This window comes from Schistocerca gregaria, chromosome 4, assembly GCF_023897955.1.
Source record: "Schistocerca gregaria isolate iqSchGreg1 chromosome 4, iqSchGreg1.2, whole genome shotgun sequence".
In the NCBI taxonomy this organism is placed as follows: Eukaryota; Metazoa; Arthropoda; class Insecta; order Orthoptera; family Acrididae; genus Schistocerca; species Schistocerca gregaria.
The window spans coordinates 629,048,144-629,120,232 of NC_064923.1; positions in this window are offsets into that span (position 1 = coordinate 629,048,144).

The following is a 72,089-nucleotide window of genomic DNA, read 5'->3' on the forward strand; positions in this document are numbered from 1 at the left end:
CAGCACTCTCCCACGGGACGTGACGAAAGAGGACAAAGAATGTCCGTCACGTACTGCTGTACCTTCAGTTATAACCAGGTGTGTCGTCACGTCATACCTGATGGGTCTTCCACCATGACGCCAGCAGTAACTCCACTGTGCCTCTCTTAAACACTGGTGATACGGTCACATGTTCATATAGGGTAGTGCAGAACTATGATTTATAGCTGAACATAATGTGACGTAATTCATCGGCAGCTGTTTCCTGTTGAGGTGTTGACGGCAACCTACCATGGGACAGAAATTCAGTGTATCAGTCTCTGCTAGTTGAGAAGTGCATGACTCGTGTTCCCGCCATCATGTATATTACACCCTGTTTTTAACGAACTTCCTCCTCATTACGTTAATTTAAATTACTGATGTCACTGAGTTGCTGCTTTGCTTGACCATGAGCAACGTTAGTAACTCGAATTGATATATCCTCTCTAGTGGTATCTTTGCTCGACTGCTATCACTTCCCGGTCGTCGTCCGTCGTAAGCCAGTTCGGGTGGCGAGTTCTGACTGCCAGTCAGTTAAAACACGTCTGGAGCACATTCCGGACCTGGCAATCCTGGAGGTGCAATGCGGCACTAGAGCAGCAGTCGGGTTGGAGCAGTGAGGGCTGCGCGGACATGGCTCGCTCGACCATTGCCGCCAAGCATCACTTGAGCCGGGCCACGGTCTTGATGGATCGTCGGTCGACCGGACGATTCGTTTTGGCTCCCCGATCGTTCATGAGTCTGCTGTGTGTGTGTGTGTGTGTGTGTGTGTGTGTGTGTGTGTGTGTGTGTGTGCATCGACTTCCGATTTGTCTTCGTGCGTGCTTAGTTACTGTTGGGTATCGTTCAGGTCTTCGTGCAAGTGTTTGTCAGGTTGTGTGTCTAGTTGGCGTTATTTCCTCTGACGACTATTTTACATGTTGTCGGTATTCTGACGGCAGTCAATCGATTGGTGCGGAGCAGGAGTAACGTAATTTCAGCCACGGTGTGTAGTCTTGACAGCTTAATACATATACATATTTGATTGTGGATAATCACGCCCGTAACATTTCGAGTTGGAATTCTCATGTACCGATTTGTGGCAAGCAAGTCGTTTGTCGGTCGGTCGGTGGCTGTCCCGTAGATGGGTTCCTGACGAATCAAGTGTAGTTGGGCTCACCACCTGTCTCACCGAAGTGAACTATGGCAGACCGACCCCCTGGAGGCTTCTGAGTGCTGTTGTCTTTACTGCCTTTCTCACTTGTGTTTAATTGTCAGTTTATAATCCGTCTTAGCCTATGATAAATAAATTCTTGGATTTACTGTGTTTAAGGTAAGTTTGAATTCCGGCAAGTGGATATTTGCTGAAAGGTTATTGCCGTTGTTTTGTCTTTTCATTTGGTCCGGTTTAAGATACTTAAAACTTAAAGCTTATGGTTATATTCTTTTAAAATTAAAAAAAAATACAGGTGTGGACCTTCAACCTTGAAACCTTATTCTTAGAATTACCTTTCAAGCTTAAACAATGCGGCCTGGCAACTTATTCTTAAAATTATCTTTCAACCTTAAACATCGCGGCCTTCTGCCTTTGGAAGGTTATGATAATTTATATTAACATATTGAACATTTTACTGTGGGCTTTCAGCCGTTTGTATAGATCTTGTTTATGTTTCTCTGTCCACTCCTGCCTTGAGGCTTTCAGCCTAGCTGTCATATATATATATATATATATATATATATATTAATTATCTTACTTGTAATTGTAGTTGTCTGTTTTCAGTCACTTAAAATTTACCTTGTTGATTTTTAAGATTTCTTGATGGAGGCCTTCGGCCGTGAAAGATTTGCAGTTTATAACTTATACACTACTGGTCATTAAAATTGCAACGCCACGAAGATGACACGCTACAGACGTGAAATTTAACCGACAGGAAGAAGATGCTATGATATGCAAATGATTAGCTTTTCAGAGCTTTCACCCAAGGTTGGCGCCGTTGGCGACACCTACAACGTGCTGACATGAGGAAAGTTTCCAACCGACTTCTTATACACAAACAGCAGTTGACCGGCGTTGCCTGGTGGAACGTTGTTGCGATGCCTTGTGTAAGGAGGAGAAATGCGTACCATCACATTTCCGACTTTGATGAAGGTCGGATTGCAGCCTACCGCGATTGCGGTTTATCGTATCGCGACATTGCTGCTCGCGTTGGTCGAGATCCAGTGACTTTTAGCAGAATATGGAATCAGTGAGTTCAGGAGGGTATACGGAACGCCGCGCTGGATCCCAACGGCCTCGTATCACTAGCAGTCGAGATGACAGGCATCTTATCCGCTTGGCTGTAGAAGATCATGCTGCCACGTCTCGATCCCTGAGTCAACATCTGCACGAACAGTTCGACGACGTTTGCAGTAGCATGGACTATCAGCTCGGAGACTATGGCTGCGGTGGCCCTTGACGCTGCATCACAGACAGCAGCGCCTGCGATAGTGTACTCAACGACGAACGTGGGTGCACGAATCGCTAAATGTCATTTCTTCGAATGAATCCAGGTTGTGTATACAGCAACATGATGGTCGCATCCATGTTTGGCGACATCGCAGTAAACGCAGATTTGAAGCGTGTATTCGTCATCGCCATACTGGCATATCACCCGGCGTGATGGAATGGGGTGCCATTGGTTACACGGATCGGTCACCTCTTGTTCGCGTTGACGGCACTTTGAACAGTGGTTGCTACATTTCAGATGTGTTACGACACGTGGCTCTACCCCTGCGAAACTCTACATTTCAACAGGATAATGCACGACCGCATGTTGCAGGTCCTGTACGGACTTTTGTGGATACAGAAAATGTTCCACAGCTGCCCTCTGGCCAGCACATTCTCCAGATCTCTCACCAATTGAAAACGTCTGGTCAATGGTGGCCGAGCAACTGGCTCGTCACAATACGCCTGTCACAACTCTTTATGAACTGTGGTACTGTGTTGAAGCTGCATGGGCAGCTGTACCTGTACACGCCATCCAAGCTGTGTTTGACTCAATGCCCAGGCGTACCAAGGCCGTTATTACGGCCAGAGGTGGTTGTTCTGGGTACTGATTTATCAGGATCTATGCACCCAAACTGCGTGAAAATGTAATCAAAAGCCAGTTCCAGTATTATATATTTGGCCAATGAATACCCGTTTGTCATCTGCATTTCTTCTTGGTGTAGTAATTTTAATGGCCAGTAGTGTAGTTTTAAAAGTTCGGCTAAGTGCCGATTCGGTTCTAAATTTGTTATTAAGTTACAATATATTACAGTTTTGAGGTGAAACTGACCCCAATCTTACTTGGCCCTTTCCACAATCCTAATCAGCTGTTCTGCCCAGCGGGTTTAGCGGGCGTATCACTAGTCCCTGATCATTGGTGCGTAATACAGAGAATGTTGCAAGAAGGCCATTACTGGTTCTCGGATATGCAGGCGCAGATACGAAGAGGCTGCAATGTGTTTGGTGCAGAATTCGGCGATCCTCCATTGCGCTTGTCAGATGTGGGGACCTCGCACATGAGAATGCTACTTCACATCAGAATGCCCCACAAACCTGGCTATTGAACGATTCGACCAGCCTGCCAAATAGAACTTACGAACTATCTGAGATCCTGATAACGGTTTCTAGTAAGAGTACGTGGCCTATCCGTATCCTTAACAATTATCACTCTACATGGGTTAGGCAAGATAATGGTAGTAGCGGAATGGTTGCGTTTGACTGTCAACAACGCAGATAAGGCAGGTGTCGCTCTGGACTGTGCGTGTTCAGTACGGACTAGACACCAATGCAGGTTATTCACGAATAATGCACTATTTGCATTATAACGACGAGGTCGACGTGCAAAGACTTAACAGAGTTCCAGAGAGGATACACTGTGAGGGCCCGATTACCTAGAAAATTAGTAACCAAGGCAGCCCTTGTTTCAACAATCACGACAGCCTACACAAAAGACATCATCGTGTAAAAGTAATAGTGGGCTCAAATTAGAACTAAATGACAGAGATCAATCGTACGCTAACACTAATTGTGGCGAAACAACACAAAACTAGAGCGGCTTAAGTGACTGCAGAACTCAATAGCCATCTTAGCCGCCCAGTATCTATCGACATGCCCTCCGAGAACCCCATTCATAGACTAGCTGTTATACCGAAACCTTTAGTGGCGACAACCACCGCAAAGAAGCGTAAAACATGGTGTCGGGAGCACAAATCCTGGACGGCTGATCAGTGGAAACAGGTCATATGGTCCGCCGAGTAAACGTTTACGTTATTTCCAACATGGGGCCGGGTCTATGTCCGGAGAACGTCAAAAGAATCTTACAATCCTGATTACTTGATTCCAACGGTTAAGTATGAAGGTGGGAGTGTGATGGTGTGGGCGGCAATATCATGGTATTCCGCTGGTCCCATCATTATTCTCGAAGCTCGTGTTACAGCTAACAATAATGTTAACATTTAGGTGATAAGTTGCACTCGTTGACGCAAATGTTGTTCCCCAACAATGATTCCATATTTCAAGACGACAATGCACCCATTCACACTCAGCTAGGACAGTAAAATCGCAGTATGAGGAGCACGCAACTGAAATACTGCTTCTTTCCTGGCCAGTACAGTCCCTGGACTTGAACATTATCGTACCCTTGTGGGCGGTACTAGAGCGCAGACTCCGGAGCACATTTGCACCTCCCTCGGCGCTACAGAAGAGATTATGATCGAAGAGTGTAATAATAGGCAAGTATTCCAAGAACAGGCGCAGATGTACCACGGCAAATGGGGGTCCAACCCCATATTAATAAACCATTCCCAAGTGAGTACAGGAGTTCACATAATTTTACCTATCCCCTGAACATCTGACGCTGTTCACGACCTTCATACACCGTACGAGGTCTAGTATCGTTACTAACATGAACAATGCACTCTAGCGGTCATAATATAGCTATTTCTTTTCAAAGTTTGCTCAGTTACGAGTGATAAGTTCTTCGTCCATTAATATATGAAATATAATGTACTTAAATTTGGTCTGTTATGACGACTAGGACTAGATACACTATGTGATCAAAAGTATCCGGACACCGCCGAAAGCATACCTATTTCATATTAGGTGCATTGTGCTGCGACCTGCTGCCAGGTACTCCATATCAACGAACTCAGTAATCATTAGACATCGTGAGAGAGCAGAATGGGGCGCTCCGAGGAACTCGCGGATTTCGAACGTGGTCAGGAGATTGGGTGTCACTTGTGTCATACGTTTACGTGCGAGATTTCCACACTCCTAAACACTCCTAAGTCCACTGTTTCCAATGTGACAGCGGAGAGTAATCGTGAAGGGACACGTAAAGCACAAAAGCGTACAGGCCGACCTCGATTGTTGACTGACAGAGACCGTCGACAGTTGATGAGGGTCGTAATGTGTAATGGGCAGACATCTATCTAGACGAATCACGGTAAACAATCTGACGATCCGATGGAAGGATGTGGGTATGGCGAATGCCTGGTGGGCGACATTTGCCAGCATGTGTAGTGGCAACAGTAAAATTCGGAGGCGTACAGGCCGACCTCGATTGTTGACTGACAGAGACCGTCGACAGTTGATGAGGGTCGTAATGTGTAATGGGCAGACATCTATCTAGACGAATCACGGTAAACAATCTGACGATCCGATGGAAGGATGTGGGTATGGCGAATGCCTGGTGGGCGACATTTGCCAGCATGTGTAGTGGCAACAGTAAAATTCGGAGGCGGTGGTGTCATGGTGTGGTCGTGTTTTTCGTGGAGGGGGCTTGCACACCTTGTTGTTTTGCGTGGCACTATCACAGAACAGGCCTATATTGATGTTTGAAGCACCTTTTTCTTTACCTCTGTTGAAGAGCAATTAGGGGATGGCGATTGCATCTTTCAACACCCTCAAGCAACTGTTCATAACACACGGCCTGTGGATGAGTATTTGCACGACAATAATATTCCTGGCGCGGATTAAAAATTGTTCAAATGACTCTGAGCACTATGGGACTTAACATTTGAGGTCATCAGTCACCTAGAACTTATAACTACTTAAATGTAACTAACCTAAGGACATCACACATATCCATGGCCGAGGCAGGATTATAACCTGCGACCGTAGCGGTCGTGCTGTTCCAGACTGAAGCGCCTAGAATCGCTTGGCCACAGCGGCCGGCCCTGACGTGAATCCTATAGGACACCTTTGGAACGCCGAGTACGTGGCAGGCCTCACCGACCGACATCAATACCTCTCCTCAGTGCAGCACTCCGTGAAGAATGGGCTGCTATTCCGCAAGACACGTTGCAGCACCTGACTGAACGCATGCCTGCAAGAGTGGAAGCTATCATAAAGGCTAAGGGTGGGCCAACACCATGCTGAATTCCAGTATTACCGAAGGAGGGCAGCACGAACTTGTAAGTCATTTTCAGCTAGGCGTCCGGATGCTTTTGATGACAAAGTGTAGATTAATTTTACTTCTGAGGTTTTATATACACGACCGACGCATGTCTTGTCATATACACGATTTCACATTTTATTTACAGTATTTGGAAAAATAGTCTAGTAGCTAAATATTATGCATGAAAAAGGACAGTCAGCTGGGAATCGTCGAGCCGGAAATATGCCGCCAGAGATACGGTAATTTTTATTGTGATTAAGAGCGTCCTAAATACTGATAGAGGGTAGACTGCGTCCATAAATAATTCAGCCTCTAAATAAGTGTAACTGGCGCTTTCGTAATGTTTCCTGTATTATATCTAACGACCTTAAGACTAGCAATAAAGTTTCATAACTGTCTTCGTTTTATTCCAATTTTACTTTATTTTCGTAAGAGATGGGGGGCTTCATAAACACCAGTTATCGTCCGTAAAATAATATTTTATTGCCTGGTCTACACGAGCTAAGACATTTACAGAAAGACATAAACAAGGTTTCTGGTTAAATATTTTCTGAATAATGAACGCTTCAGCCTGCCTCCGTAAGATAATTTACAGTACCATTTCTCTTATACTTGTTGCATATAATTATGGAATTACGAGGTGCAGAATTATCTGATCATGATTTGCCAACACATTTTCGGGCATCGCGGAGGCTTTTCCCCACATTGGGGTACATGTGTACAGATGTGGAATAACTGGAAAAAAATTAAAGTATGAAAAGCTAGCAACACCTAAGATCAACAATGTATACTGTTAAATAATGATCTACTTGGTAGCGTAGACGAAAGCGGAAATGTACCGAAATGTGTTACAGAAAGAGGTAGTATGGCGAAAGAAATTTTTTCGTGTTTTGCGCAATACACGCTGTCGTTTCGGAACCCTGCCAATTCTGATCCCTGCTATTCGTAGGTAGTACGCACTAACTAGGTCACAATAGTTATTATCTTCAACTTCGAAGCCTCAACTTGTTACAGGCTCTTCACCATTATGCAAACTAGTGCGAAGGCACTTGTGAAACAACCAGCAGACAAAGCGGTCTAAAGTAATACAGCCAGTAAGTCATTTACTATGTTTCCTTGAGATTTTCGTTGTTTCTGTTATGCTAGACGTTTTGATCGCCGACCCCTGGTTTGATGATGGACGTCAGAGAGAACTGTGAATAAGGTTCACCCTATATGCAGAAGGTGAATGACTCTCCGACCAAGTTCATTAAGTGGTTCCGAAGCTCGTGGTAAAAACCACAGTTGATTGAATAAAGTACTACATGGAGTTCTGGAAATAATGTAGTAAATGGAGTTCTGGAGCAATTGTATTGTGATTTCTTTCATGCTGCTAATGATGAACCGTTAGAAAATGCTTGTATTTACTTCTATGTATATAAAATGACTTCAATGCCAACGTTATCAGACATTATTTGAATGTACTCGTCTTGTATGGTGTACAGGATATCTTGAAGAACAAGCTGAGGACAGTAACCCAAGGGAAATTTTAACCTATGGAAATGTGCACCCCGGGCCGTCTTAGATAGCACCAAATATGAGTTGTGACATTGACTTATGTGTCGTCACTCTGCTGAGCGGTTGGCAGAACTGTTTTCCCACAGATAGACGATTATGTTTTAAGTTTTGTACTTTCTTAACATTTACCTGTTTGGTTCAAATGAAGAAATCTATTGAAAGCGGTGTGCAGCATTCAGAAGCACAATTTGTTTTTAAATTGTAGCGTTTTCAAGTGAGGAAGGTATTTTTCTTCTTGATCTTGTGTTTCGACAAAGCGGTAAATACACAAAATTCGTGCTGGAAGCAGTTTCTGGTGTTTGTCTTGTTCTCTCTTTGCCTGTACTTAAATGTTGTGCAAAGGTGTAATAAATGTTTAGGGTAACCTCGTCTCCATTATATTTCACAGTGCATAACTACTCACTCTGTCGAAAGCTTTTAATACTCTACAAATGCAATATGACTTTCACATTATGTTCTCGTCTCTCTCCCATTATCGCAGCTTCACACTATTATAATATTGTTACTGCATGATCGCCCTTTTCTAAAACCATTTCGTTCCTCCAGTATGAGGCAGTCAGCTATTTTTACTGATTTTTTGTGCATCTAATTTGTATCCGGTGTTCATCAGACTTATTTCTGAGTAGTTTCAACGAGCATTTCTAACTCGTTTTTTCTAGAGAGATATTACTTCTGCCACTCTCCATGAGTCAGCTATCATCTACAATTTCCTACATTCATTTAATAAATGCAACAGTTTCAGTTGAAACATTAATCTTCTACATTTCATGATTTCTGCGTTAACGTTATTGGCAGTGCTGCTTTTCTATTCTTTATCTTTTTAATGCTTCTTGTATCACCCCCAATGTAACGTTATCTTCTTGACGCATTTCATCATCTTGTCCTTTGTCCTACTCTACTTTCATTTGTTCAGTTTTACCATTATTTTCTACCCATATTGTTTTATCCACGTTTCTCTAATTCGTGTAATCGTGCAGAATCTTTCCCCTGTTAAGTTGCTTCAAGAGTTAAAAACCATCTCTTGCCTACAACGTAGATAACTATCAGCGTTTGATATCATTCTACCTCAGGTTTCCTGATGAGCTTCTCCCACAATTTTTTTTAGCTAGTTACATTTTTCTGTATTCCGCGCTTTCGTTTCTTCTGTATTGTGCTGAAAATGTATAATATCAGCTTTTTGTTTCTGTTCAACTGCATTTGTTATATCGTTATTCCGTACTTTAACATCCTTTGTGGTCCTAAATTTCTTGTTCTCCCCTGTTGCCTCCGTCGCCGTTTAGATCACGCACGCTTATATGTTCTTCCATTCTGAATTGATATTACTTTATGTAGATTTATTTTGTAAATAATAGGTCAGTCGCTCTTGAAACAGACCTCATGTACTGTATAGTTGCAGAAGGTAGACTGAAAAGTTCCTCTTCGAGTTTACTCTTCATAATAGTTTTCTTTTCCATCTAGTAATCAGTTTACCTTCACAGTCACCAAGAAATGAACTGACTCAGCGTCTCTTCCTCTGTGCACGCTTATATCTTGTACTGGTCCTCCGAACATTGTGCTTTCCATGACGTAGTCAATAATAGATCTATAATCCCTTGCACTCAATGTGAATTTGTGAATTTCATTCTTTCTAAAGAAACTGTTGGTAATTTTCATTTCGTCATACGAGTATGTTACAAAGCGATGTTATTAGTGTCCATTGTTATCACATGCTCTCCGAAGGTTCCTATTGTTCCAGCTATCAGCAAATATCCTATACGTGCATTAAGGTCTCCACTTACAGTCAAATAATATTCCTTGCTTTCGTCTTTGTAGAACACTTAAGTTTCTACTCTCCTTCATACTCCAGGTGTTGTATACATATTATTGTCAGATAGCCTCTTTCTATTTTTAGCCTTATTGACATTATTCTTTCATTTATGGAAGAATGGCGGCGAATCTCGTTCCTCTACGTGTTGTCACTTAAGACTGCTTCTTCACATTTCGCTGTAGTTGTTGTACTCACTCCACTGTAATGCGTTGCATAATCACCCAGTTACTTTGTTCCTTTTTCGTTGCATCTGTTACTGCCATGCTTACATTACTCACCTTTAGCTCAGTCCTCATACCTTCCAGCTTCCTATTCTTAACCTGTTCAATATTACATTTCGTCTGTCCTTGTCGTGGTTTGGTTAGTTTCTTTGCGATCCGTCCTGATTTCTTTTGTCAAGATTGCGAGTGTGTTCAGATTTCCCCGAAAAAGGGTACCAGCCTATTGCTAGGCTTGCCACACAGTGCGACTGCCGCTCTGATGTCGCCTGACTTGCCAGTTTTCAGTCCCTTAGACGAAGGTCCCAGTTTTAAGGCGCCAGGAATTCGCCCTTCAACCTCTCCCGTGTGCTACACTTCTGAGGAGAGAGTGCGTTGTCCAGGAGGTACGCGTGTATTACCTATTAGGTGAAACGAATAGTTGTGACTATAATTCTGTGTGACCCTTTGACTCGTGGGTTTCTGAACACATGAGACCTCATAATTTCTAATTAATTTAGTGAAAAATTATTTTCTGTGATCTCTCTTTGTTTTCAAAGAATGCATTTATGCCATTTTCAGAACAAAAATTAAGTATGTTCAAACACAGCCTTGAGTGTTCAAAAATGACTGCTGCTCCACAGCGAGAAAGAGGGAAAAGCAGTTTCACCAGATGAAGGAAAGCATGAATACGTGCACCACCTCAAAGGGAGAAAAACAATTGTCAGTATCGGCATAAACTTGTTAATGTTTTCACTAATAATGTAAAGATATCCTGTAAACTGGCTTTTTCCACACCATTTCTATAAAAGAGAAGTTCAGATGATCTATGGAACATGTCACTAACTAGCTATGCAAGTTGTCCAAAGAGGAGATAGAAAATTACGGAATTCTCGCTTGATAACACCTGCAAATGTTTTTGCGGGTTTTTGTTCAGTTACCACCCCCCCCCCCCCCCTCCCGGGAAAATAGTGTTCTTCCTTCGAATATTCTGGCTCACTTACTGCTGCTCCTCGGCCCACAGTGACGCTGCTGTGTTATGATGCACTTCATCTGATCATAAGGATAAGAATATAGCTCAAAATCTTAGCTCATATAGTGAAAGTAAAGGAATGGACGTCACAGATTTTTAATTTTTTTCGAGAAAAGGAACTTAGGGATGAGATGTTTTAACTACATCTTAAAAGACCGCTTGAACACTCGGGACAAACTATTAACTTTAAATAGATTTTACTGCGCTCTTATGCCAAAAAGGACATTAAGTAACCAAAGTAACCACCATGAAGTGTAATTACTATTCTGAATTCTGACTACCCACAATATTTTTAGACGAACGTTGGCCAAAAGCAAAGGATACTAAAAAAGAAATGCAGCCATTCATACACATTGCATCTATCTCTATGTGTACCCACATACGCTGCAGGCCACTGTACGTTGTGTGGCGGAGGGTATCCTGTACGACTACTTGTCATTTCCTTACCTGTTCCACTCGCAAATAGAGCGAAGAGAAAACGACTGCCTGTATTCCTTCTTACGAACCCTAATCTCTCGCATCTTTTTTTCTCTGCCTCGTGATGACTGGGTGTTGTGTACTGTCCTTAGGCTAGTTAGGTTTAAGTAGTTCTAAGTTCTAGGGGACTGATGACCATAGACGTTAAGTCCCATAGTGCTCAGAGCTATTTGAACCAGCTCTCGCATCTTAACTTCGCGATCCTTACGCGCAATGTATGTTGGCAGCTTCAAATGGCGGTAATCTAAATTTTCTCAATAGTGTTTTTTGAAAAGAACGTCGCCTTATCTCCATGGATTCCCATTTGAATTCCCGAAGCACCTACATAACATCTACGTGTTTTTCAAACCTACCGGTAGGAAATATAGCAACTCGCCTCTGAATTGTTTCAATGTCTTCCTTCAATCCGAACTGGTACGGATCCCAAACACCCGAGGAATACTCAAGAATAGGTCGCACCAGTGTCCTACATGTGTCCTACATTCGTTCTCCCAATAAACAAAAGTCAACTATTCGCCTTCCCTACTACAGTTCTCACATGCTCGTTCCAACTCATATCGCTTTCCAACGTTACGCCCCGATGTCTAAAAGACTTGACTGTGCCAAGCAGGACACTAGTAATATTGAATTCAAATATTACATGTTTAATCTTCCTACTCATCCACATTAACTTACATTTTTTCACGTTTATCACTACCTGTTATTCAGCACATCAGCTGGAAATTTTGTCTATGTCGTCTTGTATCAACGTGAACACCTTAGTGAACACCACGCCATCATCAACAAACAGCCGCAGACTACTGCCCACCCTGTACGCCAAATCGTTTATTTACACAGAGAACAACAGAGGTCCTTTCATGCTTCCCTGGGGGACTCCTGAAGATATGGTTGTCTCCGATGAACACTCGCAATCGTGGAGAACATACTGGGTTCTATTATTTAAGAAGTCTTTGAGCCACTCATATATCTGTGAACTTATTTCATACCTTCGCTAACAGCCTGCAGTGGGGCACCGTTTCAAATTTTTTTCAGCAATCCAGAAATATGGAAACTGCTTGTTGCCAGTCGTCTACAGTTCTCAGTGTATCATGTGAGAAAAGGGCAAGCTGAGTTTTGCACGTGTGATGCTTTCTAAAACCATGCTGATTCCTGGACTTATGCTTCTCAGTGTCATGAAAGTCTGTTACATTCGAACTGAGAAAATGTTGAACGATTCTGTAGCAAACAGAAGTTCGGAATATTGGTTCTGCAGTTCTTACGGTCTTTTACCCTTCTTATATAACTGTCGTCGCCTGCGCGTTTTGCCAGTGGTTAGGGACTTTGTACAATGTACCCGTGGTCTAGAGGTAGCGTCTTTGTTTCATAATCAAAACGCCTTCGGGCCCGGGTTCGATCACGGCCACTGCCTAAATTTTGATAAATAATCAGCATTGGTGGCAGAAGACTTCCGACATAAGAAGTCAGCCTCATTCTGCCAACGGCCTTGTCAAAGAGGGCGGAGGAGCGGATAGAAGTTCAGGGCACTCTCTTGCCCTAGGGGAAGGAAATTGCCCCTAAAGGCGGAAGAATCAGCAATGATCAACGACATGAGGATGCAGAAGGCAATGGAAACCAATGCATTAAAGACACGTAGCATGTATCCACAGGACATGTGGCCTGCAGTTGAAGAAGTGTCATGATGATCTCACCATTGGCATAAGATTCCGGAATAGTCCCCCATTCGGATCTCCGGGAGGGGACTGCCGAGGGGGAGGTTACCATGAGAAAAAGATTGAATAATCAACGAAAGGATAATGTTCTATGAGTCGGGGCGTGGAATGTCAGAAGCTTGAATGTGGTAAGGAAACTAGAAAATCTGAAAAGGGAAATGCAAAGGCTCAATCTAGATATAGTAGGGGTCAGTGAATTGAAGTGGAAGGAAGACAAGGATTTCTGGTCAGATGAGTATCGGGTAATATCAACAGCAGCAGAAAATGGTATAACAGATGTAGGATTCGTTATGAATAGGAAGGTAGAGCAGAGGGTGTGTTACTGTGAACAGTTCAGTGACCGGGTTGTTCTAATCAGAATCGACAGCAGACCAACACCCACAACGATAGTTCAGGTATACATGCCGACGTCACAAGCTGAATATGAACAGATAGAGAAAGTGTATGAGGATATTGAAAGGGTAATGCAGTATGTAAAGGGGGACGAAAATCGAATAGTCATGGGCGTCTGGAATGCAGTTGTAGGGGAAGGAGTAGAAGAAAAGGTTACAGGAGAATATGGGCATGGGACAAGGAATGAAAGAGGAGAAAGACTAACTGAGTTCTGTAACAAGTTTCAGCTAGTAATAGCGAATACCCTGTTCAAGAATCACAAGAGGATGAGGTATACTTGGAAAAGGCCGGGAGATACTGGAAGATTTCAATTAGATTACATCATGGTCAGACAGCGATTCCGAAATCAGATACTGGATTGTAATGCGTACCCAGGGGCATATATAGACTCAGATCACAATATAGCAGTGATGAAGAGTAGGCTGAAGTTCAAGACATTAGTCAGGAAGAATCAATACGCTAAGAAGTGGGATACGGAAGTTCTGAGGAATGACGAGATACGTTTGAAGTTGTCTAACGCTATAGATACAGCAATAACTAATAGCGCAGTAGGGAGCACGGTTGAAGAGGAATGGACGTCTCTCAAAAGGGCCATCACAGAAGTTGGGAAGGAAAACATTGGTACAAAGAAGGTAGCTGCGAAGAAACCATGGGTAACAGAAGAAATACTTCAGTTGATTGATGAGAGGAGGAAGTACAAATATGTTCAGGGAAAATCAGGAATACAGAAATACAAGTTGCTGAGGAATGAAATAAATAGGAAGTGTAGGGAACCTAAGACGAAATGGCTGCAGGAAAAATGTGAAGACATCAAAAAAGCTATGATTGCCGGAAGGACAGACTCAGCATACAGGAAAGTCAAAACAACCTTTGGTGACATTGAAAGCAACGGTGGTAACATTAAGAGTGCAACGGGAATTCCACTGTTAAATGCAGAGGAGAGAGCAGATAGGTGGAAAGAATACATTGAAAGCCTCTATGAGGGTAAAGATTTAACGATGTGATAGAAGAAGAAACAGGAGCCGATTTAGAAGAGATAGGGGATCCAGTATTAGAATCGGAATTTAAAAGAGCTTTGGAGGACTTACGGTCAAATAAGGCAGAAGGGAAGGATAACATCCCATCAGATTTTCTAAAATAATTAGGGGAAGAGGCAACAAAACGACTATTCACGATAGTGTGTAGAATATATGAGTCTGGCGACATACCATCTGACTTACTGAAAAGCATCATCCACACAATCCCGAAGACGGCAAGAGCTGACAAGTTCGAGAATTATCGCACAATCAGCTTAACAGTTCATGCATCGAAGCTGCTTACAAGAATAATATATAGAAGAATCGGAAAGAAAATTGAGAATGCGCTAGGTGACGATCAGTTTGGCTTTAGGAAAAGTATAGGCACGAGAGAGGCAATTCTGACGTTACGGCTAATAATGGAAGCAAGGCTAAAGATAAATGAAGACACGTTCATAGGATTTGTCGACCTGGAAAAAGCGTTCGACAATATAAAGTGGTGCTAGCTGTTCAAGATTCTGAAAAAAGTAGGGGTAAGCTATAGGGAGAGACGGGTCATACACAATATGTACAACAACCAAGAGGGAATAATAAGAGATGACGATCAAGAACGAAGTGCTCGTATTAAGAAGGGTGTAAGACAAGGCTGTAGCCTTTCCCCCCTACTCTTCAATCTGTACATCGAGGAAGCAATGATGGAAATAAAAGAAAGGTTCAGGAGTGGAATTAAAATACAAGGTGAAAGGATATCAATGATACGATTCGCTGATGACATTGCTATCCTGAGTGAAAGTGAAGAAGAATTAAATGATCTGCTGAACGGAATGAACAGTCTAATGAGTACACAGTATGGTTTGAGAGTAAATCGGAGTAAGACGAAGGTAATGAGAAGTAGTAGAAATGAGAACAGCGAGAAACTTAACATCAGGATTGATGCTCACGAAGTCAATGAAGTTAAGGAATTCTGCTACCTAGGCAGTAAATTAACCAATGACGGACGGAGCAAGAAGGACATCAAAAGCACATTCGCTATGGCAAAAAAGGCATTTATGGCCAAGATAAGTCTACCAATATCAAATACCGGCCTTAGTTTGAGGAAGAAATTTCTGAGGATGTATGTCTGGAGTACAGCATTGTATGGTAGTGAAACATGGACTGTGGGAAAACCGGAACAGAAGAGAATCGAAGCATTTGAGATGTGGTGCTATAGACGAATGTTGAAAATTAGGTGGAGTGCTAAGGTAAGGAATGAGGAGGTTCTACGCAGAATCGGAGAGGAAAGGAATATGTGGAAAACACTGATAAGAAGAAGGGACAGGATGATAGGACATCTGCTAAGACATGAGGGAATGACTTCCATGGTACTAGAGGGAGCTGTAGAGGGCAAAAACTGTAGAGGAAGACAGAGATTGGAATACGTCAAGCAAATAATTGAGGACGTAGGTTTCAAGTGCTACTCTGAGATGAAGAGGTTAGCACAGGAAAGGAATTCGTGGCGGGGCGCATCAAACCAGTCAGTAGACTGATAAAAAAAAAGGGACTTTGTAATGGGCGCGAGATTCACGATAAGTGCAAGCTATGTAAGAGGCCAATACCATAGAGTACTCCTTGTAAAACCGAACTGGGATTCCATACATACCTGGTGATTATTTGCTTTCAAATCTTTCAGCCATTTCACTACGACAGGTGTGCTTATTACTATATCGTCCTTACGAGAGTCTCTACTATGGTCGAATTACGGTGTGTGTATAGGATTCTCCTGTTTTATGTGTGAGTATTTCAACATACGATTGTGTTACCACTGGCTGAAATAGAAATGTAACTTGGACAACACCTCAGTATCAATTATTCAAAATGACAGTCACAATCGCATTATTTATTTTGCTGGCAACCGGTTTCAACCATCGATGGGGTCATCTTCAGGGCAATTTACACCATTTGGTCGCCCATTTGAGTCGTCACCCTGCCTGTGCATGGTTACCAGTGAGCGACCAAATGGTGTAAATTGCCCTGAAGATGACCCCATCGCGGGTTGAAACCGCTTGGCGGCAAAATAAATAATGCGACTGTGAGTGTCATTTTGAATAATTGATTATAAGTATATTAATCGCTGTTTATCTCCATACAACTATGTTGCCTCAAAAAAATCACCTCTGTAGTTTAATTACTGCAGACAATGGATGTTACAGGTGAACTGGCAGACAGTGAATGGCTGTATGCAACCTGATTCCAATATTTAACCGGATAGAGAGGCCAGTTCACGACAGATTTAAACAGGAGAATGTCATTTGCCAATCAGAGCACATCCCCAGTGATTTTCGCGCGATTTGTCTTCAGAAGACACCTACCTACTTCGACAACCACGTGTAGTAACCTGAGATTAATACATCAGCGAAAATTTACATTTATTGTTACCCCTAAATCACAAATAAAAATGTCCTCAGACTGATGTGATTATGCATAGGCATGTCTTGTAAACAGGGCGGAAGGTTAACTATTTGTATCTCACTATGGGGTGCATGGAGGCAGCGGCGTAATGTCAGAAAAAAATATGTGGGTCCCAGCCGAGCTGGGATAGTGTTGTGTGCCCAGTGACAGTATCGCCCTTTTTTCCCTTTGACCAGAGTGGCCCAGTAACGTCTGCCAGATCATCTGTGGCATCCATTGTCTGCAGTAATTAAACGACAGAGGTGATGTCCAAGTTACTGGTGAGAACATAACTGGATGTTGAAATATTCAGACATCAGACAGAAACAACATCCGAAACTAAATAGAAACTGATATAATTGGACAACAGACATTAAGATCCAAAGTCTGTAAAGTGAGTAGAATATTTTCTGACTAGCCTCCAGAAAGCAAAATCAGAATTCTCTCTGCGAAGAAGCATGTGACTCACTTAACGTAACCTGTCATGAAGGTTTCCAAAAACAGTTCACCTTATCATGTCTCTATGTCGCTATAGACCTCTTAGCAGCTCGAGAATTAACATAGACTGGCAGCAGAATGCACCAAAAATCATTTCCAAACGTACCTGCTAGACTACTTTATTCTTCTTCCTCACTCCTGTCCCTCAGTGTGCTGGATCCCTATCAAATCGTCATTGCTGGACTCAGATCGTAATGTTGCGAAATGATGGATAAGTTCGCCCTGCTACTCTCTGTCAAAGACTGCCAAATATTTTGATGTGTCTTTAAAAAGTCCTCGCGTAGCATACGTTAACCATAAAAGGGCGTCTAAACTGTTCCGAATTACGGTACCCACTACTGTCCACAGCATGCTGGATTTTCTTGAGAAACGCGTGTGAGTGAGTCCGCTGTTTCTCTACATTCCTGACTCACCAAGTTGGCTGAAACTTAACTGAAACTCAGTTTGTGTGTAACACGCAAGTATCCCCGTCCCAGAGCGACTTTTGGTCGGCAAGTGATGATGCGATGGATCGCTGTGTTGGAAAGAGATCTATGGATATCAGTCATTGAATGATGGCCCCGATTTTGACTCTACCAAATGTGGTATCCTTCCTACACGTCGGAGGAGTGAAGGTGGCGTAGTGTAACGCTGAAACTGGTTGCGCAAATACAATAACTGGAAAGTTGTACTTACGGAGGAAAAGGGAAATTTTATTTAGACAGCCAGTTCCGGTATCTCCTAGAGCTATCTTCAGATCCCTATGCGCTCCATGTATAGATAATCAAATACATAGGTACTTGCATAACTGGAGGCATCGGTATCTGGATATCGTGAATTCGTTCATGCAGTGTTTACTTCGAGGCCTTGACAGTTTATTCTGCTGGAGGTGGTTTGATTCCACAATTTATATTGAACAGCCGAGATCCCCCTACGATCTGTATAAAGATGGGTTTGCAAAGACTGTTTTCATTGATTTCCACGTGCTGAGAGAAATCCTCTTATGAAATCTTCTGGACGCACACTTTGCTGGCCCGTCTGGCTGCAGCTGGGCGCGCCCATTGAGCGAGCAGCAGGCGCGAGGTCTGCTGTTTTGAAATTCAAATGGCCAGCAGAGGCGGCTCGGCGCTCGCTGCTGCCGAGTTATCATTAACAACATTTCCGCACTTTGGGCGCGCCGCGCCTGCTGCCGCTGCCGCTGCTGGCTGAAACTTAGCGGGAGGCCGGACCACGGCTCCTGGCGGCTGAGCTGGGGGTTAGCAAGTGGTCCGTCCGAGCGGCAGAGTCGCTCCGCTCCCGTCACGTGTCTGTGGTGGAACGTCACTTCTGCACCTAGCAGATGGACGTCCACATTCTAGATTTACTTCTTGGACTAAAGAACCGCAACAACCGTAACCAAAACACAAGGATCGGATGAATTCAGGAATCCAATACACAGTATAATTCCCCAATATTTTGGCTAAAAATTCAGTATTTCAGCACAATCTATGTTCAGTGAGATGGCCTTACGTCACATTATTGGGAGGGCCTTTATGCATGGTATCACTCTACTGGTCGACATCGGAGCCAGCGCCTCGCTGCATCAGTAACCTCCACATCATTCACATTCTGCTTCGCAGGGGATGCATCCTTCATTGAGCCAAACAGATGGAAATAGGAAATTGCCAGATGGGGTCTGTGATGAGGATGACGAACAACAGTCAAATGAAGTTTTGTGAGCTTCTCTTGGGTGCGCAACTTGCGTGAGGCCATGAGGTGCCAAGGAGACGGAGGACTTCGTTTGTATTTTTGTGGCGAAGAATACGGTCAAGTCATTTTTTTTACAGTTTCCCGAGTGTAGCACAATTTCCTTCATAGTTGATCTTGCACCACGGGAGAGGACATCAAGCAGGGTAACTCCTTCAGTCCCATATGGCCGTCGCCATGACTTCACCGGCTGAGAGTGCGCCTTTGAACTTTTTCTCCGGAGTACAGATGGCGTATACCACTCCATGGATTCTCCTTTTGTTTCAGGTCCGAAGTGATGAACCTACGTTTCATCACCTGTGAAAATGTTCGATGAAAGATTGTGACGCGCCCCTTCGCGAAGAGCAGGCAGGAGTTAGCAGTTGATTTAGTATCTGCATAATTTGTGCTAGCAGCCGCGATTATGCGATTGATACTAGTGAATATTACAGTTTAAAGCAGTTATTTACAATCTAAGTCTAAAATTATAAATTTGTAATGTGAAATGTTAATAGAATGAAATTTTCACTCCACAGCGGAGTGTGCGCTGATATGAATCTTCCTTGCAGATTAAAACTGTGTGCCGGACCGGGACTCGAACTCGGGACCTTTGCCGACTTTTTCTTTACTCTCATTTTGTTCGTTTTATCTGCTCCGGGCGGAAGTCGAAAGACACGCGTTTCAGTTCGTTCTTGATACATTAACTCAGTTTTTTATTACAGAGGGCAACTAGCCCTCTGACCGAACATGCTGAGCCACCATGCCGGCACCGACAGAGCTACCCAAGCGCGATTCACACCCCGTCCTCACAGCTATTAGGACTATTGAAGATTTATTCCAATCTCTTGGTAATTTTCTACTGTGCCACAGCCTGTGGCAAAGCCATGTCTCCGCAATAGCCTTTCTTTCAGGAGTGCTAGTTCTGCAAGGTTCGCAGGAGAGCTTCTGTAGAGTTTGGAAGGTAGGAGACGAGGTACTGGCAGAAGTAAAGCTGTGAGGACGGGCCGTGAGTCATGCTTGGGTAACTCAGTTGGTAGAGCACTTGCCGCGAAAGGTAAAGGTCCCGAGTTCGAGTCTCAATGCGGCACACAGTTTTCATCTGCCAGGAAGTTTGAAACGTTAATATTTTTATGACTCGTTTTGAACCAGTGAAACTTAAACATTGTCCTTCGTTGCTCCTTACGGTCTTCTGTTAGGCGGCGAGGAACTCAGTGGTCACACACTTTTGAGTACCCTAGGTGGTGGATGACTTAGTCAGCACTACCAACAACGACACCCATTAGAGCAGCGAGGCCTTTGATTGTGATCTGTCGATGATCTCTAATGAGAATGTCCGTACGTTCCCACATTGCAAGAGTCGCAGCTGCGTGCATCCGGCCGGCTCGCCGGAGACCCAATAGCTTTGCACGACCTTGTTCCGGTGATGACAGACCCCTTGCCCAACGACTTACCTTCGTTTTGTTCACTGCCAGGTCTCCGTAGTCATTCTGCAAGCAACTATGAATATCTGCAAGGCTCTGGTTTCCGTCCAAAAGAATCACAGTGCCAGCTCACTGCTCGGAACGCAAGTCCGTTACAGAGGCCATTGTCAAGACTACGTACAGTGCCGTCATTTATCGGAACTTCGTGAAACTACAGGGCCTGAAACGGAAATATTCCGCGATGTCCCCCTGCAAATTCAATATTTCTGATGTGAAACTGGTAAAGAAAAAGAAGTGTTTCATTACTTATCTGAAACGCCGGCGTACTACAGTTCCGGACCATGAAATGACATCTCACATTACCGTCATAGAGTTAATGGGCCTTGACAAAGTCATTACTAATTTACCATATCCTAATTAAAATACGGTAACAAATTTTGGTAAAATATTTTCTTTAGTACCCAAAAGTGGAAAGTATCGAAGAAAAAAGTGATACGTAACCAAGAAGTAACAGCATATTATCTGCACGGCATGTCTGAAGTGTTAGGGAAGAATGTAGACCCATATCACAGGGGATTTATCGTATGACAACACAACTGCAATTAGGAGACATCTGAAACCAATTATACACAAGAAAGAACATCAATTCTGTACACAACACAAAAACTGCTAACTGAGATTCCATTATCTCTAGTTAATCACACGCTATGCAGAACTGCATCGTTCTTTGTCATGTGGTTCAGAGACTCATTGAGGGTTAAATAAATAACACTGTTTTTAGTGTATTCATCTTTGACTTACATATCTCTGACTATTAAAGTAAATAAAGTTGCAAGAACGATCTATGTTGTCCTGTTTGTTATTTTACAATACGCAAAAGCTGCCGAACGGGTTTTCTGAAACGTGTACGCATCCTTCATGACGGCAAGGGGCAAGAGTTAGTCTCTCCAATGCTTCCAGACGTTACTGATGTGCAGACGTCATTCGGCCCATAGGAGCAAAGACGAAAATGGCTCAAATGACTCTGAGCACTATAGGACTTAATATCTGAGGTCATCAGTCCCATAGAACTATTTAAATCTAACTAACCATCCATGCCCGAGGCAGGATTCGAACCTGCGACAGTAGCGGTCGCGCGGTTCCAGACTTAAGCGCCTAGAACCGCTCGGCCACAACGGCCGGCGGAGCAAAGACTATTCAGCACACCCAATATCGATGATTCCCGGGTATCCTCATGATGACCTGGGATCCCCACCACTTTGTGTTCGTTTAAGTGTGTTCTTGATGGCGGCGTTGTCCGCTTCCATGTGAAATGCTTTAGGGAGCTGATGATGAGTAGAAAGTTACTGAGCCATAATAAATATACTAATGTTTCTGAAAACACTAATCAATTTATTTTTAGAAGCAAACATCGAAGAATAACAGTAACTGAACAGACTAAATTTCAGTAACCAAATTACGGCAAACACCTCCAATGGGCAACAATAGAAACTCACTTTCTTTTTGTAAGGAATATTAAATGCAGTAAAAAAAATACATTTACATTACCAACAGCAAACCATATGATCAAATGATTATGTCGCAAATATCAACCATCGGCTATTGCCATTAATCATCAAAAGCAATTTCCATCGAAGTAGATACTTTTGGTCTGACTTCAGATCAGTTACACACAGCTTATTTAACACCGAAATTAATTTTCTCTTTATTAAATTTGTGAATTAAAGAACGTCAACTGATTGGGTTTCTGTCACGAGTCATTTTATTAATATGCGGCTGAAATGGTTCAATTGGCTCTAAGCACTATGGCATTGAACATCTGAGGGCATCAGTCCCCTATATTTAGAACTACTTGAACCTAACTAATCTAAGGACATCACACACATACATGTCCGAGGCAGGATTCGAACCTGCGACCGTAGCGCCTAGAACCGCTCGGCCACATCGGCCGGCAATACAAGGTGGGCTGAGTTCTGCATGTCTAGTGTAACGTAGCGGCAGCATCGTCGGTTGCATCACCGGATTCGTGTTTCCATCTCGGGGTATACCCCGACAACAAAACTTTACATGCAGCTGCGAAAAATGATCCGTGCTGCAACTATTGTAGTTTCTGTCACTCTTATTATTTGTCTTAGATGTGAGTATCAGAAACTGCTAGTGTTATACTCGACTTTCATTTAACAAAATTGAAGAAATAGTGGGCTCTGCCTCCACACTCGTAGTTGTAAGTTTTGTGATTATAATAGTCTACCATATCTTCGTCAGCATACATATTTTCATGACTGTGACAGCCATGACTAATTCTGAATACGTCGGCTCTACCATTTCTTAGTTTTTCCTGAACAACGTTCCATTCACTTTTTGTACTATCTGTTCGATCACTGAGCTGAGATTGTACATTGTCTTGCCACTGAGATAACTCTTCTGGCAGTATTTTGTATTTGTTCTAAATCGATCTTTATTGTTTGTATTGATGTGCTTTGCTCTGTGCGCTTATTTTAGTAATGGTTTTCTGTATCACCCTTTTTAATTCTGAATCAAATATTTCTCTGATCTGATCATATTTCTCTCTTAAAAATTCGTCTACCTTCCTTTGGTATTTGGTAGAAATGTCCTCTATTTGTGCTACTACCAGCTGAAGTATTGATGTTAAAGTGTATTGTTCTAGTTGTAGAGTACTGAAGGTCTCCTCACTCACTTCTTTTACCGTTTAAGTGATATCTTCATTAGCTTTTTGCAATCCTGAAATTTACATTGTTATTCTCCTCGCAATAACTGGGTTACATAATTGACAAGTTTGGTTTCTAGCTGATCGGTTTGGTTTTAATCCTGTTCAGTGAATTGTGCAATTCACTGTCAAAATACTGCTTTTGATTCGTGTTTTTTTTTTTTTAATTCTTTAAACCACCTCCTTTACCCTTCAGACCACTTACTTCACTCGTCAGAACAGTATTCACTTATAACTTTTTCATACCACAGGAATGGATGTCGTAACAAGAATTTCAGAAATCGGTCTGCTCCCAGAAAGTTACATTATCTCACTTGGGGAAGCGCGAAAGTTCTCTATAGTTTCACTGATGAATTCCTCCACGGGTACTTGATCTGATACATTTTCTGCGTGAAGCAAATCAATCATAGCAAGCTGACTTCTGGACCTAATAATATTAGTGAATAAAAACAATTTGTCGAAACTATTCCTGGTCGTTCAGCGATGAACACGGAAACAAGTCACAGATTATATTCGCGTGCAAGACAACGTTATTGACGAAAAACCTTTCTTTGAAAGTAACTACACATCACTACCACAAACTACATGCACTTAACCATGAATATTCGCCGTCTCGTGGCTGTCTTATGAAATATGAAACGAATACATAATCTTTACAAATTTTGCATATAACACTATGGAATGAGTGGAACAATAAATTACATTATTTTGTTGGGATGACGACGTTGTAATTTTAACGATCTCCTTTCTTCGGTATTGTACGAGTTGTAGCCCATCTATTGTATTTAACTGCTTTATTTGTTTTTTGGATTATCATCATGAGTTTTGTGCCTTAATTTGCATAGTGTGTTCAATTCGGATGCAGGTCGTATGATTAGAAGAATAAAATAAATACACAATCACAAAGTAAACATATTTTAGAATAACGTTACATATACTGCATAATAACTTCTTACATTTGCATGTACTGTCGTTCTCTCAGGTGCCAGTGTAACGAAATGTTACATTGACGACCCAGATGAAATGTCAAAATAAAGACACGAAATACCGTGGTTTAGAAGAAGTTGGATTGCTTAATTATTCTGTGATCATGAATTTTAAATATCTCAAATACGGCAATCGTCTTCGCATTGCAAAATCGGACTTCGTGATTATAAAAACCAGTTTGTTCTATATAGTCACTGGAGTAGTTGTGTCAGTGACATGGCCGTAATGGAGGTCAAACAGATCATGTCCAAGCCAGATAACGCAGATCATGAAATAAACTCACCGACTCTAGGGAAGGATGTGCTGTTAAAAATAGTGTGAGAAACGTAAAGAGATACAATGGAGTATATCTGTTTTTGTGTTGGTAATTATTAGTATCCAAATTAATTCACGTAGTAATAAGCGTCTGTATAGATAGAGGCTAGGAAGTGAGTAGATAACCAAGGGACAAAAGAGAGTAGTCTCACAAATTATGAAAATATCTGGCAGGTAAATTTTAAGCTTACACAATATGCAAGTTCCTTTTTATCGTAAAAGAAAATAAGATGTTTGAGTAAACATTTAGAACTGTCCACGTAAAATAATTCACAACAGAAAATTGTCTCTTCATTAGTGATAAGGTTTATCACCTCAAAACATTAAATGTAAGTTTTTAACCTTTTGTTCGTTTGCAGCTACAAATCTCCACATCACGGTACAGCAGCACTCCAGCAGAAGAGGTAAAACCAACAGCCCACTTAGAGTGTAGCAGAATAATATGTGTAAATCTTTCAAAACACATTTTCTTAGTTATCTGCTACAAATACTACGCTTAACTAGAACAGCTTTTTTAATAATTTACAGTCCGCAAACCACCACATAGTTGCTGCGCTAGCTCAGCAGACAACTCGCTATACCATCTGAAAGAGAAATCCAGACGCCACGAAATCTCTGAAGAACGTTTTTTACCACAGTGCTCACCTACACAGCGTGTCAGCTTGCCGTGCGGAGGACTCGGATGCACTTGGCCACTTGCCTCTGTGCACCGCATGAAAATAAGGTCATTTGGCAGAGGATGATACCGACACCGGTCAGCCTTGTGCTGCCATCGGGGCCTGTTTGTGAAGTCAGCTTCTTTAAGTAAAATGTTCGTCGAAATCTCTGTTGTTTATGTACATCTGGGATATTTAATTAATATGCTTCCAGTTACACGATGTAAAGACTTTCGAAGAATGATATGGTATTTCCCTTCACGCCAGGAAAATTATCATATATTTTCACTTTAATTTAAATCTCTTTGAGAAGAGCCTTAATTAGTATTTAAAGCTGGCTGTTAAATTCTGCGTCGAAATTAGTGGCGGCAGCTCATTGTGCTCATAACGATGGGTATTTATTGCCGGTCTTAAAAAGGCTCTTTTCGCCCTGTGAATACATTAATTCCACGCCTCTAAAGCGCTCCAGTCATTCGCAGTAATACCGTAAACTGCTGAGAGAGCACCTGCCACCGAAAGCCGCATTTCAGACTGTTGGAGGAGTTTTCACACATTCCTCAGCAACAGGAAGTAAAATCTGAATGAAATCTTCACAATGAGATATGAGAACCATATTTCATCAGTCTTCCATTTGGCTCGACAGCTCCCTCCATCTCTTTTGGTCGTGTGCTAACGCATTCATTTCTTGTCCGTAATCTTCTTTTTGTTGCTTCTTTTACTTTTTCATAGAACTTCCGTTTAACTGTTTATTTAACTATTTAAGTCCTTCAGTTATCCTGCTTCCCAATATTCAGACCTGTTTAAGTTCTCTTCGTCATTGCTCACCACCACATTGAATTTTCAGACACTGTCATATTCACTGTTGACTGAAGTAATTATTTATTTCACAACTGCAATTTCGGCGAAAGATTTTGCAGCAGCACACTTCAGAATTCAGAATTCTCCAACATGTATGCAAGTCAAAAGGCTTGGCTTCCACATGTCGGAGGATTTTAAAGTCTGACATGCGCTCCAGCAAAATCGTTTGCAGTACCGCTTGAAAATGGCCGAAAGACCGTAACTGCACTTGTGAAATAAATAATTTCTACTGTCAATGGCGAATGTGATGTCCTTTAAAAATTCAGAATTCCATTACGATTCACGGGAATTCAGTTTTGCCCTAGTGCTGACAATCCTTTCCTGAAAAGTCTTCACTCAGATAATCAAACAGGACCTCCGATATTTTTGCAGAATTAGATGCATCTGGTTCACATGATTGTTTCAGAGGGTAGTTAATTCTTTGAATTCATTTCTGTATCTTCAATGCAACCGATTTTTACCTCGCCCTAGTTCATGGTTGAGTATTCTGCCTGCAGGATAATTTTTTCACTGCAAGAGAAACAAGTCTGAACACTCATCTTCTTCAGCTTTGGGCAAAATGTGGGTGTGTCAGCTTATCGAAAGTCGAACACCACAATACTCAGTGAGTTTCTGGAAATAAAGCATAGTCTGCATGTAGAATGAAAGTTGCAACCTTAATGTCATCAATATATGCTTCCTAAGACGCCACAGTGATCGTTTTAAATATAAAGTAGCCTGATATTGAGAAAATATTGTGGTGTCACCGCCAGACACCACAATTGCTATGTGGTAGCCTTTCAATCGGCCGCGGTCCGGTAGTATACGTCGGACCCGCGTGTCGTCACTATCAGTGATTGCAGACCGAGCGCCGCCACACGGCAGGTCTAGAGAGACTTCCTAACACTCGCCCCAGTTGTACAACCGACTTTTCTAGCGATGGTTCACTGCCTACTTACGTTCTCATTTGCCGAAACGATAGTTAGCATAGCTTTCAGCTACGTTATTTGCTACGACCTACCAAGGCGCCAGTATCCGTACTATTGATATTGTGAATCATGTACCATAAAGAGCGACGTTCTCCATTAATGGATTAAAGTTAAGTATTCCACCAGCTACGTCAGTTTTTCTCAATTCTAATTCCCGTGTCATGTTCCAGACCTCACGCCAGCCTGCGTGAGCTAAAACGCGTGCATTTCGGCCTCCTTTAGTAACCCTGTGTTGGCTCTCCTGCCAACCACAACAAATGTTATGACCAAGACGGTGCTTGAAGGTCTCGAGTTCACGCATTACACCTCCGCTCCTGTTAGGTGATGAGTGTACTATCCGATGTGATGACATTCTTACTGCTCGTACACATAAGTAATAGCACAAGGAGCATTTCACAATGATTAACTTCAGTAAACCAGTCTCGACGAAGTCCATCCTAGGCTCTGTGTGATTTTAACGCTGCAGTAGTGCTCTTAAAAAACCGCTTCCTCATGATCCCATATAGTGTTTATCGATACTAAGCCGTCTATTAAGTCGAATCGACGTGTATCTTGACCCATATGTACAGACCACATTTCTCAGTCTTTTATGATCCACGAATTTAATCGCAGTATTTCTGTGACTTAGGAAGTCGGGATTAGCATGGAAGGTCAAGACCCCTATAATGTCACTCCTTAAACACAACTAGTAATCGATAAATTCCTAATTTATTCAAGACTGCATTTATGAAACAGCTAACATATAATCAACAAGCAGCCGTCTTAAAAACAATATCCGAAATGTCCAATAGCTTCCTTCTCATGCAAGCAGCAAATCAGAATTACTTAATGAACAATAAATCTGAAGTAATTCAAATAGGTGGCTCCGATAAAAAATTGTTGAGCAATAACACAACAGCACAATACGTTACACTTAATATAATTCATTGGCAAGCAAATATATTTTTTTTAATTCATGAGAGATGTTAAATGTTAATCAAATGGGCGGTGACGCCAGGCTGCCCTGGGCAAAAGGTGACTTAATTTAAAACGCCGGAAGCAGCAGATGAGCCATCAAAAACAACACCTAACCGCCGGAGCCCAACCGGGAGTCACTTCCCATTAGACGACACGTCACAGCTTCTGTGCACCGAAGCGGAACGTGGCGCTGCTCCGACACACCTCAACTCTCCATGCGATCACATAGCTTGCCAGCTGCTCTTACTTCAACAACACATACATTAGGCAACCAATCAACCAACAAGTGACAGTCTCTACAGCGCAAATAGTTACACGAAACCAAGGTACGAAAACCACTTACACCTTCGATGGAGAGCGTTGTTCGAGATGGTCTCAAGGAATGGGTCTGTCCGAGAAAACAGGCACCAAAGCAATGCGACGAGCAGCGCCCGGAGTTGACATCAGACAGGTCCACCACAAAAATCGTGACCGTCCTGCAAGGTGGACCGGCCGAGTCGCTGCTGGCCGAGCCCGCGTGTTTTGTTCCTTCGTCCCCTCAAGCACGTCCTAGCACCTGGTAGCGAGTCTGACGACCAACTTGCCGACCGCAAATACCCGCCGCCAGATCACAACAGGGCCAAAGATAGTAGTACAGCCGAGTAATCGATAATCATGCCAAAGAGCTGGTGTGCCGGAAAAAGCGCACCACGGCTCAATTTCCTTTTCCGTAGGACTTTGTGGTTGTCATTCATGTAGTGGCTGTGTCGATTCGAGGTCTCGTTATAATGTATTTCATTCGTGATTATACCATCACGTAACAGAAACTGACATAAATGACTTTGTATTATTTGTAAACTAAAAGTAAGAAATCCACTGTGTTAGGTAATTGTAACATTAATTTGAAACTTGTTCGTCGAAGATGACACAGCTTCAAGTAGTAGCTGTGACGCAATGGAAAAAACCCTCGATAAATATTGTATAATATACGGCCCTGCCTTACCAGTAAGCATCTTTTACTTACTATTGCATGAATACTGCGTTCCGGTACTGAGGACTATGCAGTGCCTGGTGATCGTTATGTCATCCACGGCCAAAGGCATCGTTTCAACTCCGCATGAATGGGAGTCAGATCAGCACATCGCTCTCCCAGCTGCCACCCGCTTTTCAGACCGTAAAGTCACTACTTCTCTCAATCTTATAGCCCCTCATTTTACATCTACACCCACACATATACTCCGCAAGCCACGGTACGGTGCATGACGGAGGTTACCCTGCGCCACAACTGGTCGTTTCCTTTTCTGTCCCATTCGCGGATAGAGTGAGGGAAAAACGACTGTCTGTTTGCCTCCGTACGCGCCCTAATTTCTCGTATCTCTTCTAAGTCCTTACGCGAAATGTAGGTTGGTGGCAGTAGGATCGTTCTGCAGTCAGGAGTCAAATGCTGCTTCTCTAAACTTTCTCAGTAGTGTTCTTCGAAATTAATGTCTTCTTCCCCCCAGGTGCTCCCACTTGAGCTTCCGAAGCATACCCGTAACACTTGCATGCTGATCGAACCTACAGGTAACAAATCTAGCAGCTCGCAGTCCCAGACTTTCGAGCAGTACTCAAGAATAGGTCACAATAGCCACTTACATGCAGTCTTCTTTACAGAGGAACCACATTTTAATTAAAATTCTCCCAATACACCGAAGTGGACCATTCATTTTCCCTACCACAATCCTCACGTGCTCTTTCTATTTCATATCGCTTTGCAACTTTATGCCCAGGTATTTAAACGACGTGACTGTGTCAGGTGGGGAACTTCTAACGCTGTATCCCAAATTTACGGAATTGTTTTTCCATACTCATCCGCATTAACTACATGTATCTACATTAAGAGACAACTGCCGTTCATTACAGCAACTATAAATTTTGTCTATGTCATCTTGTATTAACCTACACCTATCTTTACACCACAGCATCATAAGTGAACAACAGCTGATTTCTGCTCACCCTGTCTACGATATCATTTGTGTCTATACAAAATAGGAACGGTCCTGTCATACTGCCCTGGGGCACTCCTGATCTTACGCCTGTCTATGATGAACACTTTCCGTCGAGGACAATATATTGGATTCTATTACCTAAGAAGTGTTCGAGCCATTCACATATCTGGAAGCCTATTCCGTATGCACATACGATACGAGGCACAGTGCATCCTATTCCTCTCTTTGCGACAAGTAAAAGTTACTTGCACCTCCGGGAAATGAACATGAGTGCCCTGCGTGACAATCACACAAGCTGACCACTAGCTACGGAGGGGGACCACTTACTGCCATAAATACTCGCATAAACCTTTTTCAGCCCCCCCCCCTCCCCCACTCCCCCCGGTGAACCGCTGAACTTGCCGAGGAGTTAAATCGTTACAGATAGCAGTACCATAGGTACAGCGAGAAAGGAGACTGTTTGATTTCAGACTTGAAGGAACTTTACTTCCTTAATATACTAAACATTTTGTTAAAGTGGTCTTTAAGAAATAAACTTACTATATTGTGACAACCTATCTCTCAACTGGATATATCTGTGGAATCGAACATATCAAGCTCAGTAAATGGTAATAAATACAAATCCGAGCAGAATTAATGCAGCTTACGTCTAATAACGAATAAGAAGATGGGAATGTGGGTAAGCTACTATAAAGGGATTATCATAACCAGACACGAAGACAATACCCACCTCGGCAGTACAAGTTATATGTCGTCTAGCACTGTGGATGATGAAGAGATTGAAAAAATGAGTGATGAGAGAAAAGAAATTATTCAGATAGTTAAGGAATAGGAGTATTTAATTGTGATGGATGACTCGAATTTGATGGTAGGAAAACTGAGAACAGGAATGGTAGTAGTAGAATATGATCTGGGGGAATAGAATGAAAGAGGAAGCTGATCGAATTTTTCAAACAGCATACTACTTACTGCTATTATTTGATTTAAGAGTCATGACTGAAGGTTTGTATGCTTGGAAGATACATGGAGACATCCGAAGGTTTCAGACTTATTATATATTGATAAGAAATTTCTGAACCATATTTTGAACTGTAAGACATTTCCAGGGGCAGATGTGGATACATACTAAGAAAATGTAGTTAAAGCTTAAGAAATTGCAAAAATGTGGAAAGTGAAAGAGATGGTACATGAATAAGCTGAAGCAACCAAAAGTTGTTGAGGGTTTCAAAGGTAGTATTGACAAGGAAAAAAAATCTGAAGGAAACGAATGGATAGCTTTGAGAGATGGAACAGTGAAAACAGCACAGCAGAGGATCAAGGGCTAGTGGAGATCCTTGAATATTGACTTCAATGGATGAAAACGCAAAAACAATGCAGCAAATGAAACAAGCAAATGGAACTACTTACGTTTAAAAATAAGACTGACTCAAAATGCAAAAAGGTGAAGCAGGAATGTCTAGAGGACAAATGCAAGACTATAGAGGAATGTATAACTAGGGGAAAGATTTGTGTCACTGATAGAAAAATTAAAGAGAGGTTTGGTGAAGACAGAAGCGGGAAAGCAGCTGTCTGCATCTCAAGAGCCGAAACAGAAAACCAGTTCTATGCAGCTAACGAAAACTGTAGGGTGAAACGACTACATGGAAGGGCTAGACAACGGTAATGAACTTGAATGTAATATTGTAGTAAACGAAGAGGAAGTGGCTGAAAATGGGATGGAATGTATGATACCGGGAGAAGAATTTGACAGAGTACTGGAAACTAGACCCCTGCAGTACACGACTTTCCTTCAGAACTGCTGATATCTGCGGGCGAACTAGCAATCGCAAAACTATCCCACCTGCTGTGTAAGGTGTATGAAACGGCCGAAATACTCTCAGACTCAGCAAGTGCTGATAAGTGCCAATATTATAAAACAGTCAGTTTAATAGGTCATTGTTGGTTAATGGTAACACGAATTATTTGCAGAAGAATAGCGAACTTGAGAAGAAGACGCAGGGGAAGATTAGTTCGGGTTCCGTTGAATAGTTGCTACGCTGGAGGCAGTACTGAACCTGTCATAGGAGGTAGGCTAAGGAAAAGCAAATTCACGTTTAAATCATTTGTGGAGTTAGAGAAAGATTTGACAGTGTTGCCTGGACCACTGTTTGCAATTGTGAAGGTGGCAGGGCTAAAATACAGGGACCGAAAGATTATTTAAAAACTTCTGCTGACACCGGATGGCAGTTATAAGATGCAAAAGGCCTGAAAGGGAGGCAGGGGGTGGGACAGGATTTTAGCCTATCCCAGATGTTCTTCAGTCTGCTAATCGAAGAAGCAGCAAAGGAAACCAAAGGAAATTTGAAGAAGAAATTATAGTTCATGAAGAAGAATTAAAAACTTTGAGGTTTGGCGATGGCAATGTAACTGTCAGAGACTTCAAAGGGCTTGGAAGAGTAACTGAACGGAATGAACAGTGTCTTCGCAGAATGATGTAAGATGAACAGCAACAAAAGGAAATCAAGGGTAATGGAATGTACTTCAGCTACATCAGGTGATACTGAAAAAGTTACACTGGCCAATAAGATACTAAAAATATTTGATGAGTTTTGCTATGTGTTTAGTGAAATAACGTAGGCCGTTGATGTAGAGATAATATAAAGCGATAGACTGGTAACGTCGAGGAAAGTTTTCCCGTCGAACAGAAATTTTTTAGCAACGAATATAAATGTAAGCTTTAGGAAGTCTTTTTGGGAAGTATTTCTCTGGAGTGTATGTTTGCATGGAAGTGAAACATGTATTATAAGCAGTTAAAACCAGAACAGAATAAATTTTGAAATGTGGTGCAGCAGAAGAAAGTAGAAGATTAGGAATGAGGAGGTACTGAATATAATTGAGGATAAAAGAAATTTGTGCCATAAGTTGACTATAAGAAGTGGTTAGTTGGTAGGACACATTCTGAAACATCAACGGGTCACCAGTTTAATTCTGGTGGGAAGCCTGGGGGAGGTGGGAAGGGGCAAAACTTAAAGCGGGAGACTAAGAGATGAATCCAGTTAGCAGGTTGAAGTGGATGTCGGCTGCAGTAGTTACTCGGAGATGAAAAGGCTCGTGCGGTATAGAGTTGCATCAAGAGCTGCATATCAGACCAGCCTTCGAACTGCAGACAACAACAACAAACCTATTTTAGAATCTATAGAACACAATCTGACTGCTGCTACCTGTAAATGTTTGTTACCGATGAATACAGGCATGGAGATCTCAGATTCGGTAGTTTCGAACACGACATCAAACACGGCAGTTAACACAAAATCTACGACACTGACATTGTTCGTTAGATAAACATATGCGACGACGATAAGGTGGTAGAAGGACTTTCTTTACCTATTCACGTGCTCAAAGTAGAAGTTTCTTCCCACGTTCTCGGAATTTTAAGAGCATGGTGTATAACAGGCCAATAAGCCACACCGTAAATGCAGCAGAGAAATTTACCGCATCTTTACAACCTTAATCAGCCGCGTCCGTGGGAGTTTGGTAGCAGACACTCGGCATAAATTAGGCTAAGATCTAATATTGTCAAATGCGTTTTCGCGGGATGTTGGACATCAATAGAATCTTCAGGTCTCTACTTCCTGTTGGAGTTTTCTCCGTTGTCTTTGATAACCAAGCTGTCCTGCACACTTAGTTTATGATTTTTCATTCTGAGAGGTCGCCTATAATTACTTAATTCTGTTACGTACTCTTTCTAATTTCTTAATGTGAACCGTTTCCTCAACACAGTCATATCTTTGCTTCATTTATCTATTGTTTTATTTATCTTTCTGAAAATGTATAGTGCCCATCTCATCTTTTATAAACCGCACCAATCGCCTAGTGGTAGACAGATCATGTCATGGGGAACAACTTTTGATAAAGACCAAATGTTGGCTGACATTTCCCTGCCACGCTAGGCGTCCTTTGATATTCGCATCCGGCGACCCTATGCCCAAGAGATTTCATCGAAATAGCAGGGTCTACGAACCATGTATGCTGCAAACTACGTACCTCCGTAAACTGATACACTGCTTTCTATCAAGAAATTCTTAAGAATAAATGTTTCTTAGTGAGCCGTCCGCGGTTAGCTTGTATCAAACCACATTTGTGACGGCTCTTCTGTGCCTTCTGCCTCATTGCTTGGTTCGGTTGTTCTCCCGAAACTTCCTGACACAGTGTTTATTGTGCAGAGGGTTCGAGGCAATTTGTGTTCGTGCGCGTTATCCTCGGAGCAACTTGGATTGCAGCACCTGGGTTGTGTGACAGTTCCCGCCAGTCGCCGCGAGGGACGCGGTTTGTTAAGCCTTAAATCAATGGCTGTTTGTGTAACATGTACCACTAAATCGGTCCTTGTTAAGTGAATAAGCGTTTTATGTATATATGTGGCCTTTGATAAGAGATTTATACTTCTGGTATTTCCGTCCAAATGTTCTGCTGTGTTTAATGAGTTGTAGACTGATGACTGTGCGAAGCAGCAGTTTGACAGTTGCACTTGCTGCTGACTGATGTTACCTGGAACCAGCCTCTTACGTATTTTTTAAAATTTGATTCCTGTTGAATGTTATTCAATTGTAATTATTACTTCCCACTTAAGTTGTGTGTACTGTGGGGACTGTTAGTTAACAAAAGAACACCTAGCATAGCACGGAAGCGTCAGCAAACAATTGGTCTCTAAAAAAAAAAGTTGATTTACATGGCATGATCTATCACACCTATACTTCCGATGCAAAAGACTTTGAAACACACTGTAATCGATATTTTCTGGAAATAATATGTTTTCTAAGGGGCGATCGAAAGAAAAGTTTAAATTCGAAGAACGTACAGTCGGGAACCGGCATGCCAATCAGGTAAAACAGCTGTAAGGACTGACGTAATCATCCAAACCACTACGACACTGGCGAATTGGAGACGTGTGTTATCATGAAGCAGCAGCATACGTTGTCGCGCACCGTTCGACAACGGTGGTTTTCTATAGACATACTGTGCCAATCTTTATTTTCTTATGGATGCCTACCGGTTTTCGTCGTTTCGGCAGTCAAGAAGGGAATTTCAGCACGTTGGTCCATTTGGAAGAGTTAGATAACAACCTAACTATAGTTCACGATTCCGAATTTACCGTATGCACGTCGGAAAGACAATAATGTCGACTTAATCCCTCGTCTACAAGTCGCAGCTTCTTTCTGTACCCGCATTGCAGTGGCGCCACGTAGCGTATATGCTGGAGCAAAACCCTCATGCGGAATCTTTTGATCGTCCCATAGAAAAAGAAATTGCAGATTTGTTCATACAAAAAATTGTATTGTCTTGTTGTTTTTTGAGGAAGGAGACCAGACAGCGAGGTCATCGGTCTCATCGGTGTAGGAAAGGACGGGGAAGGAAGTCGGCCGTGCCCTTTGAAAGGAACCACCCCCCATTTGCCTGGAGCGATTTAGGGAAATCACGGAAAACCTAAATCAGGATGACCATACGCGGGATTGAACCGACGTCTTCCCGAATGCGAGTCCAGTGTCTAACCACTGCGCCACCTCGCTCGGTTGTATTGTCTTATGAATTTCCAAAATTTAACATATTTTCTGTGAATCATTGTTATTTTCCCAAACAGTTTGAAAGAAAAAGTCGTATTATTTTATTATGAACAACATTTTTTGCCCCTAGACCAGTATAAGAAAACAACATCTGTTTTATATGTCCTCTTCGTTTTCTATCATTTTCACGCACAGGAGACGGTTGAAGTACGTTGTAAGTGTCCTACAGGTAGCGACAATGTGGATTTTTGAGTGGGCTGTAAGTTACAAATATTTCCTTCGTTTTTTCGTGGTAATCAGCTGATTTCGACTACCCGTGTAACAATTGTTTAATGTCGTGCATTAGAGGACATTTACCGTTTGAAAAAGCATTAAGGGGAGTTAGAACGAATTTTTTTCACATTTTTGGATTTCTGTCTCGTTATAAAATTAGAAATTTCCGAATAATATGATATTTATGTCACTTACAAACTCACATGGGAAGTATTTTATTTTACTTTTTAAATGTAATGTAATGGAAAACAGTGTAGCAGCCTCTCAGCCTTATGGTGAGAAGATTATCACAAAACTGGAATGTGTTGGTCATATACAGAAGAGGACGGTCAGAAGGGTGAGGAAGTTGAAACAATGTTTGAGAGACAAGAAAATTTCTGATGGTAAAACCATAACAAGCAGGCTGACACACAAAATGATTGACTAACTACAGCAGTGTTATGGGATGGCCATTAGAAATAATACTGAGAATTTGTTGCAAATAAAACAGGTAGTATGGGCTACCTCCTTTCACAGACTGTAACTGATGAAACACCAGTATATCATCTTTGCCCTCCTGCACCTGATTCATGGTGCAATTACCGTAATGTCCAGTACTCAAATAGTTAATACAGCCATAAACATTCTATCCCAGCAGTAGTTATTGATATCATAAAACCTATTTACAGAGACCTGGCAAATCCTGAATTACTGAAGATGTATCTGCTTGGTCAGACTCAAAATCTTAATGAATCTGTTCAGTAATCTTATATGGACTTGCTTACCAAAAAATGTTCTTATTGGAATGAAGACACTAAAGTGGGAGCTCAGTGATGCTGTTACTGCTTTTAATGAGGGCAACATAAAGTGGTACAGGAAATGGGAACTAACTGTGGAGCAAACTCTATCAGATAACATGGACGGATGAACAAGGATCGCATTGACAAAGCAGAGTATGCAGCACAGTTGGCCACTAAGGAGTCCAGAAAGAAGAGAAGAAGAAAAAACTTTGCAAAATATTAGGAGGATGTTATAGAGTATGGTGGACGGTGCTTCTGAGTGACTAAAAATAATAAAAAAATAGCATATGTTGAGTTACTGTCTTTTGAAACTTTAGGAGACATTCCTGAAGATTTACATTTTCTGTAACATTTTTCAGTAAATCTCAGAGAGTATTCAAATTTTGGGACTAATAACATATATATCCTGATTGTACTGAACTAAAACAAAGAGCATAATGTTGTAAATCATTAAAATTAATAACGTACAGAAAAGTACACAAGATTTTAACCGTATAATTAAAAAACTGAATTCCCGAAAGCAGTGGCTGAAATGCTATTATTGTAGTTCAGTAGAGTCAGAACATACAGTTTAATGTCCTCTAAAAGTTTCCTGAAATAAAGGGAAGCCAAATCACTAAATTTAACATTGTCAGTATAGGGCGTTCCAACTCCCCTTAACTGTAGAAGTATTATTCAGGTTGATCAGAAAGAGTCTGAGAAGCTTATAAGGATTTGTAGGGGCGGTCTTGCTGATACGTTGCGCCGTTTATGAGTCACTTAGCATTGAATTTAGCCAACCAGTTCGTTGTTTGTTGTGCACGTAAATGCAAGCACACCCACGAGCTAAAATGCGGTAATGCACAGACATCTGTGTGTCTGTGAATTACCTCTTGTTCAAATGTTCATTACAAGTTCAACTGTGTTTTCTTGGACTGTGATAAATTTAAGTTAGGTGAGCAAAAGGTACTTTATTTCGGTTTGAGGAAACCAAACGAAGAACAAATCTGGTTACACTGCTTCTGGTAGGCTTCTTAAATTAGAACGCGACATGCTGATTCGACAACTTCAGCGCTAAACACCTCGGAAAATGTGCAACGATCCGAATTTTTTCTGGACAGTTATTTCTTAGCGAAACCACCCCTGCAGCAACATGACTAGCATTTCGCCGCGTATTCCCCACCCTTTATAAATACTGACTGAAGTGCAATAACCTTACCCCAACGACTTAGAAGACATCAATTGATTACATAAAATTTGTATTATTTTCCACGAATTAGACCTATCATGTTACGTACGAGCTTTGTAACCATATATTTATTGCAAAACATAAGGTAATTTCTTAATAAGATTCTACAAGTTATTTTTGAAAATTATATAACGTTAAAGAGCTGTTTGAGATTCTTTTTCTGGTTAATGATTGCAGGTCAGCTGATTCAGAGGAACTGCCAGTGGTATGTGCAGGTAGCTCTCTTGCTCTTACTGCACGTGCAGCATGAGCTACGTTCATCTGGCGTCAGACCACGTTTGTAGCGACAGCTGCCTGTTTGCTCTGGCCGTACACAGGTTTCTGTGTGCGTGTTTGCTTCATGATATTCAGATTTCTGTTTATCCAGTCCGGAGAAGTGGCATGGGAACATCGTCCGGCTTTCACAGTTAATTTGACTCAGAAGCTTTTATGAAGAGGGAGCAAGCGTGAGACCGTTGCAACTACTTACAAGCGCCTGTAATTCCAGCGGCAAGAGGTCAGACAAGACACAATTTTGCCGACTAATAGCTGTAAATTCGCTAAACAGAAAGGGAAACTAGCAACATTCATAGTAAACTCGCGTACTTGGGGCTCACAAATACCAGGTGATCAAAAAGTCAGTATAAATTTGAAAACTGAATAAATCACGGAATAATGTAGATAGAGAGGTACAAATTGACACACATGCTTAGAATGACATGGGGTTTTATTAGAACCAAATAAACACAAACTTTCAAAAACTGTCCGACAGATGGCGCTTCGTCTGATCAGAATGGCAATAATTAGCACGAAAAAGTAAGACAAAGCAAAGATTACGTTCTTTACAGGTAATGCTGAATATGTCCACCATCATTCCTCAACAATAGCGGCAGTCTAGGAAAAACGTTGTGAACAGCACTGTAAAGCATGTCCGGAGTTATGGTGAGGCATTGGTGTCGGATGTTGTCTATCAGCATCCCTAGGTATGTCGGTCGATCACGATACACTTGCGACTTCAGGTAACCGCAAAGCCAATAATCGCACGGACTGAGGTCTGGGGACCTGGGAGGCCAAGCATGACGAAAGTGGCAGCTGAGCACAAGATCAACACCAAACGACATTCGCAAGAGATCTTTCATGCGTCTAGCAATATAGGGTGGAGCGCCATCCTGCATAGACATCATACGTTCCAGAAGGTGTTTATCAGCCAGGCTGGGGATCATGAGATTGTGTAACATGTCGGCGTAGGAAGGTAGTGTTGACTCCGGTGCTTGTGTTGACATGCGACTCATTGCTCTACAATACTAGCATCAAGCACATCAGTACGTAGCATCATCAGGTTAGTGTTCATCACGAACGTGGTTCTGCAGTCAGTGCAATGTTTACAAATGCAGAGTTGGCAGATGCCCATTTGATGTATGGATTAGCACGGGGCAATAGCCGTGGCGCGGTAAGTTTGTATCGAGACAGATTTCCAGAGCGAAGGTGTCCCGACAGGAAGACGTTCGGAGCAATTGATCGACGTCTTAGGGAGCACGGAACATTCCAGCCTATGACTCGCGACTGAGGAAGACCTAGAACGAGGAGGACACCTTCAATGGACGAGGCAATTCTTCGTGCAGTTGACGATAAGCGTCAGAGAAGTTGCTGCTGTACAAGATAACGTTGACCACATAACTGAATGGAGAGTGCTACGGGAGAACCAGTTGTTTCCGTATCATGTAAAGCGTCTGCACGCACTATCATTAGCTGATTGGCGTCCACGGGTACACTTCTGCGAATGGTTCATCCAACAATGTGTCAATTTTCATTTCAGTGCAAATGTTCTCTTTACGGATGAGGCTTCATTCCAACGTGAGCAAATTACAAATTTTCACAAACAACATGTGTTGACTGACGAGAATCCGCAAGCAATTGTGCAATCACGTCATCAACACAGATTTTCTGTGAACGTTTGGGCAGGCATTGTTGGTGATGTCTTGATTGGGCCCCATGTTCTTTCACCTACGCTCAATGGATGATTTCATACGGGATACTCTACCTGTGCTGCTAGAACATGTGCCTTTACAAGTACGACGCAACATGTGGTTCATGCACGATGGAGTTCCTGCACATTTCAGTCGAAAGTTGGTACGCTTCTCAACAACAGATTCGGTGACCGATGGATTGGTAGAGGCGGACCAATTCCATGGCCTCCATGCTCTCCTGACCTTAACCCTCATTTATGGAGGCATTTGAAAGCTTTTGCCTACGCAACCCAGGTACCAAATATAGAGACTGTTCGTGTTCGTATTGTGGACGAATGTGATACAACACGCCATTCTCCAGGGCTGCATCAGCGCATCAGTGATTCCATGCGACGAAGGCTGGATGCATGTATCCTCCATAAAGGGGGACATTTTGAACATTTCCTGTAACAAAGTGTTTGAAGTCACGCTGGTACGTTCTGTTGCTGTGTGTTTCCATTCCATGATTAATGTGATTTGTAGACATGTAATAAAATGAGCTCTAACATGGAAAGTAAGCGTTTCCGGACACATGTCCACATAACATATTTTCTTCCTTTGTGTGTGAGGAATGTTACCTGAAAGTTTGGCCGTACCTTTTTGGAACGCCCTGTATAAGTATTCAGCCATTTGTGTACTAAAACGTTCTCGTCGGTATCGCAGCATACATCACAAGCCTGTGACACCCAGAGCGACATTCTGGAATGCAATTTGCGGTCTGCTGTTCGACCACGGGATTGAGCAGCCTGCTCTTGGTCACGAGAGAGTCGCCACTGGAGCAGAGAGGTGCCCACCAGCTGGAGGGAAGACATGGCAGCCCAGGGGTATTGTCAACTGTGCTGCCACGCTGTCATCACGACCAATGTCAGAGACTTCTCTGACAGCAGCATTCCACTGATGCCACGCTCGGCCCCACTCTTTGCACTGTCAGCAATGCTGGACTTCTTTTACTTCGCATGAGAGGCAAGTGGATGCTTCCATGAAGCTGTCCGTGATGTGCTAAGGTCGAGGGCTGCACTAAAGAAGTTAATTAAGCAAATCTACTGTTGCCCTGACACTTCATTTCTCTCTCCATGGGTGAAATTCAGTAGGTTCTCTAACTGTATACAGCAGCATCTCAATAAAATGCAAACTCATTATGGCATGGATAACTATTAAAGTTATGGTAGTTTGAGCAAGATCATTCTCTCTCTGCAAAGTTTAGACCAGTAACTCACATGTTACTGATAGAGGTTGAAGAGTAGGGGAAGGGAAGAAGAAGAGGAAGTGTATACTATTACCAATTACATTAGCAACTGCAATGCTAGCAAAGTAGATGCGGCATATGAAGTAAACTATGATTGGCTGTTTATGCATGGGAAGCATCATACATGCTTAATAAAGCATGTAATATGGGCTGAGAATAAAAATTTGACCGAATATCTGGTTAGTGGAACTAATAATCTTAAAAGCTTCAAATCCTGGCAAGTATTTTCTAAAAGTGATACAAGTTTTTCTGAAATAACACCTATGATAAAAGCACACTGGTGAGGCAAATACTGCAAATGGACAAGTAAGTGGCTCAAAAAGTGGTAAATACAGCAATAAATATTATTAGACTAATGTTAAGTGTTGTACATGGCGCAGATGGTGACACTAACATTCAGTGCAAAGAACTGAACAACCTAGCTGTAGAGTATTTATAATATGATGACCTCAACGAAATAATAGAATGGCTACAACAGCTCAAATCATCCACTGGCACAGGCAATACAGCTCATAGAGAAGAAATAATATGAATCGTTTCATAGCTTTGAGAGGGGCGTATCACCATTTAATAATTATAGAGACAGTGGTCTGTGAACTGCACAGGCCCACACGCAAGGCATTTCCACATAGATGTGTCCTAATATGAGTTCTGGAGACTTTGTGACAGGCAGCTACAGTCATGGCTGAATCAGGATTTCAAATATATTTTAGTGGTTACAGATATGTATTCCAAATTCGTCTGGGCCCTACCCATGAAGGAAAACACTAGCAAAAATATAGCATTGGTGCAGCAGGAGATGAATTGGTACCCTGACAACCTTCAAACCGACATTGGAGACTGAATTTTCAAATAGACATTAAAAAAGTAATGGAGCTGCATGTGATAAACTTCTACTCTACATTCTCCCTCGTGAAAGTGAGTACTGTGAGCAACTGAACTGAACGACAAAAAAAAAAAAAAAAAAAAAAAATTCACATGTGTGTATGATTTAATTTTCAAGGTTCATACAGGTGGTTAGATTACCTCCCACAAATGATTCGACAATTTATCCAAACTTAGTAGAATAAAATTAAAACTAGGTCAGTTGGTGTTTGTGTTAATGAGACTCTAAAAACTGTACAAAATCATATTTAAGTAATGGATCTACGCAAGCACAAATTCGACGTAGATAATTTGGCGCATATTTCAAAGTTCAAGGCTGCATTTGAGAAATATTATCTGCTGAACTGTTCAACTGAAATATCTACGTTATCAAAAAGCCGAGAACTTATACCATGAAGGATGATCAAGGTGAAGAAGTTGTTGGGAGATTTTACGTAGTAGAAATACAGAAAAGCTTTGAATCAGAGGTCTTTCTCATAGAGAATGTCATAAGACGTCGAGGAAAGAGGGCTTCACGGAAATGGCTTAGCTCTCCATCATCACACAACAGTTGGATGAATGCACACAGTTTGGTATATAACAGTACGCACAAACCTGAGACGGGGCATTAATAAGACAGTGCTAGGAAGTGCATAGAGGAGACGGCAGTATTACCAAAAAGTTGCATATCCCTAGTCATAATTATTGTGGACCTAAAACTGAACTGAGCTATTGGATCCTTAATACGAGCAGTGGCGCCCATAGCCCAAACAACGAAGAATGCACACAATGCAGAAGAGCAACTACAAGAAGCTAAAAGGCATAATAGGATGGTGGAGATAACATGTACTAGTTTGAGTTGTAGGGGGATTTATTATTATGATCACCTGAAGTTCGCCATTACTTCACCAATAACCGTGTGTTGTTTTCAACACTATCAAGACTTTGACTCTTATCTCTGTGGACTTTTGTGCCTAATGTTCCTCATGACAACTGCATATAATCAAGAAGCTTGCATTTCATTGCTCTAGTTAAGATTTAGATGTTAGGTTGCACATTGTAATGTTAATATCATCCTTATTAATCGTGAATTTCTTTACGCCAGTCGATGCAAGCAGGTGCGAGTGGAGCATTACATCAATTGGAACTGAAACATATAACATCGTACTTAATATTACTGAGGCAAATGACAAACGACATCTAGAAGCCAATGGCAAAAAAATGGTTGTTGAAATATCTCCTAACTCGTAGATGTTGACGAATAAATGCAATTATAAAAGAGGATGCAAAAGAGTTCGAGGTTCTTGGAAACATTAATACATGTAAAAGAGAGGTAAAAACTACAGAACAGGTAACGGACTGAAACCAGGAAGGTTAGGATTCACGTTCTGGAGAAGATTACTGGGAAATTTCACATGACAAATCAAGTAGTGAGTATACTATAAGTTAGTAAAATCTGTTAGTAATATCGTAATGAATTCGTGTCTGAATGACTAATTCAGACATCAGTACACCACTCTGCAGCAAAAAGACAATTTGATAAGATACGAGAATTATAAGTTTCTTAAATCGATAGGACTGAAAATGCACAACGATGTCACTCAAAATAACGACTCTAGTTCAATATAATGTTCGAATAACTTGCCAGGAATATTTCTCTAACAATTCTTTTGCTTCATCAATGCTTAATAATCACAGTGAGATACAGAATATCACTCAACACTAAGATGTTCTGACAATTTCGAGCATCAGTTTTCTATACTTGTAAGGCCAATTTATGAAGAAAAATACGAACTGTAGCCATTGCAAGAGTGCTTGAATTCTGTTATTTTATTCATATAATAATTCACTGCTGGACTGAGACGGTAAAAATATAGGCCCATTGTACGACATGCATACGACTTTCCACCATTCTTACTATGAGAGTGATGAATTTATATGCATGATCAGCTCACAGCAATTTAAATAATAGTCAGTCAGCGACCGCTCAGAGCAAAATTGGTGTCTTAAATCAGAGTAATAGACATGTGTATTGATGCTTGAACAGTCCACAGGTATACTGCCGGTTCATGGTGTCCAACGTGTAACACCATAGCTCTATTACTCCGCTGATTTATTTTGCCTGTTTTACTTAATGTTACATCGTTGAGCTTTTGTAAATGTGTTTGTTTGAATCGATAACATAAAATTGTATACTCCTTTCTTTGTACAAACTTTGATGTCGTGATTTGTAGTGTATCTGTCATTTAAATTCTTTGTTCCATTTGGAGGGAACAAAACTTACTGTGTATAATTGTAATCTATGTGAATAATTTTTTGAAGAAATGTCAATGTGAGCAAATGTTCTGTTTTATTGAATGAATTTGGTTGCTGTTATGTAAACTGCTGATCCTCACTTAGGGTTCTTACTTAGTTTGTATGTAAAAGGTGTAGTGGTTCCCCTCGGGAACGGAACTGTGTAGCGCGTGCAAATTGTGGTTGGCCTAGGTAGAAAAGGTGGAACAAGAGTCAGTCGGGGACGAGCCACCAGTCGGGGACGAGCTACCAAACTGTGAACTGCAACGTAACAGTGCATATTGTGCTGGTCCCGAGAGAAGTTTTTTCTGCTACTTTTCAATGCCTCGGATGGATGGATAAATAGCTGGAACTATTCTGGAATTTGTATCTATCATCGGCACCAAGAAATGACAAGAGTCCAGCAATTCAACCTGCAAATCCATCTACCAACAAGCACTCGCCACCACATTACGCAATCACTGTAATGGAGCACTATAGTAATGTACAGTGAAGGATCAGCTTTAATGGATGTGTTGGTGTGCTCAAATATAAGGTAATTTATAACTGAATTTATGTACCTACCATGATTTTTCTTCTTATCATAACACCTCTCAGGTTCCTCTCCGTTTGAAATAAAGTGATTTCCGAGTGTTCTTACTGAAAGAACATTAAAGCCCTGTGTTTTGCTAATTGATGCTCCTTGAACATAGTAAAAAGAAAGTTAAAGTGGCAAGAGAATGAATTAAAGTTAACGATGCTTGCTTAAAATAATTTTCCTAGTAAAACTGCTTATCAATGTGTGTTGCCAACTTCAAATTAAAAGTTCTTAAGACTGACGCTTATAAAGTTTTCCTTAGTAAATGATCACATTACTGCCTGTTGTAAATCGCACAAGGTGAGTCAGTATCTTACATATATGTTAATTTTGTGTCTCAATGTAGTAAAAGTGGAAAACTGCAGTGTGGAACGTTATATACTCATGTTTGCTAAGTCTTTCTGTCTTGTGTATTGGATGTGGATATTAATAATACAACAGGATCCACAGTTCGTCTGTTGTGTTAATGCTAGATAACAAGCAATGGGAAAACCACTAATTATAAAAAGCATTATTTCTTTATTCAAAAGATAGTGAGAAACAACCTGTTAGTGGATTCCAATTAACTTTCATTTTAAATAGTAAAGTATTTAACTGAGAGACACTTAACCTATATCCAATTAATGATTCTGCAGTCAATAATAATAACGTTATAAAGACCATTCAGTTTGTGTAAACTCTGAAAGTAGTAGTGTGTTTCGGTATCTGTTATAATTTTGCAAATAGTTTGTGCTGCTCTAACTGTTAGTTAAAATCTTACCGTAAACATATGCATGTGTCAAGAGTTCACTGCACTCGCGTGTGACAGAGTATAGGTTGTGTTTACCCATTAAAGTTGCTAATAACTATTTTCTTGAACGAGAATGTTAATCATTCTCTTGCCTAGTTAGGCTGGCGACCGTTTTCTTTACCCGTTAAACAGTGCAGATAGGCAAAAATTTTGTTTGTTACTGTTCAAGTATTTCAGTAATTCTGACTTTCACTTCCGATAAACCACCTCCGTTAGGTACAACACGGTCAACACAACAACATTCCTCTCAGAGGGTAACACTGCTGTGTTGCTTTACACCATAATTGTTTTGACTAGATAATTATGTTTCACGACCTGCTTCCAACTTTAAGGTTATGGTACAGATTGCAGCAGACGGAAGAGTTATAAACGGGAACAATATTTCGGCGATCAGACATGTCGCCATCTTCAGGTGCGCTGACGAACTTAGGTCCTGGGGGCAGGCGGCCGATTTAAATCCCCTCACCCGCGGGCCGCTCTCTTCGCCGTCCACGTCCGCCCGCCGGTGGTCGCGAAGACGTGGGCGTCGGAATTTGTCGTAGCGTCGATGTGCTTGCTACGTCCGCCCTGGTCGCCTTTCGTACTTCTTGCTGAGAGTCTTCTTAATTACATTCAATGCCGGGTTCCAAGCCTTGCTGAGATTGTAGCCGCAATCTCGGTTGACAAGATCTTCCCTGGTGCGAATTTCGATAGCGGGAAAAAGACGGTTTTAAGCCGGTGTTTCTTTCATATTGTCCTATTTTCCCCGAGATTGCGCCATTGTACGGAACATAGGCAGTGGCTACCTCTTCTTCCGCGACTTCATCCGTCTCCACAGGCTGTGCCGTGGTGTTAAAACCGTCTTTTGTCCACCCAATAAAACACTGGGATGTGTGAAAGATGACCTCGGTTTGAGGAAGGCCGGCATATATCAAATTCCCTCTGAGTGTGGGAAGACTTATATCGGACAAACAGTACGCGCCATCGTTGATCGTTGCCGAGAACATCAAAGGCACACTCGACTGAAATATCCAAATACGTCGGCGGTAGCAGAGCACTGTTTGTCCGAGAAACACGAGACGGATTAGGAGCGTACCAAGGTCCTGGTTCAGACCTCTATATATTGGGACAGCTTTATAAGGGAGGCTATCGAAATTCGCCCTAGGGAAGATCTTATAAAACGAGATTGCGACTGCAATCTCAGCAACGCTTGGGACCCGGCATTGAATGTAATTTAGAAGACTCTGAGCAAGAAGTACGAACTGGCGGCAGGGTGGACGTAGCAAGCACATCGACGCTACGACAGATTCCGACGCCCACGTCTTCGCGACCGCCGGCGAGCGGACGTGGACGGCGAAGAGAGCGGCCCGCTGGGGGAGGGGATTTAAATCGGCCGCCCGCCCTCAGGAGCTCAGTTCGTCAGCACACCTCACACTGGCGACATGTCTGATCCCTGAAATATTGTGCCCGTTGAATACTATGAACCGGAAGTACACCCGTAGACTGTTCGAGCAACAAATACGCGCCGGCCGCGATGGTCTATCGGTTCAGGTGCTCAGTCTGGAACCGCGCGACTGCTACGGTCGCAGGTTCGAATCCTGCCTCGAGCATGGATGTGTGTGATGTTCTTAGGTTAGTTAGGTTTAAGTAGTTCTAAGTTCTAGGGGACTGATGACCACAGATGTTAAGTCCCATAGTGCTAGGAGCCATTTGAACCATTTGAACAAATACGCCAGGAGAAACTGAAGTATCATATGTATATAGATGTTTAACCATCAGAGCATTTTCTCCCACGCATCACAGCATACACATTACTGCTGCATGATCATGTGATAAATTACTACCCAGTAACTAGCATTATACAGTGATTAGTATAACAGTAGAAGTCCTGATTCGCATGTGAGACATTCCACAATGACACCTTAATGTGCAAACATCATTGTCGATACATAAAGCTTTTACACTGAATGCGGACAATTTGGCTTGAAAGTGCGAGCTTTCACCACATTCTTTACAGCTGGATATGTATCGACTATTTTATCGAATCATTTAGTACTTTGTAAGGTGCGAGACTCGAAAAACCGTGGCGTGGTTAACTTGCTTTTATCATGGAAAATGGTGTGTTGAGAAGGAATGGTGTATGAAAATATGGGGACATCACTTTGGAACCTTGATCCACAGAGGTTGTGAAAAAGTAATGTGGTTATGTGAATGAAGTCTTCAAGAGCATGTCTATTTTGAATCTCTAGATGTATGGGCATACAACTCAAGCGAATTTATAGTGAACAAATATAAAACTCCTCCTCCATTATTTATAGGTATTTTTAGAGAGCATTCATCATGTGCTGCATTTTAAGTTTGTTCACAATGTAACGTATGAATTTAGATGTCCCTTCTATACAATGCTGAGAAAGGTAACTGTTAGTTGTGACACGTTGTCATAGCTCTGTCTGAGCTGCCCTCTGAGAACAAAACTCTCAGTAATTTAATATATGAATTAAGAGGCACACCTCATCTGGCGAATGTACTCATTTCATGACCACCATTTTGTATACTAAAGGAAGCACACCCACCATGGGCACTATTTTGTATACTAAAGGAAGCACACACACCATGGGCCTGGCCATGCTGTTTTGCTCTTAGCTGTGGTGTGGGGAGCATGCCAGCAGCCTCCTCTGTGGTGCAAGTCTTGTGATGCGCAATAATCATTATTGCTGAGTCCATACCCAACGCCGGCCGGTGTGGCCGAGCGGTTCTAGGCGCTACAGTCTGGAAACGCGCTGCCGCTTCGGTCGCAGGTTCGAATCCTGCCTAGGGCATGGATGTGTGTGATGTCATTAGGTTAGTTAGATTTAAGTAGTTCTAATTTCTAGGGCACTGATGACCTTAGTAATTAAGTCCCATAGTGCTCAGATCCACTTGAACCATACCAAACGGACCGAGCGAGGTGGCGCAGTGGTTAGCACACAGGACTCGCATTCGGGAGGACGACGGTTCAATCCTGTCTCCAGCCATCCTGATTTAGGTCTTCCGTGATTTCCCTAAATCGTTTCAGGCAAATGCCAGGATGGTTCCTATGAAAGGGCACGGCCGATTTCCTTCCCAATCCTTCCCTAACCCGAGCTTGCGCTCCGTCTCTAATGACCTCGTTGTCGACGGGACGTTAAACACTAACCACCACCACCAATACCCAACGGCAGAGCTGGCTGGCACGTGCATGAAGATCCTGGGCAATAGAAAACTGAACCTTTATTCCATAACTATTATTTTGGTACACAGATGTCAACCGAGGTCTCATACCGTTGCAAAGGATGGTGGTCATCGCCACAATTTTTGAGGGGTATAGGGCAACATATATTGATACATAGTTTTCTTTCATAATCGCCGATTCCAGGAAGACAACAACTCCTCTGTACTAATAAATATTATATAGTATTCTTTGAACAATGCCACCACCAGCTGCACATAACACAATTATCTGTATGGGCCCAATATCGTTGCTGTGAAGACAGGATCCTGCCACTCATTTATAAAAGGTGGTTTACCGAGGGATACTACTTGAGTGCTTGTTCATGCTGAGGTAATACCTGCAAAGATGGAATGCAGTGTTGTGAGAGACGATACTGCCACACCTGTCAAGTGGCACCAATTTGAGGCAGATAGGGATGTATCAGCATCCTCAGCGACTCACGACGAATTAGACAACCTAAAGGTGCAACTTTGTCCTTCTCTGGATCCATTGACAGGCAAATTTTAGGAACATAAGTAAATGTCTTCTCCCTGTGTGAATGAATAATGATACAGATATCTAACATAATGCTGTCATTTCATGCAGAATTTTTCAAAGAGGTAGCAGCCATGTGAGCGGAAGATGTACCAACCACTATAACACCAGCAACATATCGCCAGGTGACTGGTAACTGATGGCTGGTACACACCAACGAGAATAATAACTTTGTAATGCTCCGAAGATGACTCATAAATGTGCTTAAACTAGAAATAAAGACATTTTGTGATCTTGGCCTAGTATTTTCAATCCATACATTTTAAACTAACAGCCAGCTTGTCTCCCTAGTTGACAATGTCGAATAAAAAGAAAATAGATTTATATGAGCCCTGTGTGTGTATGTGTGTATGTGTGTGCCTGTGTGTGTGTGTGTGTGTGTGTGTGTGTGTGTGTGTTTGGGTGGGTTGGTGGGTGGGTGCAGCTGGGTGCATTGTGTATGAGCACGTTATTTGTATGATGTGTTTTATTATACAGGGTGAGTCACTAACTATTGCCACCAACAGTAACTCTGAAAGTATGGTAGAGCTGGGGCAAAAGTTGCATGGGACAATGGGGGCTATAATGTGACGTTCCTTTTTTGTTGCAAGGTGGGGTCGCGACAGAGATATGTAGGCCAACGTTGTTTTCTTTAAACGGGATGCTATAGTTTGGTACTTATTTTCTGATAGCGGCTATCGAGACGATTCCAATTATGTGTAAAAGTATGGTCTTTGAAGGTCAACGAAGGTCAAAAAGCTGGTATACACGTCCATTTACAGAAGGTGTTCGAAGTAATGACCATTGGTATCTATGCAGTGCTCCAATGTTCTTATCATGGATTGAGTGGTATTCCTTATAACTTCGGAGCGTATCGAGGAACATGCTCTGACAGTTCCCTCTCGCATATCTTCAGGTACAGTTGGAACTGTGTCTTTTATGAATCCCCACAAGAAAAAATCCACAGGTGCCGAGTCTGGCGAACGAGTCGGCCACGACACGTCTCCTCCGCGTCCTATCCAGCTACCTGGGAATTGTCTCTGCAACTCACTTCTAGCCGGCCGGTGTGGCCGTGCTGTTCCAGGCGCTTCAGTCTGGAACCGCGTGACCGCTACGGTCGCAGGTTCGAATCCTGCCTCGGACATGGATGTGTGTGATGTCCTTAGGTTAGTTAGGTTTAAGTTGTTCTAAGTTTTAGGGGACTGATGACGACAGATGTTAAGTCCTATAGTGCTCAGAGCCATTTGAACCATTTGAACTCACTTCTAGCCACCAGCGAAAAATGTGCCGGACACCCATTGTGTTGATATCACATTAAATTCCTTATTGCTAAAGGTATTTCTGCCAATAACAGACTTAATGTTTCTTGCAAGAATGTGGTGCAGTTCGTACCATTAAGATTTCCTTCGATGAAATAGGGTTCAAAAAATGGTTCAAATGGCTCTGAGCACTATGCGACTTAACTTCTGAGGTCATCAGTCGCCTAGAACTTAGAACTAATTAAACCTAACTAACCCAAGGACATCACACACATCCATGCCCGAGGCAGGATTCGAACCTACGACCGTAGCGGTCGCTCGGCTCCAGATTGTAGGGCCTAGAACCGCACGGCCACTCCGGTCGGCGATGAAATAGGGGCCTACAATTCTGTCCTCCAGAATCCTTCCCCATATGTTCACCGACCGCGGTGTTTGGTGTGCAACTTGCCGCAACCAACGTGTCTTTTCAGTTGCCCAATAATACATGTTTTGTAAATTAACATTTCCATGATTCGTGAATGTAGCCTCATCAGTAAATGTAATCAAACTAATAAATGTGTCATTCACTGAATCTGAAGTTGAGCCCATCGGCAGAATTCAGTGCAACGCATACAATCCGTACCAGTTAATTCTTAGTGGAGACTGATGTGCTAAGGTTGATATTTATGACGATGGAGAACATGAACAAAACTACTCTGGCTCATGCCAGATTCCCTTGCGATCTGGCGCGAACTAACAAAAGGATCTTGAATCATTGTGGCAAGAGTACCAATTTCCGTTCTTCGTTAGTAACTTTCCTTTGCCGCATATGTTTCCGATGGGTTAAAGATTCAGTTATTCTCAATTTATCACACACATATTTAAATGCACGATGTGTAGAGTGAGTACGTTGAGGATATCTTTCAGCATATAAGTCTCTAACTCTCTCTGCATTTCGTTGGCGTTCTCCGTAAATGAGAAGCATATCGACTTGTTCTTCGAAGCAATACATTATTCACATCCACTTGATTCGACGATACTAGACTTACCGTTCCTATTAGTGTTGTACTAAGAAACCGTCGAATGGTGTTTACTGTCATTTGCACGTTAGATGGATACGCCGTATTCGGCGAATATTTACTATTTGCACGATATACGAGAGAGAAGTGTCAGAGCATGTGCTTCGATAAATGCCTAAGTGATAGGGATTACAACTCAGTCGGTGATATGAAGATTTCAGCACTGCATTGATACCAATGTTCGGCACTTCGAACACCTTCTGCAAATGGAAGTTCATGCGACCTTTTTGACCTTCGTTGACTTTCAAAGGCCTAAGTGTTACACGTCATTGGATTCGTCTCGATAGCCGCTATCAGAAAATAAGTGCCAAACTATAGCATACAATTAAAAAAAATAAAGATGACCTTATTTATTTATTTATCGTATGGGAGATATCTTCATATCTCTGACGCGAACCCACCTAGCCACAGCGTCATATTATGACCCCCGTTGTCTCATGCAACATTTGTCCCACAAACTTTTCGGCTACTAGCATAGTTTTGGAGTTATTCTCTGTAGTAATAATGACTCACCCTGTATAGAAATACCTTGAGTTCATCATGCCCCTAGTGTGAGTTCCCGTGACCTGATAGATAGATAAATGATATTAGTTTTTCACACTCTTATCAAATGTTTTCTTCGTTTTCTATGAGGCCCAGATAAGTCACAGCGATGTGTACTAGTGTGGCGAAACAAGTTCTGCATCAGTTGGGAGATACAGCGGTGAGCGAGCTTACCCCAGTTCACTGCTACTAGTGCCAAGTCATCAAAATGCACCTGCACCAAGCATACAGAGTATTGCGCCATAGTCTAAGAATTAAATTAAAAAATGAAGTAGCTTTTCGAAACTCTGACAACCTATGCGTCAGTGTATTAATCTTAAAATTGTCAAATATCAGGATCATTTCATGAATAAGTATCACTAAATACATTGCTTCAAGTAAAAACCAAGCGGCGCCAAATAGCAAAGGTAGAAACACAAAAACTGTTCAGAATGTGCATATGTATCTCTCAGTCAATTGTTACAAGTCTCAGCTTGGTTAGAGTAATATTTTGGTAGAAATCAGATTTTTCATGAAAAATTGCAGGCGCTTTATATTAGAATCAGCAATATAAAAATTCCAATGTGGCTTCAGTTTGATATAAGAACATTGACTATGTGACGCCATTAAGCTACCTCTTATAGTTCTCAAGTAACTTACTAACGACTAAAGCTAGATTAAAGGCGTCCTTATTTGTAATAGATCAAGTATCATTTATATTAATAACAGAAAGTTCTGATTACAGCACTTGATTACGTCCATTAAATAATAAAGTTAAAATAAGTTTCACGGCTGTAATGTAAATAACAATTAATGTAAGGGCTCCGAAAGATGTTATTCAGAGGTCATGTTCTAATGTTGGTTCCAGTCTAAAAATTCTAGCCGGCAAACTTTAAATGCCGTCGAGCTAACACTTTTTAAAGCCAAACTAACTCCATTCATATAAAAATTACAAAGATTGTAAGCTGATACATAACATGCATATGACCGAGCAAGCGGCCATTTAGATGCTGCTATCTGGGCATGTAACGGATGACAGCAGATGTTCTCATGTTTAAATACGGCCTGAGAGGCAACGACCGACACATTTCGCACAGAACTATCACTCTGTCCGCGTCAGTCAAACACCGGCCTACGCTGTGCCTCGGATGAAGTCACAGACAGGCTGCTAATAAACGCATGTTTACAGTGCAAATAGAAAGTGAACACCCGAGGACTGTACAGCGTCCTGTATCGCTCAGATTTCACGGAAGTAACTGTTTGTGTGCTACCCGTAATGTTAACAAAACCACATCACAAGAGCTGAGATTATTTTCCACTTTTGTGGGAAGAAATTAACTTTGAGGATCAGAAGTCAGGAAGATTGGCCATTTACATTAATTGGAACTTACCTTAGAGGTCGCCTCTTAACTGCTCATATTGATTTTTATGATAGAGACATTATTATTAACAGTATTATAACTACGTTTGTTCGTGTGAACTCTTACTGAATATATGAATTAGTTAGAACTCAAAATCTTTATTTATAAATATAATTCCTGATCCCGCTGAGTAAATAGAAAGTAGAAACATTTCTTTCTGTTAGAACAAGAAGAATGCGGACTTGCAGACTATGGGCAGTATGCTCTCCATCGCTCTCTGGCTGACCGAAAAAATTGTTTTCTGGATCTTGCAAAAAGGCAACGAATATACTTATACTCTTCTTTACTATCCACCCGTAGGCCAACGTATGGGTCTTCGTCCATAAAACTGAACAGTGAAAATGAGCGATACAGCACAGCGAACTCGGTAGGCACTAATAAGATACCGAAGAGAAATATGCCGAAACCAGTGCGAGAACAGTGATAAGATTTGCTCGAGAGAGTAGGGACTAAACTGTGAATGTTAGCCACAGTAACCTCGATCGTGACGGAAAGAGGGAAGAAGACGACACTATATCGCGGCTGCTACCAGCTTAGAGGTTAGAAGAAGCCGGTGCATCACGGAGCTGCGTGGACCATCGAATTACATACAAGCTACCGCCCCGCCATCCCCCCCCCCCCCCCCCCACCTCCCCGGCCTCCATGGAGATACCCGCCGCCATCCATCAAAATCGTGTATGCACTTCTCAAGATACGTTTCCCGATTTCGGGGAAAATATATTTATAAGTTTCGGGTTACACTTTTTGTAGTCAAGTTAAGCACACTTCTTGTCAGCAAACCCAGCACGATACAACACTCCTTCCAGATCCAAGCGGTGGTCGTTCTCCATCTTCTTCGTGGCCAACGTAGTCTTGCGAGTGTCTTTGGCTGCTTCTGTCGTCAGCTGATCTTCTAGCTCGGTAAGTTTTCCGTTCGTTTTTGTGCGGAAGTTACAGGCTGGTCTGATTCCAAGTTAGAGCACGTTCATAACTTCTATACCACTTGTAAGGCTGTAATTAAATTAAATTCTCCCACAATGGTCGCTTTGTCGATTGCTTTTTTTCCTGCTGTAACTGATTTTCGCGGACAGTTTTTCACAAATCGCCTTGTAACTCGATAACGGAGTTTATGCACAACTTTTGATGAGTAGTAAACATCCCCGAGAACATTTAGAGCAAAAAAATTAATAAGATGGTCGAATTTTTCATGCATCCCCTTAAACGTTACACAGCATATTTTACATTTTGGTCTCTACATCGATTTACCCTTTTCACACTAATTGTCTTTCTGAATAACCAGTCCAACTCACAATGCACGGTGACTGGTATACTCGTGACTACTTACACTCTACAGATGAGCCACTCAGCCACCATTTTCAGGACTGGAAGCTGAGAGAATGGGAGCGTGGGTGGATCTCATTCATAGATAGTCCACATAAGACAGAATCAGAATTAGAGTGCCACACGACAATGCGTTTAGTGTCGCCATGATTTTATGATGACATCTGCTACCATACAGTCGAATATGTTGGAACATGTTTCCCCGCACCATTCGCCCCTTCTGTGCTGGTTTAAGGTAGTACAAACTGAGTAAGGTGGGCTCCAATATCCTGTTGTTGTTGTGGTCTTCAGTCCAGAGACTGGCTTGATGCAGCTCTCCATGCTACTCTATCCTGTGTAAGCTTGTTTATCACCCAGTACCTAGTGCAACCTGCATCCTTCTGAATCTGCTTTGTGTATTCATCTCTTGGTCTCCCTCTATGATTTTTACCCTCCACGTTGCCCTCCAATACTAAATTGGTGATCCCTACATGCCTCAGAAGATGTCCTACCAACCGATCCCTTCTTCTAGTCAAGCTGTGCCACAAATTTCTCTTATCACCAATTCTATTCAGTACCTCCTCATTAGTACCCATGGAATCTTCAGCATTCTACCGTATCTCCAAATTTTCGAAAGCTTCTATTCTCTTCTTAACCAAACTATTTATCGTCTATGTTTCAATTCCGTGCATGGCTACACTCCATACAAATACTTTCAGAACCGACTATCAGACACTGAAATCTATACTCGATGTTAACAAATTTCTCTTCTTCAGAAACGCTTTCCTTGCCATTGCCAATCTACATTTTATATTATCTTTACTTCGACCATCGTAAATTATTTTGTCCCCCAAATAGCAAAACTCATCTACTACTTTAAGTGTTTCATTTCCTAATCTAATTCCCTCAGCTTCACCCGACTTAATTCGACTACATTCCATTATCCTCGTTTTGCTTATATTGATGTTCATCTTATATCCTCCTTTCAAGACACTGTCCATTGCGTTCAACTGCTCTTCCAGACCCTTTGCTGTCTCCGTCGGAATTACAATGTCACTGGCAAATCTCAAAGTTCTTATTTCTTCTCCATGGATCTTAATACCTAATCCGAATTTTTCTTTTATTTCCTTTAATGCTCGCTCAATATTCAGATTGAATAACATCGGGGAGAGTCTACAAACCTGTCTCACTCCCTTCCCAACCACAGCTTCCCTTTCATGCACCTCGACTCTTGTAACTAACATCTGGTTTCTGTACAAATCGTAAATAGCCTTTCGCTCCCTGTATTTTACCCCTGCCACCTTCAGAATTTGAAAGAGAGTATTCCAATCAACATTGTCAAAAGCTTTCTCTAAGTCTACAAATGCTAGAAACGTAGGTTTGCCTTTCCTTAATCTTTCTTCTATGGTAAGTCGTAGTGTCAGTATTGCGTCACGGGTTCCAACATTTCTACGGAATCCAAACTGATCTTGCCCGAGGTCGGCTTCTACCAGGTTTACATTCGTCTGTAAAGAATTCGCGTTAATATTTTGCATCCGTGACTTATTAAACTGATAGTTCGGTAATTTTCTCATCTATCAACACCTGATTTCTTTGGGATTGCAATTATTATATTTTTCTTGAAGTCTGAGGGTAGTTCGCTTGTCTCATTCATCTTACTCACCAGATGGTGGAGCGTTGTCAGAGCTGGGATCCAACATATGCTTTGGAAAAATCAGGTCTTCTAAGGGTTTACTGGATATTTTAAGTTCAGAATCGTAGACCCTTACATAATAGCTTGAAACCCAAAAGTCTGTGCAAAAGTGTCATCCTTGATATAGTTTAGTAGTATTCCACAACCCCACAGTCCTTAGATCGACCTTGCTCTAAGTAATTTGCGGTAGCTATCACTGGACCGTGTACTGCGCATTCCCAATGCAGACCTGCCTTCGGAAAGTAAGGTTGCATTCTTCTGTTCCTGTCACTACGGAAAACAATTTCACACGATACCGTGACGGTCTGGATATTCCTGACCGGTATACCATAACCTGCTTTCTTTGACAATGCCGAATTTCGTCTGATTTGCCATCTGGCTTAACATGCACAAACTTTCACAACTTCCCCCCTATTTTGCAGAGCGAAGATGATTTGAATACTACTTGTATCGGAAAATTAATTATTACATGTAGGTGGACGCAAGATAGTAGTGTAGTGATGTTTTCTCTTCCTGACATACCATGTATTCCAGCAAATCTGGCAGCTTCTACCATACATGACAAAAGCTGGTCATAAATTAAATTGGTTTTAACCACGCTGGGGTTTACTGTCCCTGCACCATGTGGTATATGCCTTCGTGTAATTCTGCTAACGCAGTACGGGAGGGGTATTCCTTACACTATTCGCAAGAGTGTGCAAGGGCCTCGCCACGACAATCGGGTATGGAATAGATTTGCTCGGGCCTGTGTTATACCCATATCTGGGGTCATAGAATTGGTCGCTCTCCTTACATAACTTGTCAGATCAGCTGTGAACTGGAGGTATTAAACACTACTTGCTCTTGATTGGCCACCTGAGTAGTGCGCCATTTTGCCATTGTTCTGCCACGTTACGCCTCCTTCTACACCTTAACCAGTGTATTATTTACCTGCGGTGAGTCGTTGGCATCCGTTGTTTCAAACATTGTTTCCTGTATCTATCCATCGCCGCTTCCACCGTTTCAGTCAATGTGCCATCAAGTCCAGCTCTTGTTGCAACTGCTACCAGAGGTGTTCTTACGAAACACGTAGCACTAGGTAGTGACCTTTTGTGTTTCTAAATCACTCTTTCCGTCCGACTTCCAGAAGAAAGCTTCATCCACCTTGCGCACGTCAATCCTTATTCGCCATGTAGCGTATGTAAGTTTCATTTCGCTTTCGTGCTTTGTCGTGAAAATGGTTTGTTGTTGGGTGAGAAGCACTGGTCCTCCCTCAAGGTACTTGCCCCTCCGCAGGTGCAGAGGCACAGCAGAGACAGTAACGTGCACCTCGCGGGTATCATCCCTCTTGGTGTCACCTGAAGCAGGGAAACCTCAGTTAAACAATGAGCAAGCGCTAGCGCTCAGTGCAAGTGGAAGGCAATTCTTGTACGTTTTGTGTGGAACGAGTGCATGCAGTTCAGTTGCCACAAAAGTATGTGAACAAAATGTTCAAATGCGTGTGAATTCCTAAGGCATAAAACTACTGAGGCCATCGGTCCCTAGACTTACACATTACTTAAACCAACTTAAACTAACTTATGCTAAGAACAAGACACACACCCATGCCCGAGGGACGACTCAACCCGCCTGTGTGAGGGGCGGCGCTGTCCGTAACATGGCGTCTCAAACCACACGGCCACTCCTTGCGGCTTATGTGAACAGTTTAAAGATGCTGAGAAATTATGATTTAGGAAATTATTCGTCGAATAGAAATGCAATAAGAAGTTGGGTCTAAATGTCTTTTATGAAGTGTGTTACGATCTAGATAACTGAAATAAAGTGTTTGAAATTTTATCAAGAAACCTTCTCTAGTGGAGAAGTGTTGATTAATGTTGATAAGGAAAGGAGACAGATTATCAATCTAGGCAACACAGTCACATTTCCTACCAAGTGCGCTTTCTGTGTTGACCATTCCTTACACATACCTGATTCCCATAAAAAGAACTTTTCAAATGGTTCAGATGGCTCTGAGCACTATGGGATTTAACATCTGAGGTCATCACTCCCCTAGAACTTAGAACTACTTAAACCTAACTAACCTAAGGACATAATACACATCCATTCCCGAGGCAGGATTCGAACCTGCGACCATAGAAGTCGCGCCGTTCGAGACTGAAGCGCCTAGAACCGCTCGGCCACAGCTGCTAGCCTAAAAAGAATTGTTTCGGTTGAGAGTGAGAAGTAATACCATGTAAAACAGCATTGAATCGTTGGCAACCACTACTCTAAATGATAGTTGTTTCCATGACTGTAGTGAAATATGTCCTTTGAGTGGTGGCTCTGGCTACAATCATCTGTCTGTGTCACCGCCCGTGTAGGGCGGACACAGTGCCACGTCGATGTCAGTACTGCATTCTGAAGCCTGGGACAGTATCGGCCACATCGTCGGCATGTTTAGTGCGGCGCTGGGGGCCAAGCACGGTCCGTCGGCCAAGTTATTGTCGTGGCTGGCCCATGGAGCTGCCGGTGTGACCACATTTCTGTGTAAGTGAATAACGTGCGGCTACTGTTGTCGTTAGCCGCAGTGGAGTAGAGAGTGCGTGTTGCAATTTGCCAGGTGAAGTGGAATAGCCACTCGCCGTCGGAGCAGAAAGTGTGGTGGGGCAGCAAGGCTGCTACCTGTATGTTGATTAGTAGCCGACACTGTTGCTGTCAACACAAAAAACCGATCTGGCTGGGGCTGCAGATGGTGCTTCGATTTGGCGTGCAAGAGACAAGAAGGCGCTCTAGTTATGCACTGAAGCTCTAACGAAACTGTTATTGGCATGCATATTCAAATACAGAGATACGTAAACAGGCAAAAAACACGCTGCAGTCGGAAACGCCTGTATAAGGCATAGACTGTTTTGCGCAGTAGTTAGATCCGTTACTGCTGCTACAATGGCAGGTTATCAAGATTTAATTGAGTCTGAAAGTAGTGTTACAGTCCGCGCACGAGCGCTGGGACACAGTTTCACCAAGGTAGCAATGAAGTGGGGATTTTCCCGTGTGGCCATTTCATGAGTGTACTGTGAATATCAGGAATCCGGTAAAACATCAAATCTTCGACATCGCGGCGGCTGGAAAAAGATCCTGCAAGAACTGGACCAACGATGACTGAAGAGAATTTTGATACATACGTAAGCACCCTGTCTGATCACCTCCATCAGTGTATGTCCATTGTGGTTCCGGCGGACTTTGGCAATTCCATCAGGACAATGCGACTCCCTACACTTCCAGAATTGCTACTGAATGTCTCCACCAACAGAGGTTAAATGCTCCCGCTGGCCACCAAACTCCCCAGACATGAACATTATTGAGCATCTCTGGGATGCCTTCAACGTGCTGTTCAGAAGGGATCTACGCCCGTCCTACTCTTACTGATTTATCGGCAGCCCTTCAGAATTCATGGTGCCAATTCCAGCAGGACAATGCGACTCCCTACACTTCCAGAATTGCTACAGAATGTCTCCACCAACAGAGGTTAAATACGCCCACTGGCCACCAAACTCCCCAGACATGAACATTATTGAGCATCTCTGGGATGCCTTGCAACGTGCTGTTCAGAAGGGATCTACGCCCGTCATACTCTTACTGATTTATGGGCAGCCCTTCAGGATACATGGTGTCAGTTCCCTCCAGCACTAATTCAGACGTTAGTCGATTCCATGCTACGTCGTGTTGTGGCACTTCTGCATGCTCGCGGGAGCCCTGCACGATGGCAGGGAGGTGTACCAGTTTCTTTGGCTGTCCAGTGCAGTTTTCTACTAGGTCAGTGCCAAGGGAGTTAGTTACGCTAGCTTCTGTGATACCTCCTCAGCAATGGTTGAGTCGGTGCTGGACCAATTAGATCGAAATGTTCCCCTATGAAAGAAAGAGAGGTCTCTGTTGTGCCTGGAAATTATAGAGGAAATCATCTTCTGATTACAGTGCGCTTCGGACAAGTTCATTTCTCGCAGTTGCATTTTTTCTTACTTGGTGTTGTGTATACACATAGTTGACCTCTTACTGTTGACAGTGACTGTCTCTTTGTGTTTGTCTGTGCTGTCTCGCTGGTGCAAATTTGCTTGACCTTGCTTGGTTGCATTTTTGGGTAGGTACTGGGTTCAAATGGCTCTGAGCACTATGGGACTTAACATCTATGGTCATCAGTCCCCTAGAACTTAGAACTACTTAAACCTAACTAACTTAAAGACATCACACAACACCCAGTCATCACGAGGCAGAGAAAATCCCTGACCCCGCCTGGAATCGAACCCGGGAACCCGGGCGTGGGAAGCGAGAACGCTACCGCACGACCACGAGCTGCGGACAGTAGGTACTGGGATAAGGTCTTTTAATAGACGTACTTGCGGTCTCCTAGTCACTGCACATGTTGTTTTTGTAAATTAATTAGTGCCCCCATCATTGTTAAGTATTTTGATTGGAGAGGAGCTGTATTATGGATATATTACGCTGCTGTCACTGATTTACACTGTGTTATTTTGATGGGCACAAAGAGTCAGGTACATTTAATGTCAGTTGTTCTCATAGTGTAGATGGTAGCGCACAAGACTGTTCAGCCTTTGGCACAGGTTGGATCCTTATTACTATCATATGTCCAAATTTTGTATCGCTCCCTTACTCGGTTTTAGGTAACCAACTGAAGAGCAGGTTTGGCGAAGCCGTCCCTACCAGGCCTCATGACATTTAGTATGCAACTGCCTGTTTGGCTAACTTCAGTGCTAATTTACTTCAAATCTGCGCAATGTATCGAATTTTTTTCTTGATAGTTATTACTCAGCACAACCTATAACCTTTTCACATTGTTTCATACCACCCTATATACAGGGTGATTCAGCTGCCCCTACCGCAGGATTTTATGCAGGCTGCAACGCCATCGAAAGGAACACGCACGATTATCATATTCTCTTGCTAAGTACATGCAAACAATCAGTACTACAGAAAAATGGACATGCTCTTTTTGTATGAAATTTAATGCAGTTAAATTTCGTTCGCTGATACATTTTCGCTGGAGGCCATGATTTTCGAGTTATTCAAGAAAAATGTATTTTTAAGTCACTTTTGTACCTTTTTCACAAATAATTCGACAACCACAGCCTGTAGCGGAAACGCATCCCAGCAAAAAATTCAGGTACATTAAATTTCATTATTCTGTAGCACTAGGAGTTTGATTGAAGCGTGTGAGAGATTATGAAAATATTTTGCGTGGTATTTGGAGGCACTAAAGATCGCATAAAACACAGCCCCCGGGGCAAGTGATTCACTTTATATTTGTACCAACTTTTGCAAAGCTCATTAACTCCAGCGAACTTTATTATTGTATTAAGCACCTTATGCCACTTGATAGTCGAGTTCCATTTCCTTGTTGGTTACCTCTCGTATATGCATTTCCGATTAACACTTTATTAAGCTCGCCAACGCTACCGCCACCTACTTTCCACTTACACAGTGTGCTACACCGCTGACGATTTCAGGACACAGGTAGATATTTCAGCTGAGCAACAGAGAGCACTCCGTTTCGGTTCTCTTCACCGGCGTGGTAAATGCGCCCGCTTCGCGATTGTTGGTTGACCTATAACCTTGCCATTGTTCAGAACGTGTATTGCTCGTCACAGTTGTCCGACTGCCGGCGGAAACCGGCGCCAGTCCCAATCAGCGAGTGGCAGGCCACCCTGGCGGCTGGCGCGCCGGCAGCAGATAACGCCGGCGGGTGGGCGTCGAGCGTGTTCGCCGCAGATACGGCCAGCGGACCAGTCAATAAACGGATGCTATCGCCGCCACACGGACGCCGGTGTTCGCCGCTGAATATTTATACTCGCGTGTGCGTGTACTGTGCGTGCGGGCGCGCACACGTGTTTATCGCCGCCGGTCTCGCCGTCCGCCGTAACGAGAGAAATACCGCCATCATCGGTAGCTCGTTTTCGCGAATGCGCCTCCACCGCCGCGTCGATAACAAAGTGGGAGCCCGGCGTGGCTCTCGTAAGCCGTTTCGGCCGGTGTAATCTCTCCCGGAGTATTGCCGGCGCCCGCCCGCGCCCGGCTATTTATAACGACCCTCTGCCGGAGGGAGGCTGGAGGTGGCGCCAGCATTCGAGCCGCTCGGTGACAGCCGGCGTCGCTCTTAAACTAGCCGGAGAGGACAGGTGCTCCGGCGCAGTCAGTAAGCGCCTCGTGAAACGCTCGCCGTTCCGCCGCCCTGCGCTCTGAACGGCCGCGTTGCAACCGATGTTTAAGCCACTTAGCTGTAATTCCGGAGCCGGACGATGTGCTCACTAATGGCGCATCGTACAGATGACGTAGCGCCTCCACTCCAGCCCCTGTAGCGTGAATACAGAGCAACAGACGGCAGTGCTACTAAATTGCAAGTATGAAAAAGGTACGCTTTGTCATTAAAGGCCTACTAAAACTTAATGTATTCTGAAAATTACCGGGTGATCAAAAAGTCAGTATAAATTTGAAATCTGAATAAGTCACGGATTAATGTAGATAGAGAGGTACAAATTGACACACATGCTTGGAATGTCATGGGGTTTTATTAGAACCAAAAAAATACAAAAGTTCACAAAATGTAATACAGATGGCGCTCCATCTGATCAGAATAGCAGTAATTAGCAGAACAAAGTAAGACAAAGTAAAGATGATGTTCTTTACAGGAAATGCTCAATATGTCCACCATCATTACTCAACAATATATGTAGTCGAGGAATAATGTTGTGAACAGCACAGCAAAGCATATCCGGAGTTACGAGGAGGCATTGGCGTCGGATGTTTTCTTTCAGCATCCCTAGAGATGTCGGTCGATCACGATACACTTGAGACTTCAGGTAATCCCAAAGCCAATAATCGCACGCACTGAGGTCTGGGGACCTGGAAGAACAAGCATGACGAAAGTGGCGGCTGAGCACACGATCACCACCAAACGACGCGCGCAAGGGATCTATCACGCGACTAGCAGTTTTCTTTTGTTCTAATAAAACCCCATGTCATTCAAAGCATGTGTGTCAATTTTTACCTCTCTATTTACATTATTCCGTGGTTTATTAAGTTTTCAAATTTATACTGACTTTTTTATCACCCGGTACATGGTAAATCTTAAAAGTAAAGACTAAACAGACACAGCGTAAAAACCACAACTCATTCATTACAAAATATACATTCTGCTCACAATTCTGTGTAGTTACCATGTTCGTTCAGTTACTTTTGACAAAAAAGTATTTTTCAGGATCATACTGTAAAATCTATGTAAAGAAGTAATTTTGTAAAAATCGAGAATTTTATTTAATGTTTCTATGTAATTTATGTGTGTGATTTGTAGAAGTCAATTATGTCATGTTGTCTATGTACATATGTACGATTATTTTTTAAGTATAGTGCTAGGGAATTTTGCTAAAAATGAGGAGAAAAGCTATAATAAATCCATTGATTCTAATATTTAATTTTGTTCCAATATAAAATTTTTCACAAAAATAAACTTGGGGTAATAAGATGAAACAAGCGCTGTATGAACTCGGAGATACAAAGGCGAGCCAGTGTGCAGGGAATCGCACCCAGTTCACAGCTAGTAGCACCACGTCACCACAATGTATCTGTGAGTAGCACACAAGTATTGCACCATAATTTACGAATGGAATGAAGAGTTCAAGTTGCTTTTTCAAACTTTGTCAGCATGTGCTTCGGTATATTAACGTTTAAACTGACAAATCTCATACTAATCAGAGGAATATCTTTCCCTAAATACATCTGTGGTGTCAGCGCCAGACACCACACTTGCTAGGTGGTAGTCTCTAAATCGGCCGCGGTCCGTTAGTACACGTCGGACCCGCGTGTCGCCACTATCAGTGATTGCAGACCGAGCGCCGCCACACGGCAGGTCTTGAGACACTTCCTAGCACTCGCTCCATTTGTACAGCCGACTTTGCTAGCGATGGTTCACTGACTTCTACGCTCTCATTTGTCGAGACGATAGTTAGCATAGTCTTCAGCTACGTTATTTGCTACGTCCTAGCAAGGCGCCATGATCAGTTTCTATTGATGTTGTAAATCATGTACCGTCAAGAGCGACGTTCTCCATTAATGGATTAAAGTTAAGTATTCCACCAGCTACGTCCGTTTTTCTCAATTCTAATTCCCTTGTCATGTTCCAGACCTCACGCCAGCCTGCGTGAGCTAAAACGCGTGCATTTCGGCCTCCTTTGGTAACACGGTTGGCTCTCCTGCCAACCACAACAACATCGTTTAAAAACAAAGACAAGTAATAAAGGAGCTAAATAGTAAAGCAAAGAACCCAAAAATGAATCATAATGTGAAGATGTATGTCAAAATTAACTAGTACAAGTCTCAATCTGATTAAAACAATATTTTGGACAAAATACACATGTTTAAGAAAACTTGAAGGCGCTACATATTCCTCTTAGAAGTAAGAATTTTTGTATAAAGCTTCAGTTTAGTATAAAGACGTTAATTGTGTAACCCTACTGAGCCACCTCTAATAGTTTTCGACTATTTTACTGAAAACTAAATTTGCTACAAGAACGTCCTTAATTGTAATAGATCAAATATCTGTTATTCGGTATACAAAATGGCTCTGAGCACTATGGGACTCAACTGCTGTGGTCATTAGTCCCCTAGAACTTAGAACTACTTAAAACTAACTAACCTAAGGACATCACACACATCCATGCCCGAGGCTGGATTCGAACCTGCGACCGTAGCAGTCGTACGGTTCCGGACTGCACGCCTAGATCCGCGAGACCACCGCGGCCGGCCTGTTAGGTATACGTTTTAGCTACAGCACATGACGAAACTTATTAAATAATAGAGCTATAACAAGTTTCAACACCTGGATGTAAATAATAACAAATACAAGGTCTCTTAAAGGTTAGTTCAGAGGTCATGTTCTACTGTCAGTTCCGTTCTAAAAATTCTAGGCGGCAAAGATTAAACGCAGGCGAGCTAAAGCTTTTCCTGTGATTTTTAAACATGTTCACTAAATTCATACAAAAATTATGAAAATTCAAAATTAATACACGACCCTGTCATAAAATATTATGTACCCAAAAAGCGGCCGCTTAGAAGCTCTTACCGTGGACATAACAGCAGATGTTCTCTTGGCCGTCCGCTGCGCCAGTATACAAATACAGCCCGTGAATCCAGACTGTTCTTCATTTCGCAACCAGTCACCTTACGATCTGCGTCAGTGAAACACCGAAATACTCGATGCCTCAGATGACGTCAGAGCCAGACCGCAATTTATGTTTTCGGGACAAATACAAAAAGAATGTCGCAGGAATAACTGCTGCGTGCCGCCCGTAATGTTAACAAATCCGTGTGGTAAGTGGTTACAATTATTTTCCACTTTTGTGGCTACCAGTTATTGTGAGTCAGGGCGAAAGACAATTCAATCGGAACTTTCCGTACACGTCGTCTCTGAACAGCTCACAGTGCTCTTTAGGATAGAAAGAATTATTATTATTATCAACATAATGAAATTACAATGTTGTGCGTGTGGAACGTTACGAAATATATCTATCAATTAGAACTCAAAATCTTCATTTATAATTATAGTCCCTGCTGAGCAAATAGGGAATAGAAACATTTCTTTCACTGGGCTGGACCAAAATGTGGACTTGCAGAATGGGAACTATGATCAGTAAGTTCTCCGTCGCTTTCTGGCTCACCGCAGAAATAGTTACCAGGCTCTATTAAAAGACGGCGAATAATATTCCAGTATTTCCTCCTATTACTTATGAAAAATTATTAATATTATTAACACGCCGCCCCACAATATGACAGTGATATTTCTAAATTCATAAATATCACTACAGGCAATGCAAAAGTCAATGTATTCTATCTTCCAACATAAACTGAACTTGATAAATTACGTAAACTAAAACATATATATATAGAGCGATGGAACAAACCGTTGAAAGAAATGGTACCCTGTTTCATAACTCTAATTTCAAATGCAGATTTTTATGTTGTTACCTTCTCTTACAACGAAATATTAAACACCTGTTTCAGTAAAAATGAAGGATTGGGTAGCTGGTTGATTAGTGCAGGGCAGGGGGGGAGAGGGAGGGAGGGGGGAGGAGACTTAATAGCGAGATCGGTCCCATCGGATTACGGAAAGATGGGGCAGAAAGTCGGCCGTGCCCTTTCACAGGAACCATACCAGTACTTAACTTAAGTGATTTAGGGAAATTACGGAAAACCTAAATCAGGATGGCCGGATTCGAATTTGAACTGTCGTCCTCCCGAATGGGAGTTCAGTGTACTAACCACTGCGCTACCTCGTTCGCTAAATCATGTGGCCAAAAGCTACTGTATATGGTGACAAAGAAGGAAACGGTACCCTTGAGAGAGAATGGTTTTCCAAAATACACCTCAGTGATAAAAATGTTTGCCAGTTCAGTAGCAACGCGCAGCAAATATACTGTAGAACGCGTAAACGTACGTTTCCGTACAAGGCTACGCTCCAGACAAATAACTTCAGAAAAGATGTACTATCATTTAAATTTACATTAAGTGTTAACTACCACCCTTTCCTGAAACGTTTTACTTGTTACAGCTAGTTTGCAGCTTATATTGATCTACTTTTGCCATCATCATTGATTTTGCAGTCCAAAGTGTGAAATTTATGTACTCGATATAGTGTTTTATCTCCTAATCTAATCTAAACTGCTTTACTTTCTTTGATGTTCCTCTTACAGTCTTCTTTTAATGCTAAATCCACTTCGTTCAGCTGCTCTTCCGAGTCGTTTGCATTCTCTACAAGAATTACATTGTTTTCAATACACCTTAAAGGTTTTGTTTCCGCTCGCTGAACCTAAATTCCTTCTCAAGTTTTGGTTTTGATTTCCTTTATTCGTTCTTCAGTCTTCAGCTTGAATAATATAATCGGTAAACTGTAAAAAATAATATTACAACAGCAGTTACTTTCATAGCTATTTATTTATGCTCCCAATTTCGTCACCTCAGTAGAGTCGTCTTCAGGCCCTAAACAGTACAGATTACAAGACATCAGACAAATATGTAATATGAAATGATACAAGGTAATATGTAAACGAAACAAATCACGTATATTAATATGTATAAGTAAATGGAAACAAGGAATGAAGTAATGCGTCCAAAGTACAATAAAGGATGTACTACGAATAAATATTATACTCGTATTTTGCAAACACAGGGTAATACACACATAATCCATAAGAACAACTCGCAAAAACAGTAGTGTTAGCGATGGTAAACAAAGAGATCCTTCTACTGGCAGGGATGTACTGTTTCTGGTCTGTAGAAATCGGTCACAGATAGACAAAAAACTCAAGATGTTAAAGGTATTTCCCGGAAAGACTCTCCCCTCTGGAACAATAGCGCAACAGGTGACTATTCGTCATGGATGAGAAACTGAATGGTCAGTAGCAGTCTGATTTAAAATGTTCTGGATGTGCTGACACTGTAACAAAGTGATCTAGGCTACGCTAAATCAGCCTTATGTAGGAAGAACATAGTAACAATAGGTCCTGCATAGATAAGATACACTAACATCTTTATACCAGTCATTCACAGTGCACTGACCTAACCACTCTGGCCACAGCAGATGGAGAGCAGTGTCCACACTTGCTAGGCTCTGCCACTAAATGCAAATATATCCCATCCACGCTCAGGTTTATTCCAATTCTTCAGGTAAACTGTCTGAAGGCTGTCTGATAGAGGTTTCAGATGCTGCACTGTACCACTGTACCGAATAACAGCCTTGTGTGTGCGTGTGTGTGTGTCTATTCTTGTATGCCGTGGAAGGATAAGATTCCTGCTATACAGACAGTGGAGGAATAGATGGTGAAGAGATTTTAAACAGATCACTTCCTCTTCGTGGAGTAACACAGTGTGTGTCTGCCGAAATTGTTGCCATTCTTAGCAGCTCAATTGGTGTAATGTCAGCACAGTTATTTAAAAAAGAATGACTTAATAAACATGAATACTCAATTACTGCATAAAGTTTTATTATCGTTTATTCTCCAGGTGTGATTCTTTTGCTTGCTACAACGAATATTGTACTGATGGAACTCACTTCGCATCGTGTGAAGGGTGGAATCTTACGATTTGAAAACGAACACTGCGATGGTGACACTGCAGGTAGCGGATATAGTATTAAAATCAATGGAATCTCCAACTAGATACTTGTAAAATCACACACGTGGTATGAATTTATGCTTGCTACAATGAAAATTAAATGTAGAACATTGCTGCAAAGTGAAGGCTCAGTTGGAGAGAAAGGAAAGGAAAGGAAAGGGATTACCGATGTCAGCTGCACTGGGACAGAACGCGGAATTTCATGGTGAATGTATAACTAAATAATCACTCATCACCATAAGCAGTAATTAAAGATATCTACATCTACATCTACATGGATACTCTGCAAATCACATTTAAATGCCTGGCAGAGGGTTCATGGAACCACCTTCACAAGTCTCTATTATTCCAATCGCGTATAGCGCGCTGAAGGAATGAACACCTATATCGTTCCGCACGAGATCTGATTTCCCTTATTTTATCGTGGTGATCATTCCTCCCTATGTACGTCGATGTCAATAAAATATTTTCGCATGCGGAGGAGAAAATTGGTGATTGGAATTTCGTGAGAAGATTCCGTCTCAACGAAAAACGCCTTTCTTTTAACGATTTCCAGGCCAAATCCTGTATCCCATTCGACATCCAACACCGCGGTTCCTGGTGTGTCCGCTGTGCCGTGCGTGTGATCATTGCCTGTACAGCCCTCTCGCAGTGTCCGGAGCAAGTATGGTGGGTTTGACACACCGGTGTCAATGTGTCCTTTTTTCCATTTCCAGGAGTGTAGATAAGGAACAGCAAAGGGCCTATAACCCTACCTTGGGGAACGTCAAAAATCACTTCTGTCTTACTCGATGACTTTCCATCAATTACTACGAACGTGACCTTTGTGACGGGAAATGACAAATCCAGTCACATAATTGAGACGATATTCCATAACCACGCAATTTCAATATGAGCCGCGTGTGTGGTAGTGTCAAAAGGCTTCCGGAAATCCAGAAATACGGAATCGATCTGAAATTCCTTGTCAATAGCACTCAACACTTTATGTGAATAAAGAGCTAGTTGTGTTTCACAGGAACGATGTTTCCTAAACCAATGCTGACTGTGTGTCAATAGACAGTTTTCTTCGAGGTAATTCATAATGTTGGAACTCAATATATGTTCTAAAATCCTGCTACAAATCGACGTTAACGATATGGGCCTATAATTTAGTGGATTACTCATAATTTCTTCCTTGAATATTGGTGTGACCTGTGAAATTTTCCAGTCTTTGGGTACGGATCTTTCGTCGAGCGTACAGTTGTGTATGATTGTTAAGTATGGAACTAATGCAACACCATACCCCGAAAGGAACCTAATTGGTATACAGTCTGGACCAGAAGACTTACTTTTATTAAGTGATTTAAGTTGCTTCACTACTCCGAGGATATTTACTTCTCCGTTACTAATGTTGGCAGCTGTTCTTGATTCGAATTCTGGAATATTTACTTCGTCTTCTTCTGTTAAGGGATTTCGGGAGACTGTGTTTAGTAACTCTGCTTAGGCAGCACTGTCTTCGATAGTATTTCCACTGCTATCACGCAGAGAAGGCATTGATTGTTTCTTGCCGCTAACATACTTCACATACGACCAGAATCTCTTTGGATTTTCTGCCAGGTTTCGAGATACCGTTTCGTAGTGGAAACTCTCGCATTTAAGTCCGCCCTCAGTTTCGAGCTTCTGTAAAAGATCACCAAATCTTGGGGATTTTGCGTCTGCTTAATTTTGGCATGTTTGTTTCGTTGCTTCTGCAACACTGTTCTAACCCGTTTTGTGTACCAAGGAGGATCAGCTCCGTCGTTTGTTAATTTATTTGGTATAAATCTCTTAGTTGCTCCCGATACTATTTCTCAGAATTTAAGCCACACCTGGTCTACACTTATATCATTAACTTGAAATTAGTGAATTATTATCTGCTTTTTTGAATAGGTATATTTTTCGCTTGTTTTTCGGGGATTTGGGGATTACAATATTCAATCTCGCTACGACAACCCTGTGTTCACTAACCCTGCGAGTTGTGGACACTGTGGTGAGCTGAAGTCTTGACCCTTAACATAATGCTGACAAGACCAAACAACAACATGATCATCAATATTGTGTGAACATTCTGGGATGGATAGATGTGTTTCTCTTGCACCAGTGTGTCTTAGGAAGAGGGAGAAGTAATTCTCTTAAAACTATTTATAAAACTATTTATAATAATACAACAGTAACAATATGTTACGCTACGAGTGCTTCTCGCCTGTGGTTGTACAGGAAGACGGACCACTAGTTACGTCACACATCCACACACATCCATCGAAAAGCTGAAACTGAGTCGTGGTGGCTTCTGTGAGGGCGCGCGCATAACCCTACAGGTTACCTGGTACGCACGCTCCATCGACTCGGGCCCTCGTCGTATCGTCTTTGCTCGGTTATGTGTTCCCTCTGAGGCTGTGTGGTGGTGGTGACGTATCGGACATGGAGCTGGACGGTTGTGCCTGACTACTTGGCTTCCTGGCAACTGCAGCAAGTTAATACTGTTGAAAATGTTCAAATGGCTCTGAGCACTAGGGGACTTAACAGCTATGGTCATCAGTCCCCTAGAACTTAGAACTACTTAAACCTAAGTAACCTAAGGACAGCACACAACACCCAGTCATCACGAGGCAGAGAAAATCCCTCACCCCGCCGGGAATCGAATCCGGAAACCTGGGCGCGGGAAGTGAGAACGCTACCGCACGACCACGAGCTGCGGACTAATAGTGTTGACCATTGGGCAATATGAGCCACTTTCTCCTGCAGCGTTGACTGTTGTTACAGGCGAGTTTAGTGGGCAAGGAGCGGCTCTCCTCGCCTGCGACCTGGCTACGGCGTGCATCAAGTGTGGTGTGCTAAACACACCGAGATGTACTGAAGAACTCGTTAGCAGCCATCAGCAGCATGGCAGTATTATCCTGAAGCCTACCTGGAGTTCTGAAGCTATTTGCCTCCTTGGCATTTGTTTGAAATTATCTAGGAACACTTTTTAGTAGTTACTGCACTTAAAGAGAGTTGTGTTAGCTGGTCAGGAATCAATTTCTGTATCCCTTTCGGTGACCACTTTGGGGCTGTGTGTCTTAAGATGGAGGTTCCTGGATGTACCAATCTAGGGCATTGCTATGTTAATATTGTACTTGAAATCATGGTTTCTTATTATTGAGTATCTGATACTATTGATTTTAATTTCTCTTTCTTGTAGACATCATGGTTCTTCCTGGGGGGGGGGGGGGGGGGGGCAGTGATTGGATTTGGCCTGTAACTAGAGTTGTGCGCGCTTAGACTAAAAGTATGC